Genomic DNA, 72,089 nt, shown 5'->3' with positions numbered 1-72,089 from the left:
CCATGGTCAACAGGGACCACAAACGGTTCCGGATGAGGTGTGCGAAGCAGGAGGAAGGGGAGAGTCTTGATGCGTTCCATGGGAAGCTGCATGGCATTGCACTGTCCTGCGACCTGGGGAATTTTGAGGGGGATGAGATCAGAGCGCCAATCATCTATGGCTGCAGCTCCTTACCAAACTACGCAAGCAAGTCCTGAGGGACCCGACGCTCACCCTCGATCGAATACTGGACCTCGGCTGGGCCCAGGAACTGGCGGAGGTGCGGGCCTCAGTGATGGACTCCTCCAGACACCACCTCAAGTTGGAGGCCCCCATGCAGTGAGTAAAGCTCGAGGAGGTGGCAGCTGTCGGCAAGTGGCAAGGAGAAAAGCCGATAAGGAGGGGAGACTGGCCAAGGAGAGACCCCAATGCCACAATATGTCATCAGTGTGGGTGGAATCTTCCACACCCGCAGGACTGCCCGACAAAATGACACATCTGTGGAAGGTGCGGGAAAGTAGATCACTTTGCACGGGTATGCCTCGCCTCAACTCCAGCCAGCATGGCCGGGACATCAGGGGGGAATGAGCTGAAGGGGAGAAAGAGTGGCGGCGGTCCAGGTGGCAGAGGGTCCCAGAGGAAAACAGTATGATGTCGGAGAGGAGGAAGAGGAAGAAAATGTATTCTTCCTGTCCTGCAGCAGCGCTAGTGGCCAGTTTGATCCCGGGATTTTCCAAAGCTCAGGCAGCCTGCCGTAGGGCCCCGTGGTGTGCGGACTGAAACACACCTGTTGTTTTGCAGTGTTAAAATGTTTGAGTTTTCAGTAGCTCTTAGGTGGTGCACGGACTGGAATGCACCCAATGTTTGCTGTGATGATGTAGGAGCACAGTGGGTGCGTGGACTAGAATGCACCAAGTGTAACCCAGTAGAAGGTTCCGTTGAGTGGGGTGATTTTTGTTTGTTTATAATAAAGGAGGGATGTTGTGTGTTGGTCTAGTTCTTTTTGTTAGAGAGCGTCATGACCTCGTCATGATGCCTCTAATAAAAGGGGCTCTGCTGGCATGCACGAGTCAGTGCAGCAGAGCCCCAGGAAGCGGCAACTTGTGTCTGCGTGTCTTTGTTGGGGGAGGGCCCTGCCACGTGTTCTTGGCCTATGCAGCCGCTTTGGCCTGGGTGCTCCCACGCCACGGCGGCCCTGAGCTGGGTGCCCCCAGCTAGGGTTACTGGAGCCAGTGATCCGGCTCAAGCAGGGTGATCCCTGCCCCTCATACGCTGCATGATCGCAGCACCCTGGTCTGGTGTCGGGGTTCCGACACCATCTGTGGCCCGCCCCGGTGACCTGAGGCGGGCCCACCGCACCCATAAAAACTATCACAACTTAAACTTTGGGAATTTGTGTATACTGGATTAACATCGAACAACGTTTGTTGCCCACATTTTATTATGTAGTATTTAGAAGACCTCCAATGCTATCCGTGTGTATGGCGCAGTGTTCATTATCACTGTGCGGTTAGAGTTGGTCGACGACATGATGCGTATATCAGAGTGCAACATTTATTGGACACAATTTCTTACAGTAATTTCTCAGTCATGAATAGTATCAGCATTGCTGAGATGTGCTAAATCCAATGCTTTAATTCTCAGATCATGATTATTTCTTCCATTGGCCATATCACAGAAAATGTGCCTCGCTGCTGTCCAATTTGCCACTGGCAAAGTTTGAAAGGAAATCCCCATTGAAAATATGTGTTGTCTCTGTGTCTCATTGCAGCACATTTGCCTGGATTGAAATGGCATGGACTCTTAGACTGTACTGAAACAAAGTTTCACTTGTATGTGCCCAGGTGTACTCACCACTTGAGAACATCTATATATTTTCCCGGTTTCACTTGTATGTGCCCAGGTGTTCTCCGCACTTGAGAACATCTATATCTCCCGAATGATTAACTTTCGGCTCTGCTCGACACTTGAAGGAAATGGTCTGCATCTCATCACATGCATTTGAAGCAGTGATTACAATTTGTGAAATAAGCAGAAGCTTGGTCACCTGTTTAAGATTTCCCTTTCTTAGCGCTGCTTTAATGAGAAAGCGCAATCTGTGCTTTTCAATTTTGGAGATCGCTCATTAATCGGAAGCTAATTGAGAATTTCCCTACAGAATCTCAACTAAACACATCTTTAAGCCACTTTCAGTTAAATATCATGAATGTATAAGCAGCTGTTCCACAGTTGCCTTTTGGTGGAAGTGGCTGCACTCTTGAAGCAGTACCCAAAGCACAGCTGTTACCATAGAATTGCGAACTCAAGCTGCACTCGACCGTGTGCTGCTGCATGCCAATGCCCCGCTGACCTGATCCTCGCTCTGGATTATAATTATAAAGGAGGAGAAGAGATGTGAAAGAAGGAACAGTTGATTGTGTACATATGTAGATATTGAAAGAAAACATAAAAAGGTCATGCACCATAGTAGATAAACGGGAAGATGAGAAACTAAGATTGAAACCACCATTAATATAGCTCCTCCACCTTTTTATGAAAGGCGGGCTAGCAGAATTATAATGCACACAACTGAGATTGAGGAGGACCGTGACAACCTCTGCATTGAGGTCAGTAATAAGGACTAGTCAGGATACTCTTTGCAAACCCCCACAAATCGGGTGCTATACTTGCTGGTGGGGGATTTGAATTACACTCTCTGTAAGAGGAAGGGGGGGCATAATCAATGTAAGAATTAAATGTATGGGCCCCCCCCAAAGCACCTTTGAGATTAAAGTATGACCTCATTGGAGAACCTTTGGCTCAAAAGTAGTTTTTTGCATCTTGCATACAAGAACTATATCTAATCCTCCACTTCAGCAAACAGCCTCTTCTAACAGGGCTAATTAAATAACCAAGTATGTCCGGGTCCAAAGGAAGTGGTGGACATTGATTGAAGACATGGTCGATTAGAAAGCAACCATGACCACACCTGTTTTTCTTAATTCACTGTTAAAGAGGTGACTGCTGAGCCTGATTCATATTTCCCATTAGTTGTGGTATGAAAGCACTGATCATAAGGGTGTTAGCAACCAATATTGTAGTTGAACTCCAAAGTATAGTCAATAAAGCCCTTTCCTATACTGAAAGACATCTTCCATTTGGTCTAGCTCCTGAGCTACTATTGGCAAATGATGAACCTGTCATATAATTGTCAATTAGGCATTCCAGGTGTCAGGTGTTTCTTGCTGGCAAGAAAGTGTTTTCCACCAAGTGTTATGGGTGGTTTGGTGATGAATGCCCCAGGAAGAATTAGAACCTTTAGTTGTCTCTTCAGGGTCCACCATATCATAGGAATGAATGGGTGTAGAGCTTTGGCAAATTGTTATAAGAAAATAATCACAAGGAACAAAGAAGCTTTCTAAGAACAAGTCTCGGAAGATATAAAGGTGGCCAGTGACACCGGAGATGTAAAGAGCTCTTGCTCACTGGTGGCCCTGGGTATAAAGTCCTTCTCCCCCAGAGTAGATCCTTTGATTCTCACTTTGATCTGGCAGGCCCATTTAACGTAGGTCTCCTAACCACACAGAGAGTGAGAGAGAGACTGGAGCTCTTGTAAGTGTCTTGCTTGGGACATATCAATGTGTTTGCCCCAATCCCATTGGCGGAGGTTTTAGAGGCTGTAGATTCCCAGAAGTCTGGTTAGTAGACTGGCCCAGAGTGTGTTGTGTTGACCGCCAAAAGTACAATCTTCGTTTGACTCTGATCATTCTAACATTTAAAAGGGGACACACGGTTCTGCCATCCAACTATAGAATTATCACACTGATATCGTCCCTTATATTGATGGTCACACTTAGATTGTAAAAATGAGTGCTCTGTCATCAATCTGATAAGGATTCAGAGACAAAAGGCCTACATTAGAGTAGGTTTTACAGAAGGGGAAAGCCATACTGGCGGAACCTGAGGCTATATGCAAAACTGTATAACAAGGGGGGTGGTTACCGCCGTTTCAAAAGTTAAACCATTCTGAAAATGTGGAATGTAATATTTCGAAGGAACTGTAGTGATATTTGAAAGTAATCACCCTATTCCAAACCTGCAAGGACTAGAACATGAACTCGCATTTCTCTATAGATAATAAAGCAGATTAAATCATTCTTTATGTACCCTTATTACTCAGGGAGCATGTGTTTATTTACATGTGATAAAAAAAGAAAAGAATCATATTCACATCTTTAGGCAGAACAGGCTTTTTATGTTACAATTTGCCATAGTGTATAAAGCAACAAGATGCTAGACAATGTTAAACACTAGGATTGTCCATATGAAAGAAAAAACAGAGGTTCTATGTTTAAGCACTATAACCAACATTTACATTTTAGTTTCAGGTATAGCTCTTGTGCATGAACCTATCTGCAGAGGAGAGTTTGTTCCTAGTACAGCAAGCTAAACTTGTTTCTCCAACAAAAATCTATATATTGATATTACTCCTGTGATTTACTGACAGAGCTCCAATATTATCTAGTGCAATCCGACTATGTACTCATTGACCCATTTTTGAGAGAACTCATAACAAGTAAGATGCATTTGTGTTTTGTGGGCGCTGTAGTGCACAAAACATTAGGGTCAGGAAAAAAGAAATCAAACCAACAAATAAGCAAAATAAACAAAAAAGCAAGACAACCACACTTAACAAAAAGTGTGGCATTTATTTAGAAAGTATTCAAATCTGGCTTTGTGCAATTTAATTTAAGCCAGGCAAGTTTTGATGTTTTGTATTGAAGTCTTTACACATCAATGTAATGGTAGCCAATCATTGGTCAAAGGACTTAAATTAAATTGCACAAAGCCAGATTTGAATACTTTCTAAATAAATGCCACACTTTTTGTTAAGTGTGGTTGTCTTGCTTTTTTGTTTATTTTGCTTATTTGTTGGTTTGATTTCTTTTTTCCTGACCCTAATGTTTTGTGCACTACAGCGCCCACAAAACACAAATGCATCTTACTTGTTATGCGTTCTTTCAAAAATGGGTCAATGAGTACATAGTCGGATTGCACTAGATAATATCGGAGCTCTGTCAGTAAATCACAGGAGTAATATCAATATATAGATTTTTGTTGGAGAAACAAGTTTAGCTTGCTGTACTAGGAACAAACTCTCCTCTGCAGATAGGTTCATGCACAAGAGCTATACCTGAAACTAAAATGTAAATGTTGGTTATAGTGCTTAAACATAGAACCTCTGTTTTTTCTTTCATATGGACAATCCTAGTGTTTAACATTGTCTAGCATCTTGTTGCTTTATACACTATGGCAAATTGTAACATAAAAAGCCTGTTCTGCCTAAAGATGTGAATATGATTCTTTTCTTTTTTTATCACATGTAAATAAACACATGCTCCCTGAGTAATAAGGGTACATAAAGAATGATTTAATCTGCTTTATTATCTATAGAGAAATGCGAGTTCATGTTCTAGTCCTTGCAGGTTTGGAATAGGGTGATTACTTTCAAATATCACTACAGTTCCTTCGAAATATTACATTCCACATTTTCAGAATGGTTTAACTTTTGAAACGGCGGTAACCACCCCCCTTGTTATACAGTTCTACATTAGAGTAGACCATGAGGCTCAATTTGCCGATTGGCAAATACATGTGGCTTAAAGGTTTTCGTTGTTTTTAGTCTTTCTCAACCGAAGAAGGGGACTGCTTCTCATTGGACAGAGGACTGCTTTGGGTTGTTTGGGTGAAGGATCGTATGGTGCCCTAACTAATTCATCTACTGTAAATCTTGCATGTTAGTATATAGGCAATTGCATGCTTTGGCCCAGAGAGAATACACTGGTAACATCCCAATAAGGAAAGGAGTAGGCAGGTATGTGTCACGGCCCGACCCTCTTTCGCTTGTTTATTACCAGTCTGTTCCCCTAGTCTCATGATCCGCTTCTTTGGTTGACTCCTGCGTGTCGCTCAAAATGTGCATACTGTTCAGATTTTCTTCATCAGTGGATGTTCTTCTTCATCCACTTGTTACCAAGGCTACCTCACTCCATCTTCCTCCTTCCAATCTCCTAGTCTCCTATTATGCCTCCGTTGTTCACAATACTCAGCTAGTTGCTTAATGGCTATCTTGTATGGCAGCATTTCCTTTGAAGGTGCAGTTCTTAACCCTTTCTAAATGTTCTGCAGATTCCAATTTGTGATGTCTTTTGAAAATTGTACTTCAACAATGTCTCTTCCTGCATCATTCATCCCACTATATGCAAAATTGTGTTGTCTGCTGGAGCAGCAATATTGGTAAGGCCCCTGCAGCGTGCTTATGATTAGACAGCGATGGAAGGATCATGGACTATCAAAAATAACTGGTTTTCTCAATCCCGTTTATGCACACTGGGTTCCCCCCTATCTCAGAACCTCTGATATCTACTCCTGCCTAAGGCAGTCAATTGATAAACTAGCACTCCCGCTCCATCTCCAGTCCTCTTTCCGCCAAGTGGTCTGGCTCATTTAATGTAATATTCTGCAACCCATCAGAAATATTTCAGAGCTATCAAGTTTCTTGTGGCCATGAGTGATAAAGCCATTCAGTCCTGTGTTGTGCCTTTAAATTCTGGGACATGTAGTTATTTATTTCCATTTGAAAATCAGGAAAACCGAAATCCAGGACTGGCTGCTCTTCTCATTCATGGCCACAGGAAACGTAGGAGCCTGGGTATTGACATACTTCTAATGGTTCCTTGCGACCCTCGGTGTGTCCCTGCCTGAAAGTTACAGGCAACTCTGCATTTTATTTTATAGCTGTAGGTGCAGGTTGTTTGACAAGACAAGTGATAGTGAGAACGTCAAGGGTGTTCTAAGTTATCATCTCATAATTGTTCTTTAGACACATCCCATGCCAGTGAAGAATGTGGCAGTGGGCACGGTTTAAGAACAATTGATTGAATGAAGTTGTATGAGCATGGTGAACCCATTTGTTCTATGAACGTTTGTGCTGTAGAGATTCTGTACTCTTATCAATAACACAAAGTTCTAAGTCTGGTGGTCTGGAAATAAGGTTTCTGGTAGCAATGTACCCTTTCTGTACCGCTAGACTACGAGAATGCCAGCAGAGGCCTGATCTCTGCAGGCGTGTTTCTCATGGAAGCACCAGCACTATTAGCAACAGTGCCGGTACTTCCATGTCCACATTCCGGTGGGACTCCACAGGAATGGGGACTCACAGTTCCTGCCGCCTGACATCCCGTGTCGTTGCAACTTGTAATGTCCCGATGGCACCGGGATATCAGGTGGCGGGAATGGTGTCATGAGGCCAGTGGCATCCCACCTGTAGCACCAGTGGGTTACCGCTGACCTTATAATGAGGCCCAATGTGTTTATTGTGACACAATTGTAAACCCTTTCTAAAACATCATCTGGCAGTTGACCCTTTTAAGGCTCAGCCATGTCTATGTATGAGGTGCATAGACCCTAATTCAGCAGACAAATTAAGGTTGTCTGTAAGCTGAGTGTGATGAATAGAAAACTGATGGTTTGCACATGTAGCTGACTTTCTATTCCGGGTCCCAAATAAACGAGTAATGGCAGCTGCCGAAAGATTGAACTGTGAGAAATCGTAAGTCATTTAGTAATTGGGACTTGCATGTCCGCACGTCTACACCATGGGAAAAATAGAATAAAAAGTGTGTTGTGCATATATTGGCCAGGAACGCTTAAAAATGAGAGGGACCTTTCCTTGCTGCATTACATCTTCAATCTGTTGGTTTCATTGGCACTCTGGTCCTAGTCAGTCTTGTCCCTCCTGCCTTCCAGTTCTCCTTCCTTATTTTTTGGTGTGGTCTCTTGGCAGACTTTCTGCCTTCACTCACCATAAAAGCATCATGAGTCCTGGTTCTGAACTCTTCACAACCAGAGTTGTTTTTGTTTTTACACAGTGTGGGATTGTTCCTGTGCCTTTGAAATATCATCCAGTCTCCCTATTGTAGGATCATCTGAAATCAGGGCTTTCTCCTCAATACCCAGACAAGCTGAAGACAGGAGGTAAGGTCTTGCAAAAACACTCAAATGTATGCTAAAACCTACATTTTATATACCCTTAGAAGCCTCAGACAAACCTTTTCCTTCAGTTACATTAGCAATTTGTCCCCCTGTTGCCTTTCAGTCCTTTTCTAGAAATTCAGTCCCTGAGCAAGAGATGGTCTTGTATGTGCTTGATTCTGAGAAGAGAGGTTGCTCTCAGGTTCTAGCAGCATAGAATTTAGTATGTGTACAAAGGTTTTCTTTTGCTCCATAACTTCAGCATACAAGGTTTATTTTATTTATTGGGTATTTATCATGCTCCTATACAGCAAATGGTGTTTGAAGGTGCTACAAAACAGAAGGGAGGAGACAGATGAAGATTACCAAAAACACAGTCCTACTAGGCTCTGTGTCATTCGGATTGTGCAAGTGCAGTAAAAGAAGTGCAGGGAAGTGGAGAGGTGGGGCACAAGAACCGGCCAAAGCGGAATGCGCTAATGCTTTTGAGGGAGAGGAAGAGCAGGTCAGAGTGGAGAGTGTGCAAGTGCTTGGGGGGAGGCGGAAGGGGGAAGAGGACCCGATGGCTAAGAGAGTGCTACAAGGAGGCCAGGTGGGCAAGTTCCAGGGAAATACAGAGAGTGAAGGGGAATGCAAGTCCACATGCTAAATATGAGGAAGGGGCTGGATGGTCTCAGTAGGGGTGCAGGCTCAGTCAGGCTAGTGCAGGGAGAGGGAGCCCGGGAGGGCATGTGCAGGTTAGAGAGGGTAAGAGGAGACCGAGGTACTGGGGTTGACTGGGCAAGGATGGCCTTGTGCCCTGTATGAATCAGAAGGAACTAGGCAGCCAGTCAAATGCGGCAGAGTGGGGCATTAGCAGGGGAGGGAGAGAGGGAAGGAAGAAGAAAAAAGGATGGTCTTGAGAAGCTTCCGGAATTTAAGGAGATCTGGCGCAAGTCTCATAGGGTCAGGGAGACCAATCCGGATGTAGGGTCCTGTGGAAGAGAGAGATCTACCCACCACTATCTGCTTGGAAAAGCATCTGATCTGCAGAGAGTTGGAGTGAGAATGTGGGTTTTTTAGGGAGAGAGAGTTGAATGTAGTGTGGTGCTAGGCCCCAGAAGGCCTTGTGGATGATGCAGATGATCTTGAACTTGATCCTTGCAGCAGCCAGGAGCCAGTGGAGAGATGATAGGGCTGGAGAAGTGTGGTACCTGGACTTGAGGCCAAGGATAAGTCTTGCGGTCCTATTCGGACTAGTTGAAGGGGGAGAAGGGAGGATTTAGGCAGATTGAGGAAGAGGCTGTTGCATGATTCCAGCCTAGAGAGAACCAGAGCTCTGGGGACATTGAGTTTCTGGGGGGAGGTGAGAAAAGGGAGAATGCCTCTGAGGAAGTGAAGCTGAAAGTGTGTCTTCTTGGCAAGGTCTGTAATGTGAGGAGAGAAGGAGAGAGAGGAAGCAAAGATGACACCAAGGTTTTTTGCCTCACAAGATGGTGAGCGAAGGGGGCCCATGGAGGGCAGCCAGAGAGTAGGAGGGAAGGGGAGATCTGGGGTCCCAATGAGAAGGGTCTCAGTCTTACTGGCATTAAAGCAGAGATTGTTAGCAGCACACCATGCTGGAATAGCAGTCAGACAGTCAGGAATGAGAGAGGAAGAAGAGGGGGCAGTGGAGGGAATCTTGAAAGAGAGCTGTGTGTCGTGCACATAGCACTGGAAGTGAGAAGAGAAGGCTGAGATCAAATGGGCTATAGGGGCAAGGTAGATGTTGAAGTCCTTTGTTGTTATTTTTTTTTAATAATGTTTATGGTTTAAAACAAAAAAACATACACAAACATATACATATGTAAGTATAACATGTAAAAAAGAAGAAAGAATGAGTACACTTTAAAAAATGATTACACTTATAAAGGATAGAAAAAGACAAGATTTGAAACAAAAGTACATAGAGGTAGTGCAAATAGGCAAATACATTGTGAAATAACCATACATATGCAAGTACCTTTGTTCAATTCATTAAATGCTATAACGTTTGTTAAAATCTAAAAAGTTTATTCTACCTAAATATCGCAATACCGCAAAAGTCATTCAATTTGAATTGCCACTTATCAATATTTCCCACAAATTAGCAAAACAGATAAAATCAAAGTCATGAACGAATTGCCTAAATCACATTTGCTGATTTAGTAGACTATTCAGTATTCAGTAGAACAGTACCGACATACATTATTAGCTTTCGGAAAAAGGTTGAAGTGGCATCTAACAAACGCTACCCTAGCGTAGGACCTTGGAACTGGGTTAAATATCTGCGTAACATACCACGTTTCTTGTGTTTTTCTTGTGTTCATTCTTTTGCTGTTGATAGTGCTTATATGTTCTAATTTATTATTTGTTTCACACCAGTCCCATTGCCATCATATGTTTTCACCTTTCAGCATAGACAATGAGGTTGACAGATGTTTTGCAGTTATGTACGTATTGAAGATAGCCTATCACAACCTTCTGCCTGACGTCAACAAATGTTGTTTTTGGCGGGATCTATACTTTTTCTACACAATAAAAATCTTTTCCACATAACTTGTGAATTTAAAGAACCAGTCCAAGTTCAAAGTGAATTAAAGCTATGGCTATACAAATAGGTAAAGATAGTAAACATTCCGAGCCCATATGAAAGAACCAAAAACAACCACTTGTGTTATCAAGTGCTGAGATTAGCCAGCATTTATATCTTCACATTTTGATAAGAACATAAACATTCACAAATGCGAGCTTCTAAATAATTGATAAAGCTGAAAAAACGCCAACACGAGTTTCAACCCTGCGGGGTCGTCCTTACAGCGTAAAAATAAATGGATAACTGTATTCCAACAAGAACATGTTTGTGATCCAGTGATGACACAATATATGTTGTACAGTTACCGAGGGAAAAGAGAGAAGGTGAGTGGGGAAAGGGAAGGGTTTGGAGAAGAAAACAGAAATGTGAATAACGTTAGTAATCATGTATTCAAAGGAAGTCATAAGCAAAACAGAAACATAAATAAAGATACAGCAGATATGTACATTATTCCACAGATTGTATATGCTTTGATTATACATTCATAGTTCTGGCAAATTTCACAAAAGGGCGTACGATAACACCTGGTAGACGTAGCCTCATTCCATAAATATTAAGTAAGACGGAGGGTGGTTTACCTGACAAGTTTAGGTGAATTAATGGGTTGGGATATGTTCCCACATGAAGATTAGAGCATATGCTCTTAGTATTTAGGTCACTAATAGTTCGAAGTGTCTAAAAAAAAGGCAGATTGCTTAAGGGCCGACCTACATATGTGCATGATTTAGTCATGCAGCTGTATACAGTTCTATTGCTATAATCTATCCATAGAACCAAACAGTTGGCTTACCTGCCTGTTGGCAATCTGTTAGTAAGTTTGTGCCCTATGCAGGTACTGCAACGTAGTAGTCATATCCACAGTGTTTGTAAATTGGAAATGGTTGGTATAATGTTTCCATGTGATTTCTGAAAGAGAGAGATCATTGTTTGAGTGAATGCGTGCTAATGTTGGGAGAATGTCCAAAAAACCCAATTTACAATATGTGCTACTGGATAATTAGTTGTGTGAATTTATGTTTGAAAAGTATGAGTGGTTATTGATTGTGGTACAAGTTGCTTCAGTACTGGCATAAAATGGCAATTTGGGCATGCAGGTTAGTTAAACAGCAAAATTGCATGTGCCGTTTGAAAACTCACCAAATAAACCGCATGATTGCGAGCGTGTAAGTATTCCTGCTGAGTGGCAGTTCATAGCATTCCAAGTGCTGTGCATGGGGGCGTTGGTTGAACGAACCTATAACAACTGGGGAAATAGATAATATGGTTGATCACATGATGGGTCATGTGACCATATGTTGCATAGCAATGCTTGGTTTCCAGTCTGAATGGTGGACGATTGTGAAAGACAGCCTAATTCGTAATGTGACTGTCCTAAGTATATTTACTTGCAGCACATGTGCATTCAACGTTTATCTCAATACATGAAGATTCAGTCTTGAAAAGCTCTATGGACGCATTACAAATGTGCCGTTTTATGTAAAGGTGGGCGTTGGTTGTGTAGACAAATTGAGAAAGCAAAGACAACGGGTGCTGCTGGTCACCTGATGTATCTCGTGGTTCTGTGTTGCTTAGCAACACTCAAACTGACAGTTTGTCAGCCGAGCAAGTGTAAAATATTTTAATGAGCCAAATTAATAGTATAACGGCCGCACGGATACATTTTGGCCATATATATAAGGGTCATGGTTCAATCACAAAGTATTAATAACTAAAGTAAAATAATTGCATTCTACATATTTATTTTAAACAAGGCACATTTTTCTAATATTCTGTTATTCAGATGGGTTGCATTTGGCATGTGGAAAGAGTCTGTGTGCTGCATGCCTTGGGAGTTTCAGATGTATAAACTTATATGCACGTATGTAGGCATGAGAGTGTAGTGCTGCCTGATACAGGTTCGCTAACTGAAGTATCTGCATTTTGTCAATAAAAGTAAGGGAAAATATATCAAAAGGTATATATGGGTAAGGGAACGTCACCAAGTGTCATCTGCCATCATATTCTCCCTCCAAATGGTAATAACATACTTTAATTAAGGTATGAATGAGATAGAAAATATATATCAATGTAGCGCCTTGAACATACAGAGAAACCAGACTTAATTCTAAACTCTAATACATAATGGAGGCTGCGCTTACATTGTTAATGTATCTGATAGCTTCATACTTCACATGTTGCTCCCATTGGTATAATTTATAAAAATACATTGAGCTCATGTTCTTGTTTTAGGCCAAGTTGCAAACAACGTAATTTGTAAATCATACGTGCTTCTTCTTGGCGCAAGGTGAGTTGTCTATCTCACCTCGCGCCAAGAAATTAGTGATGAAGTTAACATGTGTTGGAAAAGATTTTGGAGTTTTGAGTCTTTGATCCTTGATCTGAGAAAAATGGGAAGAGTGTGTCACTTCTTTAATATCTTTCAAGGCCTTATTGACAATTTGACTTGGATAACCTCTTTCTTTTAATTTTGGTTCCAATCGACTTACATTCTTCAGAGAATGTTGTATCCTCACTGCAGTTTCTCCTGGATCTTACAAATTCCCCTCGGGATATGTTGTTTATAATGCTTTTTCTATGACTACTGCCTGCATGTAATATTGAGTTTACAGCAGTTTCTTTGTGATAAGTGTGAGTTTGAATAATATTGTCAACTATATAGATTTGTAAATCTAAGAACATGATATCTGTGGCATCTATGTGCCCTGTAAAGTTGATTCCAAATCTATTGTTATCAGAAACTGCATAAAGGAGTTACACTGATCTTGATTTCCAGACCAAATTGCAAAGGCATCATCAATATATCTTTTCCAAGTTATAATATATTGGCTGTATGGATTGTTGTGAAAGATATGGAGTTCTTCAAAGTATGCCATAAAAAGGTTTGCTATGGCGGGGGCGTACTTGGGCCCCATGGCAATGCCTTTGGTTTGTGAGTAATAGTTGCCATCAAAAATAAACTGATTACATTTGAGGGTAAATTCGAGAAATCTCTTCAGCATTTGAACATGTATGGCATGTGATGCTGAAAAGGTCCTGAAGGAATAGTCAATAGTTTCAATAGCCAGTGTATGCTGAATGGATGTATACAGAGCAGTTACATCAAGCATGACAAGAAAGTAATGTGATTGCCATGCAAAATCATTTAAGATTTGAAGAGTGTGAGTCGTGTCCTTAAGATAGCTGGTACCTCTGGTACTAGGTGTTTGATATTTGAGTCTATATATTCTGCTAACCTTTCTGTGGCCCCTCCTTGGCCCCTCATAATTGGTCTCACCATTGGTAAGTGAGTGAAAGGTTTATGTACCTTTGGCAGAAAATATATAGTTGGTATCAACGGTCTAGGGTTGATAAGAAACGCTTTTTCATCATCTGACAGTAACCCTTGGTCATACCAGTGATGTATCAAGGTTACAAGTTCTTTGACAGTCTGGGCAGTCGGGTTGTTGGTTATGATAACATTCTGGTGTAGAGAGACGTTCTTGAGCCATGCTGATATAGTCTGATGTGTTGAGAATTACAATATTGCCTCCTTTATCTGCCTACTTAATAACAATAGAACGGTCTTCAGACAGTTCCTTGAAGGCTACACGTTCTAATTTGGTCAGGTTATTATTCTTGCTATTGTAACCTCTCTGTTGACCATCAATATGTTGATGAATTTTCTTTGTGATTGACCTGTAAAAGATTTCTATAGCATTATCTACTGTTATGGGTGGTAAGAATGTATATCTATTTTTGTGTTCAATGATATCCATATTGCGTTCGTGTACTCCTAATTCTTTTTGAATATCAGATAGGGTTTGACTATTTTCACCTGCTAGATTAGCAAGGAGATGAATATTTTCTATTTCTTGAATGCTCCTCTTACTGATAGGTGGTAACATTTCCAGAGGTTTGAAAAAGTCTGGTTTGTTGTGAAAGAACTTTTTAAGTTTAAGTTTCCTAGTAAATTTGTATAAATCAATTTTTAGTTCCGTCATATCTGAAATCATAATTGAGAACAGTTATTTGTTGTTGGGAAATTTGTTTGTCAGATACATTTATGACTAAGTTTTGAGTATTGGTTTGTTTTTGGGATGTTTGAGACTGGATTTCGTTAATCTATTTCTTGTATCGTCGGTTCCCTCTCTTCCTTGCTCATCTTCCACTTCTTCCTCTGAAGTGGTTGGAGATGTTGGAATATTTTGCCCTAAAGGGGGAGTCCTTTGGAAGCAAACCTGTTTGTAGTTGGGGTTGTAATTGAGTAAGTTGCCCTTGTTGTACCTTTTTATTTCCGCCAAAAAACCTCTTCTAGTGTGACGTACTTGTTCAAAAGTAGAACCTAGGTCTGTATCGACCGTGCTAGCTGTACCTGGTTCGGATTCTGAATCCGCATCTGAAGTTATATGCAATGGGCAATGGGCAAGGGTGCACCCCTGCTTTAATCTCCTCTATGTGTTTGGATGTCTTTTGATAGCTATCCACAACGTTTAAGTCTAACTTTTAAAATTGTATCTATATGGAGGTGCAAAAGTAGTCCTTTATTGACAAAACACTACTGAGCGCTCTCCATTATTCTGTACATAATACATATGTTCTGAAATAAGTCCTGTGCTATAAATGTACCTCTATACCTATTTTCCCCATAGCTGTGGTGGGCCTAGTAGGCTAAGGAGTGATTTGTTTTCATATCAGGAAGCCTCGCAGCACATACTGGTGCACATCTAGTTTCCTGCAGGTCTGGTGCAATGCAAACATTTTTGTAAACATGGGCATAGTTGGGCTTGACCCCACTTCCATCTAACATTATGTATTGCATACATAACGGAGCTCTCAATCTCTGGATATCTTTTAGATGATAACCACACCGTGGTCCTCTCATTGAACCTACGTTGCAGGTATAATCCAATAAAGGCTTCCTTGTATTCCCTGGTCCAGGAATCACAACCACCGTGTTTGCAGGTGCAGTCTATGAGCTCTATTCATTATAGACCACATAATTGCCTCATTACAAGTTCAGCAGTGCAGGCGAGAAGTGGTGGTAATTCGGTTACCGCCATTTTTCCCACACTACACATTATCCATTTTTCGGGCTTACCTATGGGAGCTTTACTTCATGGTAAATCCACTGATTTCTGAAGGAAACTTAGCAGATTCACCCCCTATTGGTTGCTGGAGGAAAATCATGTGGACTCCAAAATTGGGGAATTGCCAACGCTTGTAATCCTGTGGTAACTCCATGGGACCAAGTGGCAATACAAGTAATTGAGTTTGGTGGTAATTCAACAGATTTACAGCCAAATTACTGCCAAACTCGTAACGAGGCCCTAATTCTCTTAGGATGATATAGAGGAGCAGGTGGATGCATTTGCCTTAGCTCCCACCCCCGCACCCCAGTCATACTGCAACAGTAGAAGAAGAGCAGTGAATGGGACCCCCTGTATCTTTCCTATACCTTATCAAGTGTACGAGAGACATTATGCACTCAAATAGTAATACTGAATGTACCCTTACACTGAAAGTGTGGAAGGATGCAACATGGAAGAATGTCAGCACAAACCTATGGACATCGTAGAATGTTAAGGAGAAGTCTGACTATGGAAGTGTGGTGTCATGAAGAGGATATTTGACCCTAGGCTGAAACAATATGAATAACAATGTAACTGAAGCACTAAGAGAAACAAGAACCTAAATTTAAAGTAATCGTGAATATAAAGAAGATGAAGTAACTTACTGGTCAATAACTGTAAATATGCAGTAAATAATGAGAGAAAGGAAACATGGTGGAAACATGGATGCTTGCTATAAAGGAATATATAATGTGGAAAGGACAGCCATGATAGGAACATGGACTCTGGCTCATGTTGAATTCAACCAAGTTACCTCAGAGACAGACTAAGGTTGCAGAATCTGCAGAGGCCTGAAAGCTCGATGTGCAGAACAACAGGAAGGCTTTGATGGCCAAGGAACAATGATACAATTTTAAGGAATAATTGCAAGGCACAAGGGGGGTTAACCAAGATAAGCTATGAACAAAGCGCACATTTTTCTTAGATTAAAGCAAAAGAAAACATCTGCAACAGCCAAAGTATTGGACAATTAAAAATGTATGAAGTCTATGCAAGGTACAGTGAGCAAGTCTCTAGAAACCAAGAGGAGTAACAGCACCCTGCATATTTGAATCAATTAGCAGTAAACATAAGGCTGAAATGAACACACTTGTGGTCTCTTCACATGTGACCGAGAAGTCAAAAACCAGGGCTAGTCAATAAATCCTTAGACGAAGAAAGTGGTGTGCTCACACTCCTTTGAATGTTGCAGGATAGTGAGGAGGCTGCAAGGCCAACTACAAACAGAAGACTTTGGTTTATGGCTGACTGATGAGAGACAATGGACTAATTGGGAAAACGGGGAGTAGTCTGACGGGATTCAAACACCTAAATTTGGTTTCACGTACGTGCTACTAAAGAGCCGAAAGTCCACGGTTGGGATAGCATGCAAACCAATCAGCGGGTCTAAGGAGCAACCTAACATACAATGTTGCATAGACCAATGAACTGCCATTTTGTCCACTATAATCAGTAGTATACATATTTTAAGGCAGTTCAAGGTGTGTCCTACAGATAAAGGGTAGACAATGATGTACTAATTCGTACATGTTCTATACATAGACATTCTCCCTTAACCAACCACCTTCCGTCAATAGGTTTTATAATTTGCCATGTAGAATGGCATCATAGACCACTATGCAATCAAGCTACTACGTGAGTGTGCATGCATCAGCCTGATGCCTGTCAGTTCTCCCTGCTTTATTAAATGAGAATAAAGTAGTTCTTTGCCATATTCGTTGAGTCTGTCTCTTTATTTGGTTTGAGATTGTTATTTGTAATTCCATCTAGCACAAATACGCTTCAAGGCGCTGGAGCAAAATGACTTCTTATCAAGTCACATTTCTCCTATGCAAAAGGAACATTTGGAACTAAGATTGTTGTGGCCCATTGTTTTCTTTGGAGAGAGTGATCACAGGTTTACCAAGATCATATCAGTGAATCTGCATCTGTGTTATATGTGAATTTAAAATCTTGCTTTACTAGATAAAGGTTTCCTCATTCAAAGCAGAAGTGGAGCATAGTAAAGTGCTGGATCAAATTTTATCTGCATTCTTTGCAAATATCAATTCTCCATTCCTCCAATCTAACATCTAGTTATGAACTGCTCACTACTGAAAACAGAAAGAGTTACCACCATGGGAGATAGTATCATCAAATATGGGGCTGATTCAGAAAAGCTCTGGTAGGACTATTTTTGTTGAAGGAAAGAAACCAAAACATAATAATTGCACTGACGAAATTCCTGTTATTGATCTTCACGAAACTAGCAATGGCAGAGAAAAAAAAAGACATGTGGAAGAGCTGTGTTGACAGCGACGATCCAGAATGAACTTTGGAAAAGAAAAAAAAAATCTGCATTTTATTTTAGTTCATTCCATAATAAACGGCCTCATTACACGGAATGCGGTAAGGGTTTACCGGTACCGGTAAGGGCACCGGTACCAGTAAACCCTTACCGCCTTACTACCAGGTCCCTTTGCCGGACCCGACCTCAACGGCTGGTTTTAGCAACCGTTAAGGAACGGGCCCGCAAGGCACCAGGGACCTTGGTGCTAATTACGGTACCGCAATTTGCGGTACCGTAATTAGCTCCTTCCCCATTCCCATTGAGCCCTATGGGGGCAAAAATGGGAAAGGGGAAGTGCCTTGGTGAATGGGGAATTACCGCCCCACTCACCTTGGATTAGGGCGGTAATTCCGCCATTCACCAAATCGGACACGGTAAAATACCGGCGGCAACCATGGCGCAAATAGCACCATGGTTACCGCATACCGTGTAATGAGGCCCAAAGTATTTTCTTTTTTGTGTTTTTTTCTCTTTTCTTTCTCGTTTATTTGCTCTTTTGTATATACAAATCTAATTTAATTCCTTGCACAGTTGTATGGACTTTTTATACTTTGTATGGGCTAAAGGTTTTCAAAGAGGAAACCAAATAAGCCAAACAATAAAAAAATAATGGTAAAGTGTTTTCCAAATGTGCACAGCTATAGGCCCTCATTCCGAGTAGGGCGTTAAGGAGATCGGTGCCGGTAATCCCTTACCGCCCTACTACGAGGTCCCTTAGCGGGTCCCTTCCTTAACGCCTGGTCTGACCAGGTGTTAAGGATGGGACCCGTTAAGGCACCTGGGCACAAATAACGGGCTTGGCATATGCCGGCCCGTTATTTGCGCCCTCCCCATTCCCATTGAGCCCTATGGGGGCTCAAATGGGAATGGGGAAAGGTTTGGCAAATGGGGACTTACCGGTCCCTCCAAGGTCGGAATGGACCGGTAAGTCCCATTTGAACTAAACGGGAGTCGGTACCAGTATGGGAGGCAGTCATGGCGCAAATAGCGCCATGACTACCACCATACTTGGAATGAGGGCCATAGTGTCCAAACTCTAGAACTGTTTTTCAAATATACCCAGAGTGGTCCATGACCTTCATTTTCTTTCCTGGCATTGCCTAAATAATTGTTTGATTTTCTCAAAAGTGTAATTAAATGTGCCAGTAAGTTTAAAGCTTGTGAGAGGGGACACAGAATTATAAGGTGTAGATGCAGAATGCAGTTGTAGCCGCACTCGATGAAAGAGCTGTTTACCCTATAGGTTTGTCCTATAGGGTACTACTTCCCCAGAAGTAGAAAGAGGGACTTGGTGGCAGATGTTTGCCATTATATTAGCTGCAGGATAGCTCAGCAAGTTTGTTGTGTGCCTGAGAGATATGTGTTCAGCCCGCAGGGCAGATGTTTGAATCCCTGGAGGGGATACCGAACTTTTCACGCTCTTAAGGTAGATACAATTAGTACACATTATTGAGAAATAAAAACCCATGCTGTCGTAGAACTTAAATGTGTAATGGGTCTGGTATGGGTCTGGTATGAAGAGGTATATATTCACTGAATGTTCATATACATAAACATGTTATAATTAAGTTTTCAGGTTGGTTCTGTTCTATGATGGCCAAAGTGCCTAATGCAGTTGGGCCTTTCCTTTGCCTCATGGCTGGAGAACTGCGCATGCCATAGTCTCTACATAGGACGGTATTATGTTGAAGCACTCACATCTCTGTATGGCAAGGAATCAACCCAATCTTGATGAAAAAAGAAAATAAATCACAACCAGGTGAATACAATCTGAACTATGAGGTGACAATTAGGATTGACAAAACCAAAATTGCTGCCAATGCTTATTTCACCTGGGTTGTGCATGTCATTTACTTGTTCCCAAAACAAATAGCATGATGTGATAGTTGGAGGGCCCGATACAGATTAATTATCCCACTGCAGAGCGCTGAACAAATGAAAGGATTTCCCTACCAATCAGGCAACAGAATATCACGTGAAGAAATAACTAACTGAAGATAGTCACCATCCGAAGTGGAGAATACATCTGGAGAGGAGGTCATCATCTGACTTGCCTGAGATGAGGGGTTTGCACATTGCCATGCGTAGAGGCTGGTGAAAGAAACCTATCACTCCATGTACTTGACTACAATACTGACCTTTGAAGTGCTGCAGACCTTGAAGGAACTCTGGACCTTTGACGAGCTGTCACCCCTAAAAGTGCTATAAATGATGTGAACTCAAAGGCCTTCTCAACCCTTGTAGCACTACGAAGTTAATCTGGAACCTTAAAACACTGTGATCTCTAAAGGATTCTGAACCCCAAACGTCTTGTGAACCCCAAAGGTATTTTGAACATCAGAAGCACTGTGAATTTCCAAAGAACAGTGATCTCCAAAATCACTGTAAACCCTAAATGCATTTTTGAAACACAAATTGTACAGAACTGTGAAAGCAATTGTAACCTTTAAAGCAATGTGAGACTTAAATACACTGTAAACCCCAAAAGCAGTGTGGAGTCAACTGCCTGGTGAATCTGAAAAGAGAGAGTGTTGGTAATCTCTAGAGCTTGCTACATGGAATGATAGAATCATGGAGGAGGTCACTGACCTAGATCAAAATGAGAGGTTGGAGAATACCTTTTAGAATCCTCCATGTGCTCAGAAGGTTGAGAGAACAATGAGGAAGATTTCTGTATCCAGACGCAATTAAATAATTGAAGCAAGTCTTTGAGAGCACTTTTGATAGTAAGAGTGATGAACAACTAATGAAGAAAGTATGTGTCCCAAGTCAAGTTACTAACATGAGAGGCTGTCTAGTGTGCCTACTATATGATTGTTGCATTCCTGAAAAACATGTGAGATATGTGGACCTTAAAGTGACAGGAATGTGTAATGTATGGGATGATGATCATGCGAGAAGTAGTATTGACGCATGAAGGGCTGTGAAGTGGTGAAATTCTGGCAAACTGAGAACCAAAATGGCAAAATGAGAATTGGAAAACTGCATGTATCCTAAGTAGAGTAATGTAGATGGTTTTGAATAGTGCCCTTCTGCCACTGTTGGTGGCCTTGCTGTGTGTGGCAATTTCTGAAAAAAAGGGAGTGGATTTCATTAGTGGGACAGTGTAAAAGGAATATGCAAAACATGTAGTGTTAATGAGTGAAGGGCCCAGTTCCTGAGTGCCAAATTGTTTTATACGCTTTACAGGGAACCTTGGAAAAATTGCATCAATAGGCAAGAGCACAGTATATGATAGACTACAGCGCTTTGGGTCTGATGTAGGAGAGTTTAATATAGGTAAAGAGGAGCACTTAGGTGTGGCTCAGTTAGTGTTGATATGCTAATGGTTAGACGTTTGGGGCCATCTGTGGGTGATTTGTCTCTGCAGTCTAAGGTGTTAGGAAATCAGTGGGAGAGGTGTTGGTGTGTTGGGGAAAGGGGGAAGTGGGCCTTACAATGTAAAACAACCAGCACAACAACTTTGCACTCCTACCTCTGACCATTTGCAAACAGTTCCCATTTCTCTCTCTCTCTCTCTCTCTCTCTCTCTCTCTCTCTCTCTCTCTCTCTCTCTCTCTCTCTTTCTTTCTCTCTCTCTCTCTCTTTTTCTCCCTCTCTCTTTTTCTCTCTCTAACTCACTCTCTCACTATTTATCTCAGTCTCAAGGTACAGTGTGACCTATACAAAAACAAGCAGCAGTGAGTTGGCAGATGAGGAAAAGGGGTGAAGTGGAAACTAAGACATTGTCACGAGCTACTTGCTAAGGATTATGAGAGACAATGGGGGTCATTACAAGGTGGGCGGTAAGGGATACTGAGCACCGGTAAGGAGACCGGTGCCGGTAATCCCTTACTGCCCTATTCCAAGGTCCCTTGGCAGGGACCGTAAGGAACATGTGGTCCGACCACATGTCCCTTACAGATCCCGCTAAGGGACCAGGGCGCTAATAACGGGCTTGCAAGTCCCTATGGGGGCTCAAATGGGAATGGGGAATGGCTTGTGCAATGGGGACTTACCGGTCCCGCCAGGGTCGGACTACACCGGTAAGTCCCCATTGCACAACACCAGTGCCGGACCAGTTATTGGTGGCAGTCATGGCATACATAGCGCCATGACTACCACCAATCTCGGAATGAGGCCCAATATGTTTGTTCTGAGTAAGGGCTGTTTGGAATTTTAGAATTACAGTCACCCACCCCACCTTAGTAAGCCTCACTCTAAAATGTTTAGGTACTATGCGGAGTGGCCTGCTGGGACCATTTTCCATTGAGGGCAGGGCCGGTCAAGTCAGGGCAATAGTTTGTCAGGCATTTATTAGACAGTGGTCGGCGCAGGGCTAGAATCCCTTTTCATTTCAACCCAAGGCCTATCCTGCAGTCTCCTATAAGACACAAACTCTTCCTGCATAGCCCAGAATGAAAATCTCACACCCCCCCCACACCAGCAGCAGCCCCAATTCACCAGTTTTTTATGCAGCACCAGCCTTTTGATATCAGAGTGATTATGCTACCCTGCAGGGGGTTCTTCTCAATGTAACAAGAAGCAGCAAAAATAGAAGGCAGGGTGTTGATTCATCAGAAAAAAGTGCATCACATTAGCGTAAAAAAGGTGATGGGGTGAAATGGCTATAAACTGGTGAAGAGAAGTTTGTTGACACTGACAGAGAGAGGTTTTGTGGGTGAGTTTGATGGACTTTCCAAGAAGACTGCAATCAAGTGTGCAGTCTATTTGGCCTCTTGCTTGCTAAGGGTCTCTGGGCTTGTGTCCTGTCTGTGCCACAGATATAAATGTAACCAGGGCACCTGTGCTGAGGATAATGTGTGGTCTCACCAGAATTGTGACACCAGAATTGTTGGGGACATTAGAATGAGCTGTGCCTGAGAATCATTATGCTGGGAGATTTAAAATCAAGAAGAATCCGAGAAAATATGTATTAGGGAACCCATTGAATCCCTGATCAAGACAGCAGAGTAATATTCTTGGCCACTCTAGAGACTGGGACTCGTGAAAGGCCTAAGAGATATTGTTGCCAGCCTTCTGGATAAACTGTAAGCATAGACACCATTTAAAGGTTGAAATGGGGCATCTCAGTGGAGATCAACACTGCATGTTGTATACTAATGTTACTCTAAAGACCCATTAGAATATTTGGTAAAAGCCTCTTCAGAAGATATAAATTAGATATATGAACTTGATAATAAAACTCAGAAAACAAAACTTTCCTGCTATACGTAGAATTCCATTGTGGTCACTCACTACACTGCATCGTTGTCAGTTACCACAACAGCTCTTCTTGCCTTGTATATTTTGTGGACATTGTTTCAGTATGCAAATGCAATAATTCCTCACAAGAGAAAATGTCCAGTTGTCATCCTTTTCTACTGAGAATTATATTGTTGAAGTAACAAAACAGATTATCACGATCATGACTGTGACATGCTCAGCCCATAAAAACACATGCAGTGCTTGGGATTTAGGCTAGAGCTGTCTTTCAGACACTAAGAAGTACAAGATAATTATTGGAGAAACCATTGATTTTAAAGTCAAGGTGTTGGAGAAGCCCTGGTGGATTTCCTGCAGTATCTTCTAGGTGACGGCTGCCACACCTCCTCCTACAGAGTGTGCTCTTGAGAGCATGACAAGAAAATCATCTTTGATACCAATGTTTATATCTGACTTTTACCTTAGTTGGATTAATATGTTTATAAGGATTGGTTTAACTAGAATCTACAATCTTTAACCTGTTATTGCTGTTGGTGGCAGCATAACCTCTGAGCACCATTCTCTGCAGGCACTACATTAATAGTGACACCAGTTGAGTCAGATCCATCCTCCATTCTGAAAAAAAAACAATCAAACCAAATAAACTGACGAAGCCTGATTCAGCTTGGCACAGGTCAGTGAAGGGTATTGACAACAAATCAAACTATAATGGTAGGGGTGGGTAAATGTGTTAGAACTTCACAAAAAATGGCACAAGCTATTAATGTCATTTGATCCAATGAGGCACTGTTAGGGACAATTTTCATTTCCGTGCTAATTCCCTTCAACCTAAGAGACCCCCAACTCTTTTACTGGGCTTTTGATGTTATCCTGAGTGAGTACTCCCTTATGTATTTTTCCTAACTAGGATTTTTGTGTTTTACTCTTTTATGGAGTCTGACAAACTCCATAGGCATTTGCTTTTTATATGGTGACACACAGAACCTTAGGTGCAGTGCCACTAAGAGGTCCCTTGGACCGCTCTGAATGCTTAACTACATTTTCTTGGGCGAACTACAGTTCCCAAGAATAGTAAGATGATCCCTGTCTTACCTTTTTCTTTGTGGGGCCAGCACACACCACCCTATGTGAAGTGCTTGGGGTTTACTTATTAATTCCGTCCCACTTCTCATGTGACAATTTTTGTTACACTAACATACTTTAAATGGCTCGTGGCAGTGGTTTAATTCTACCAATGTGCATTTTTACCTCAGGCTGAATACTCAGCTGCAGTACAGCACCCATGGGTGACCATCATAATATGCATGACGTCATCGCGGCACCAACATCACAAGCGTGATCCAATAAATGAGAACAATCAATATGGCGCCAGCGCTCCTGAAGTCGGGACGCGGCTGCCAAACAAGCTGAAATATTGCATGAAGGGGAGTGTGGAAGGAAGGTTAGGATAACTAAGTGAATATAGTGGTTACTCATTTTTGATACATAGGCAGCTCATGGCCATTGGGGCTATGCACGTGATACACTCGGAAGTGCTGTACTTAATCCTATTTAAGAATATAATGATTGGCTAATTAATTATAATTATATGTATTGGAGTGAATATGACCTCTAGTCTAAAATGATGATTTAAGAATTGTACCATTAACACACACTTTTAAAATTATGAATCCCAAACATGTCTTTTTTGGTATAACATATGAATTGGATGATAGAAACCAATGGGAAAACGGGGTTCCTTATGCACTTACACACAAAGAGTCACAGATTAAAGAATATGATGCCGTGCACTTATACGAATTCTATACAAATGAGAAGTATTGCCATAAGTATGCGAAAAAGTTAAAAGACATCACGACTTGGGCGGTAACCCTTAAAATCGGCGGTAGCGCTCATAGCGCCGATTTTAAGGGTCCGTCGGATCACGACTCCTAATACCGCCGGCGGATTAACAGCCGGCGCAAGGACAGCCGGCTGTACAAGCGCCAGCCATAACAGCGCCAGGAACCCCTAGCGCTAAAACATCATCGATCAGGAGTCAGGCGTAAGCGCTATTAGTGCCATGAAAGCGGCGGATAATCCGCTGAAAATAAATCCAACAAAAAGCTGGAGGTAACAGTACACAGGCCACAGCAATGAGGGCCCAGGTGTAAGCAATGCAATCCAGAGGCCTACAAAGGACCCACCCATGCACAACACCCCCTCCCCAACACCATGCTGCCATTTGGAACCGGGAGCCTTGATGTCGACTACTACCTGCTGCGCCTGGAGCTACAGAGGCCAGTCAACCAGGCCAGGGCCCTGGGAGTGCAGGGGGCAGTGGGGATGAGGAGAAGGAGGAGGAGAGCAGCAGCAGCAAGGCGCCCAGCCATCCGCAGGGTCAGGCCAACACCCTGGGCCCTAACTGATGGTCAGTTGGTGACAGAATATCCGCTGGACAGGGCAACCATCACCCAGTTGCTGGACAAAATCCGGGGGACATATGCAGCCGCATATCCAGCAGCATGGCAGTACCTCCCCTAGTGAATCTCGTGTCTGTGCTACTATCACTTGGGACTCGCAGCGACCACCATACCGTTGCTATGATGCATGGAATGGTCCAGTCCACATTCAGTAACATGCTGGTACCGGTGCCTGATGCACTGTTGAATCATGTGAACGAACACATTGCATTGCCAGCCACACAGGCACAGGTGCACCAGCAGAAGGGTCAATCCCATGCCATTGCCCAAGTACCGAATGTAATAGAAGCCCTGGACTGCACACATGTGGCACTTGTACCACCCCAGGCACATGAGGCTGCCTACAGAAACCGGAAACAGTACCATTCCCTCAATGTGCAGGTGACATGTGGCCCTGACCTCACCTTCAGCCACTGCTGTGCCCGCTACCCAGGATCCACCCACGACTCCATGCTCCTATGCAACAGTACCCTGCCAGCGTACATGGAAAGGCACCAAGGGCAAAACACATGTCTACTGGGTGAGTACAAATGTATACCACAAAGCATGTCAATCAACAACTGATGTTGCCTGACACCGAATCCATCATTCCCAAAAGTCAGTAGCATCACAGCAGCATACACATACAAGCAGAAAGCACGATGAACCTTGGACATGTCCAACACAGCAGAACACACCCATGCAGGATGTAAGTCATGTAGCGGCACCGTGACATATGGAATACCCACCACAACAAAGCCTCCAGTGTGAGTAGCACCATGTTTCCCAACACTGAAACACTCCAGACATCCCACCCTGGACACCCGACAGCAAAGAAATACCAAACCATCACCTGGCACATCCACGAATGCTCCACACATAAGTAGGCCGAGTGATGACAATGCACATCCCACAAACACTGTCCCCAAAATGGCCATGGGAATGCATTGAGAACAGTACAGAATAGTGAAGAGCAGCAAATGCAACTGTAGGCCAATGGATTAGCAATGACACATGAGGCAGCCACTTCTGTCAAGCAGAAGTAGATGGAAGGGCCCCCTCATCCTGCGACATGTGAATGAGTACTGTTACATATCGAAACATAGCCGTACCAAGTGGAGACTACCCCATTGATTCAATCGTGCCCATAGGACAGCACACTCCACAATGTCATAGGCCAAATGAGAAATATGTCAAAATCACACTGATGACAGGGCTCTGTACACCCATTGGACTTACCTTGTCCCCATACCGGCTTTCTCTCCCCTACAGATGAATCTGGATATCCCCAGTACGCGTGGCTCATTACCCCTGTGCGTCACCCACACACGGCTGTGTAGCGGGCATACAACCTTGGCCATGCCCGTACACGGATCTGCATGGAGAGGGCATTTGGACTTTTGAAGGCACGCTCCCGGTGCTTCGACCGCACAGGAGGTGCTATGATGTATGCTCCAGAAGAAGTCGTGAAATTTCACTGACATGTGCCATGCTGCACAACATCTGCTATTGCAGATATATGCCACTGCCCCCTGATGCTCATGTGCAGCCACCTGAGGATGGCAGTGAGGACGATGAAGGTCCAGAAGGTGTAGCACATGCACAAAGGGTGGTCCTGAGGGAAGGGAGGTTGGCCAGATAGGGATTGATTGATGGATTCTTTTCAAAATGGGTAATAGGTAAATACAGAATATGTCACTTCTACATTGAATTGCATTTGTAACAATCACCACTGTCCATGCATTGTGATTATTTTAACGTGATTTTTTTCCCCTCAAACAATACCCCCTCCCCCCAGTGAACACACAACAATCCCCCCTACCCCCAGTGAACACCCAACAAACCCCCCTCCCCCCAGTGAACACACAACAATCCCCCTCCCCCCAGTGAACACCCAACAATCCCCCCTCCCCCCAGTGAACACCCAAAACTGTGCTGTTGCCTAATCAGGGCAACACCAATGATGCCCTTCACCCCTATGATGGGCGCGGGCGCTTCCCTCTCCCAGGACCCTCCGGTGTGTGTGCCCTCAGGTGGCGCAAGGACCGGCGCCTTGGAGATGGGTCCAGTGAACCCTCTGTTGGTGTTGTTGAGGTCGAGGGCACAGAAGCACTGCCCATCATGTGTTGGCGCATGAGGGCATTGGCCTCACGTTGTTGCTCTGCTAGGGCAGACACAGCTTCCGTTAATTCACGGACCCTCTGGCCAAAGCCTGTGAGGGCAGCGGTGCATTGTTGCACGACATGGCACGTGCGTGCATTGTCCCGGGCAATGTACTTGCAACCATGCCGGATTGAGTTGCTCACAGCCTTGATATGGCGGCTCTGGACTTTGGCCATTGCTTCAACACGGGCCTGTTTGGCTTCAATTATGTCCAGGCGGCCCATTACTGCTGCCCCAGTCACAAGGCCCTCTCCTGAGTCGTCAGGTGGTGGACCGCGAATTGTGCGCTGTTGAGGGGGGGGGACTGCATGGTGACATGTCACCAGACCGGACTGGGCTGCTTGGCTCGCAACGATGGCCCTCTGGGCTCCCATATGATGGGGTGTGGACATCGGGCTGGGGTGTCCTGCAGCGGGGCACAGCCACATGCCGACTCCCTGCCTGCTGTCTGCCAGTGCTTGGCCTTCCATGGGCTGTGGATGCCCCTTCCCCATCACTGCTGCTGTGGGTGTGAGCTGCCGGTAGCCTCCCTGCGGCCATGTGGCTGCCGCTGCTCTCTGGCGGGACTGAGTTGGGGTGAGGAGGGTGTTCCACGGTGTTCTCTCCCATGGGTGTGGCCTCGGGGGGGGTGCTGGTGGAGGCACGGTGTCGTGGGCGCATTGCTGGTGTGGCCTCATCATCATCATCAACGGCCTCTTGGGATCGACGTGTGCCTGTGGGGTACAAAGGGGGTGGTTTGAGTACAATGCTACATACATTTGTGTGATGCAGGTCATGCCAACAAGTGAGAATGAAGACAGTGTGACAATGACGCATTCAACTTGCGTTCTCTTCAGTCAACATGTGGGGCTTGTTGTGGATGTGCATGGAGGGACACAGCATGGCTAAGCGTGGTTGGGGTGGACTGCGCTCAGGCTTTTGTGGTTGTGTTGATGCACAGTACCACTCTACGTAGCTGTCCTATGGCTATGGGAGTCTATCCCCTCCCCCTGTCATTCATGCACTGCACGTACAGGGTCGTCTAGGCAGCACTGACGTTCTAGGGATGTGGCCCTCACTTACGGGTGTATGCAGTGCCTCAGACACATGTCTTCACTCTCATTCAGATGCATGTATTCGGGGATGGGACTCACCTGCCGTTGGATCAATGCCAGTCCCTGCCTCCGCTCCACCGATGCCCTCAATGGTCCCAACATCAATGAGGCCCGTCAGTTTCTCCTCCCATGGTGTGAGGTTGGGGGGGTGGTGGGCCTCCTCCTGTGGCCCTGCTTGCACTCCTGTGCTGGGACAGGATGCCTCTCACCCAAACCCGCAGGTCATTGAGCCGCTTGCGGCAGTCTTCACCATCCTGGGGCACGCGGCCAACTGCACTGACCCTTTGTGCCACACTTTTCCATATTTGCCCTCTGCGCATTGTGCTTGTTTTGCGCTGCTGCAGCTCGTGGTGGTGAGTCAGTGCCTCATCCACAAGGACCTCAAGTTCTTGGTCGCTAAACTGACCCTATCCATGGCAGACTTGCCCCTGGTGCGCTTCTGACTCATTACTGCCTTCGGATGGAGTGGATGGCTTCCAGTGCCTGAGATATCCGACGGATTGTGATTTCCAAAATGGCCGCCGCTTTATTTCCCGTTCCGGCGGTGACGCGTTTCCCGCGCGCTCATAGCACGCGCTATGAGCGCGACCTGGCGGTAGCGCACGGTGCGCCGGATTTAAGGGTTCGCGCTAATCGCGCTTACGCCTTGGACTGGGGTGCGTGCACGATTAGTCGTGATCTGGCGGATTATCCGCCGGGTGCCTTGGCGTTAGCGCTATTTAGGTCCGGCGGATAATCCGCCACATTTACCGCCCAAGTCGTGATGAGGCCCACTATATATACAAGTCAACAAAGACACTTCTATTATTTTGTAGGCTTTAGGACTCAAAAAATAATTATTTCGATCACAGTGGACTTACCATTTAATATGAGTACAAGTAGTAAGGTAAGAAGGGGCCCTTACAATCAATTGTATCATAAACTTCAATTTACTTACTAGTCTTTGAAATAGATTAAAGGGAGAAGTGCACAACATTGCTATAATTTACTCACAATTAATCTTAGAATAAACTAAAAAATGTTCTTACTAGTTTTGGAAACAGATTAAAGGGAAAAATGCTCATGATTGCTGCAATTTTAAATCTGTATGTGTTTTCTCTGAGAGTGTCCGGTTGAGGTGTGGTCCAGGAGTGGGAGAGGCGGCACACTGGACTAAAATGGGGGCAGCAAATTAGATGTAGATTTTTAGATCGATGGAACATTTTATAGACATATGAAATGTGATAATGTTTATTTAAACCTAGAATACAACATGGTAATAGTTATCTCTCATAACCACTCAATACCTCGAGTGCCTATAAACAAGTGTTTCGCGCCTTGAAACACTTGTGTATTGCGTTACAAATGCCATGTCATATCATATCATGTCCCTCTCTTTTCTTTGTTATTAACTGAATATACTTTGGAAGTGAGAGAACAAATAGTAAATGTATTAGTGTCAGGGACAATATTGGAATACAATATGAAGGAATGTGCAACAATGATTCTCAAATAGTTGAGCCTGGATAAAGCCAGAACAAAGGGACAAAACATTAGCATGTGCTTGCTAATGAGTTTATATATATATATATTTTTTTTTAATGGTTGTAACAATTCAGTACTAATGCGCAATTACTTTGGTGGAAATCATATAATGTTTGGACACTATTGTCTCCAAGGCTGTTTTTCTTAAAGTTGTTATATTTGAGTATACATGCACAATTACTTTGATTGAAATTGCATGTTGTTTGGACACAACTGTCTTTAAGGATTATACAATAATCTTTTGATACTCTCAGTGCTTGGTCTGGTCTGGATTTCTTTTTCTTATATTAAAAGGTGGGTTACCTAATACCAAGCAGATAAGGCTTGTGTAGTCCCACACCAGTTGGACTGCACTAATTCTTACCTAACAGGTTCTCATAGTAAACAGAAGGTTTACTTATCAATACACATGTTGATGTAGTATACAGCAGTATTCAACAATGTGAAAGAAACTTGGGCGACAGCTTTCATGACTACTTGGAGGTCAAAGGAGGAATTTCATTTCAAAGGAATCCAGGTTTCTTGTGAAACCACTGTAGACAGAATAGCCATACAATTATGCAAATCACTGGGTGGCTAGAGGTACAAGATACAAGTATATCAGCAGAATGTCCTTCTGCTACGAGTGTGTAACATGGTCCCTTCAAAAGTCAAATTGAAAATAGACACTCTATTTACAGAACATTTTGGGCAATGGATTGGTCAATACCAGCAACCTTCCTAAATTATTCAATCCAAGTCAATATTCACAAACATGTCAACAAAGAAATAAAGAGTGTAATGTAAAATGCAGACTTTTTCTATTGATCATGGAGTTTCAACTGAGGAAACTGAAATGTAAATTCCCCTGATAAAGCAACTTACGTTTTGATATGATTTCATCTAACATAGAACTATGTTGTTTGCTGAGTTATTGTATTATTATAGGCATTATAGAACAGGAAATGCACTAGCTCCTTGGAGATGATACAGTTTAGGGAGTGTGCTGCTCAATCTGGGCAGTGAGAGGAGGTAAGCAGCCCATAGTCATCAGGAGGCACTAGCAACGGTGATGCTCGACCTGATCTTGCATAGGCAAGCCCTAAGGGCTTGCATCTACTTTGCTTCACTTTTATATATATGGACGCGTCAAGCACTTAAATATCATCTGCTTTGCCCTTAATTGTTGTGTGTTTTCTTGATTGCGTCATACAATTGGTTTGTGCACATATTTGTATGTTTAGCCTAGCTTTGCTGTGATGTGTATCTAGCCTAATGACACCACAACATGGCTGCTGCCATTCCGAGCACCGGAGTGCTCTCAGACCGCCCTGCCCCCACTGTGATTGGCCTTAGCTTCCCTCCTCAGGGCCAATAAGGGAGCCCGCAGGCAAAGGATCTGGCCCCTCCAAGGCGTACTACAAGGCCCCCTGTTTGGCCCTGCCCAGCGCTGGAGGGTGCCTCCTCTCCATGCGGCCGCTCCAGCAACTTTCCCCCAGCCACGTTGCTTAACTAACTGACAGTTACCCCAGCATTCAGTGACCATGTAAGATCTGCTTCTACATTGCGCCGGTAAGCACCCCGATTTTCCTTGTACTGGATTACAACCCTCTGCCTGGTTGCTTGCTGAATCTTGCCTCCCTTCCCCTCTAGCCTGACTGCAATCTGTAACTTCTTGACCAGTTGATATGTGTAACTGCCCTAATCTCACACATTTCTGGCTTTCTGTTGCTTATTAGTGCCCTACTCAAAATTCCTCTTTAGGTGTGTATTTAAATCTTTGCATCCTCCATTTTGTGCTGTATTTAGTGCTTTTTTGGAAATTCAAATTTAGGTGTGTTTTTAAATCTGTGCATCCTTCATGTTGTGTTGTGTTTAGTGCTTTTTTGAAATTCAAATTTTGTTGTGTTTTTTAATCTTTTGCATCTTCCATGCTGTGCTGTACTTATGTTTTTTTGTATTCGAATTTAGGTGTTTACATTCTTTGCATCCTCCATTTTGTGCTATATTTAGTGTTTTATTGGTGCTGTATGTATTGCTTTTTTGGGAAATTTGAATTTAGATGTGCTTTTAAATCTGTGCAATTATTGTCTTCCATTGCACACCTCCTCCTTCTGTGCCTGCCTGGCTGCTAGACCACTTGGTGCATTCACCCATTTGGTCTCCATTCTCTCCAATTTATCGTCCTCACAAGGCACTAGGTGGGAAGTACTTCTGACATACTTCTCATCATTTAGGTGCATCAATAATGTCTATCACAATGGCACTATCATTGCCCAAGGTTCTAAACCTACTCTTCTCCTTATTGACCGTTGCCTGCCCTCTCTCATAAACGACCTCCCTTCTCCGCCACTCCTTTTTCCTCTCCTCTCACCTCTCCACCACCACTGATGGAAGTATCATGCCCCAGTACCCCCTCAGTAAACCTTCAAAGGTGGTAACCAGCTTCACTTAGCTACTCTGAATGCTCACTCTGCTGTCAAAAACTTCTCTGACATCTGCATCCTTCTTGAAGACTTTGACCTAGATGTTCTCTCTCTTACCGAGACATGGTTCAATGCCAGCTCTTTCACTGTTCATGACACTCTCCTTCCTGGGGCTCTCTAAACCAAAGCCCAACAGGTCTAGAGTGGAGTGGCCCTGATCTTCCCTAAGTGGGTCTGTGCCGCCATCATACCTACTGAATCGTACTCCTCTTTTGAATGTCTCATCTGTAGACTTGTGGTCTCACTTGCTCTCTCTCTCTGATCCTCGCTACTATCTACAGGACCCCTGGCCCTATTCCTCTCTTCTTCTCTGAATGGGCCAACCTTGCCTCCTGCCTCTCAATCTCTTATACCAAATGCCTCCTCCTTGGTGACTTCAACATCTACCTTGACTCCCTTGAATCTTCCACCTCTCAATTCTGTGTCCTCTGTGACTCCCTCTCTCTCACTTTTCTCCCTTCTCGCCCGACCCACTCTGCCGGTTACACCCTGGATGCCCTCATTTCTGCCGACATCCCTATCTCTAATTCGGTCACCATCCACCCTCTCTTGGTCTGACCACTCTCTCCTCCCACCTGGGGCCCCTTGGTCCTCTATCCAAGCCAACCCCAGCACTGCCAGCCTCCTTCACCATCATACAACCTATGATGCGAGTGGCAGTCACTGCTTTTGCCTCTACCTTCATCCCCCCAACAACCCCCACTTCTGACTCTCACTCTGACTCTGTCCTTGCTAACATGCACCTCTCCATCTCTAACACCCTTCCCATCCTTGCCCCTGTCATGAAGATCCACCTAAAACCTGCATCCAAGAACAGCAGTTGATACAACTCCAACCTAGCATCTCTGAAATGCAAGTACAGTGTTTCTGAAAGGAAATGGTGGATCCGGGGTTTACCTTCTGACAAGCTGGCCTGCTGCCTGCTCCAAAGGCAATATTGCTTCTCTATCCACTTCAAGAAGTGGGTACAGATCCAATGTGCATATCTGGAGCAACATGGTCAAACTTTTCAAAATTTGCAAGGAACTTGGCAATCCGGTTGCAGTCTCCACCTCTCGCCTCCCTTCCCAGGCTCCCTCCACCACTTTGGCCTCCCATTTCACACCAAAAACTCAGGACATTTTGTCTTCACTCTCCTCCACCCCATCACCACTCCCAAGCCTGCTACCCTGCTTCCCTTGGCTCCTCTCCTTCAACCCCCCTCAATCTCTTCCCTGCTGCCCATAGCACCGGATGATGTCTCTAAAGTGTTCCGCTCTATGAAGGTCTCATCCAAACAGGTGCTCCTCTGCTCCTCCAGAAGCATTAAGAACAATATTTCCTCTTTCAACTGGCTCTAGCTGACTTCTGTAACCACTCCTTTGCTACTGGATCTTTCCCTCTATCGCTCAAGCACTCCCTTTTGCACCCTCTCTTAAAACAGCCATCTGCTGACCCATTCTGTCTGGCTAACTAACACCTTAGTTCCACAACTCCCTTCCTGGGTAAATTCTTGGAAAATCTTGTCCTCCCCCAACTGACTCTCCACACTGATCTTGTTCTTTGCCTTCATGACCATCAATCTGGATACCGGGCATCCAGATGCATGGAAACTACTCTCCTGAACACCTGTGAATCCATGCTTGCAAATCTCGACTCCAACTCTCCCGCTGTTCTCATTCTCCTTGACCTCTCTATAGCCTTTGACATGGTTAACCACTCCATTTTCTTTTAACGACTCTGTGACACCCTCTGCATTACTGACCAGGCACTGGATTGGCTGATCTCTTTCCTCACTAACCGCCCTTCCCAGTTGCACCTTGGCCCTCTCTACCCCACCACCTCACTCTCTACCTGTAGCATCCCTCAAGGCTCTATTCTATCGCCATTGGTTCTTCAATATCTATCTTTCCCATCTTGCTCACCAGATGTTTTCCTCTCCTCATTTTCCACTGTTATGCCGATGACACACAGCTTTCCTTCACACTTCCTCCTGCTGCCTCCTCTTCCTCCTCTCTAATCCCTGACTGTCTGTCCATCATTCATACATGGTATGCAGCTAACAATCCCTGTTTTAATGTCAGTAAGACAGAGATCCTTCTGAATTGGGACACCTGCATGCTCTTTTCCTCCTACCCTCTGGCTACCCTCTTTTGGCCATCTACCCCCAGCATCCTTGGAGGCCAAAAACCTTGGGGTCATCTTCGATTCCACTCTCTCCTTCATCTCTCACATCATGGACCTTACTAACAAGTCCTACTTCCAGCTCCATCTCATCAGAGGCATTTTTCCTTTCTTCACCTTCCCCCATAAACTCAATGTCTCCAGAGCTCTGTTCCTCTCCATGCTGGACTACTGCAACAGCCTCTTTCTCAATCTCCCTCTTTCCTCCTCCAGAATAGGGCTGCAAGACTTATCATTGACTGCAAACCCATGGACTGTATCTCTCCAGCCCTAAATTCTCTCCACTGGCTCCCGATGGCAGCAAGGATCAAAGTCAAGACCATCTGTTTTATACACAAAGTATTCTGTGGCCTGAGACCATGCTCTCTCCAACTCTCCCTCCCTAAAAACTCCCCTGCTACAGCCCTATGCTCCTCTAACTCCAGCTCTTTGACTGTCAAACACTTCTCCAAGCAAAGGGTGGGGGGCAGGTCTCTCTACTCGGCTGGTGCATCCCTTTGGAACAGCCTCCCTGCCCTTCTCAGACTTGAGCTGGTTCTCCTTAAGTTCTGGAAACTGCTCAAAACTCTGCTGTTCTCTACCTCTTTCCCTCTTTCCATTCTGTGCTAATCACCAAACTGCCACTGTGACTGGTGGCCTGATCCTCAAGAATCTCACAGGATTCAAGGCCCTTCTTCGCAGCTGATACCAGCACTTACCTCCCCACACTGCACTGCCCTTGCAGGCTCCTGCTTGGCGGCTCTGCATACCACCCTGGCAGTCGCCTGCACTAGCACTTGCCTGAGGTCCTCCTCCTTGGCTCCCCTTACCACTTCCCTCCCGGCCCCTCCTCCAGCACTTGCCAACTTCTCTGCTCCCCCATACCCTACCTATCTCCTGCACTTCTCCTCACTGTACTTGCATGTCCCAATGCCACAAGGCCTAGTAGGACAATGACTGTACTTAACTGTTTTTGCCATTGGTACTTTTCTCCTGTTCCCTTCCCATTTAGCCTTGTAGCGCTTTGAAACACAATTCACTTGTGTAAGTGCCTAAACAATGCTCAATAAAATAAAATAAGTGCAATCAACACACAGAAGTATCTGTCTTGGAGCCCTTAATCAGAACTAAAATACTGAGCTGCGGAGACTGCTTCTCTGACTGACTAAAACAGCTGATGACCTCCAGGAATATCCTATGTGACAAAAAGGTTTGGAAGAGTCTTCAACATTGTAAAAGAAAATGGGACGTGGCAGGAAAATCACCACAGCTAGGTACCACAAGCATTGAATTTAATAAGCAAATATTTAATTGAATTGAAAAGATGGTTGGGAGGTGCTATGAGATAGTTTGGCAATATATGTATCGACGGAAACAGACTTCTTGCAGGAAGCACAAAATGTCAGTACATGCTTTAACAACAGCAAGTTGTCACTCACGCTTTTGAGAAAGTACAAAAACTCTGTCGTATTGATTTGCTTAAGGCTACAAGTCTCAGAAAACAGAAAATGATGGACATATTAGATTCACTACCAAATATAGTACACAGGCAGCCAATGTAAAAAAGACATTAGAGAAACAATGGGCGATATTACAGTCTGATTGAGATACTGCTAATGTGGTAGGGTCTCCTTTGGTAACTTTCTCAAACGCAATGAATATAAAACATATGGTGCCTACCAACATGATTAAAACTCCCTCTATGAACGTATCAAATTGGCTTACACAACAACAAGTTTTCTATAGTTGTGGCAAGTGTCAATTATGCAAATTGGTAATCTGCACTTCTGAATTTGAATATAGTGAAAGAGTCAAATGGAAAATGAAGCACAAAATGACTTGATTGATCAAATTTGTTGTGTATATTATACTCTGTGCAAACAGGCTTGTATTGGTTCCACCATATTTAGTCTAAAAATCAGGATATTACAACATTATCGTGCTATTAGGAACCAATATGAGGCTATCGTATAGCAAAGCACTTGTTTGAAAAACATATTGAAGATTCCGAAAATATGGCCTTCAGTCCAAACGTATTCTTTTCGATACATTGCAACCTCGCGGTCACATGGGATTTTGATCAATTGCTAAATAAGATTTGGATAGGCTGTCCACAGCCAAGATACCTTTTTCAGTTCCCTTAGAGGTACTATGTAGAAATCCTGTTTACAGTTTTACCTTTGCACTATATATATATAGGATTAATTATTTGGCTGTTTTTCTAAATGTTCTGAACTGTATTTGTTGTGTTCAGTTGGATTTTCATATTAGTTTTACAGATGCTTGAACATTTCATTTACTGCATAGTCATTGAGTTGTAATAGCCCGGACCATGTATATTCAGTAGTTTTTTATCATTCTGGATTACAATTGCTATTACCATTTTTTGCACACTTGTGCAAACCAGGATGGTTTTTGAGAGGCACTAGCACTTTATGAACAGTTGGTCTGTGGATTTTAGTAACCATGGCCCGGTTACATCCCTGCACTTTAAACTATTCTGAATATCAGTTGCCAATTTGCTATTTGCACTTGTGTGCTGAGAAATATATATGTATAGATGTTTTTCTAATCTTTTTCTAATTTTGTTCAAATATATCTGCTAACATCGCTATCTTGTACATTTATGCTGCTTAAAGTTCACATATAAACTGGGTATTAATCAGCTTTGTTTCTTTCTATCCATGCACTTAACAGCATTCATAAAGATCTGCTACTATCATTGCCATTTTGTACATTTATACGTCTGAAAACAGATGTATTTATTTTTGTATTTGTCCTAAAAAATGAGCTGCTATTTGCACACTTGTGCTGTTTGATAAGGACAGATTGTATGCACACTCTGTGCTACTGTTAGAGCTGGTGCACTTTATATATAAACAAATCTCTCATCTTGTTCAGAATAGCAGTATTTTTTGCACTTTAAATCAGAATCAGAATTATGGATATAGGTATATGTGCACACTTGTGCGATTTTTGTGAAATTACTTTTCTGTTTTATCAGGAATTTTGCATTCGCTTCAAATGTTGACTGTGAGATGGATTGTAACTGCTTACCTAGATAAACACGAATGGGCTCAAACTGTCTTTGCAGCTGCCATTTGCTTGTTTCTCTTCCTGAGAACTCTTCTGAGTGCTCAGAGGACTTGTCTCGTGTTTTACGGCACTGAATCTCAATTTTAGATTATTTGCAATAGATTGCACATTAAAGTGTAATATGTTTTAGCGTATTAGTGAAAGTCTTGGTGCTTTAAGTCGACTGGGTATCATTCTCCTATGTATTTCTGTTTGTCTAAACTATCTATGTGGAATGGACATCAGGATAACATGGGGCTCATGTTTTTTGACAAAAACCAGTATGTAGTACCAGTCTGTTATCTATTTTTGACAATATGTAATCATGCACCTTGACATCACATTGTTTAAAAGGAAACACTTGCTAATTACTATCTAATGGCAGCCCGACAAAGCCCTGGCAGGGGTGGAGCTCGTGGAGGATTTGCTCTAGGAGTTTTTGTTAACTTTGCCATGCCGTTGTGATTCAATATAACAATAATCTTTTAAGCCCTTTACATTCTTTTAAGGATCAGTGGAGTGCTGTGAGTTATTTTTCTTTTGGACTTGCAAGTATGCCTTGCATTGTCCGGAAAGAAAGTGGTTACTATATTACAGGGCCTTTGGTAGCAGCCCTGTAGTTATTGTTAAATTGCTCAACACATAGGAAGAGCACTTTTTGAGCACTCCCAGGGACCCCCATCCAGGTGATCCTCCCGCACCGGTCCAACCCCAGGGTCTGGATCCAATAGCGTTGGCCGTGACCCGGCCACCTGGATGACAGATCCCAAGGGACTAGTCGGTGAGACACCCCTTGGTTTCTCACAGCTTGCTTTTATTTTCATTGCTCTATTTTCTCTTTCTTTTCTACACAGTTGCTTTTTAGTAGGCATTGTGTTGTGTCTGTTGGAAAAAAGTTTGGGTTTGGAAGTATGTGTATGGATATATTGTGCATGGGTGTGTGGGTGAGGTTGTAGAGATAAATAGTGTTTAATGTTATTGCGTAGTGGGATTATAGTTGTGGTTGGGAAGGTTGTAAGAGTAAGAGCGTGTAACAAAGGAAATAGGTAGACACCAGGCTACCCCTCCCTTAAACATACAGGGGGAACTCATTCAAAGCTAGTAATTATTAGAGCTAGCTGTAGAAGATCACACTCATACATGTAGAAATAAAACAAAGTTGAATTGAGAAAACAACATGTTAAAAACATGAGAAAAGAGTAGTCACTCTTGATAACCAGAAAAAAAGACAAATAAACATGTGTCTTAATGTAGATGTTGAATACAACAGAGTAAATTAATGTATCGTAACAAATTCCAAACACATTTTAACTGTCGACACAGATTGGTTTCTAGCTCGGATGTGGGTATTGTAAAACCTAAAGTCTTATAGGTGAAAAAATGGCTTTCAGGAGCTCCAAGCTTTCTTCAGGACAACGTGAAGATTATTAGATGTACGAATGTTCATCTAAAAAGTTTAAAAAAACAACGAAGGTGCGAATTAAAAAAGTATGATCATACCATTGTCAATAATGGAATAGAGAAAGAATGGGTCGAGCCCTCATCTTTAAGTAGTTAATGACGTCTTGGGATGGAATGAAGGATTAAGTCTGTCTTGCGTACAGTAGTTGGAAGTCTCTAGTGCACAGAGGCTACCTATATTAAAAGAGACAGGGATCAGAACAAGCTGCCAATTGGTATAATTGTGTATACTGAAAGACACAGGTGTAAATTACCTGGCAGAACTAGTTAGGGTCGCGTAAGTAGTGGTCCATGGATGGGGATCGGCAATTCAATCTAGTTGAGAATCTGTGGATGGATTAGTAACCAGCCAGTCTTGAATATGAACTAAGTTTGCTAGTTATTGTGCTGGGGCATCAATGGACGCTAGTAGATCGTCCTGGAAAAGAGCACAACAATTTGCATTACTGGAATGATTTTCAAGCGTGTCCAGTACAAGTTATATAACTTAACTTAGAAGAAGCATTCTTTGTTAGTTATATATCAAGAATTACGCATTAAATAAATGAATGAGCAGTGCTATGAGGGGTCTTGAAAGCACCAAGAGTAATGGGGAACAAAGTAATTTACTGCCGGGTAGGGCGTATCTGGATAAGAGACACTCATGGAGCTGTCTGGTGACCAAGGACGCTCAACCAGCACCGGACGGGTTTTGTTAGGCGGGGAAGGAGGTGACTAATTCAGAAAAAAGGATGCGCCAGAGTTAGAGTGTGTACAGCTGTGATGGGTTCTTGTTAGTGAGTAAGAGAGTGGTGGTGTGAATGAATAAGTAGGGACATTGCAATCCTTTGAGGAAAACAGTGGGTGTTATACCGGTGGTGTTGAGATGGAAATAGAAAGAGTGTGCATGTTACAATATAATGAGTAAGAGTGAAATAATTGTTGATTTGAAAAGAATACTCTAGGCTAATATATAGTGACACTATATTGTTACAATAATAGATAGATTAATACTTTATTAATATACTTACTTTGTAGGATGTGAAGAGTGTTCTTTTTTCGGTAGCTGACTTCGGGAATTTTCTTTTTTAATTGTAAAAGAAAGTTAGTAGGTGTATGTAATGGTCAAGTACTTTTAGTAAGAGAAGTTGTTGTTTATGAAGTTAGGAGGAGACATGGGGAAAAAGAGTTGGTAAAGTTTTGTTATGGATGGTGTACTAAAGTATGTTAAGTATGTTGTCAGAACAATTGGAGTATGAGTAGTGGTGTTTGGGGGATATGTAAGAACAGGGCAGAAATGGGTGTAAGAAAAGGGTGCATGTGTAGGTTACTTTGGTGCTGCTGATTTTAATTAAAGAAGTGCTGTGTTTGTGGTCCAATGTTTTTGTAATGTGTTACAGTGTTTTTTTAAGAATAGGGAAAGTGTGGCCTAGTGGTAATGCAATGGCAGCTTATTGTTATTGCAGTGTTTGCTGTCTTATAGTAGAGGTTGGAAATGAAGAGTGCATTATATGTAAGATGAAGTGTTGTATATAGATATGTTGGCGGGATACACATGTATGTGAGCGGCGGACAATTGTGGCAGAGTAAGGGTTATAATGATTGAGGTTAGAAAGTGTGACAATTTTATGAAATGGAACATGGAAAATGCTGAGCATTTACACATGTTTCTTTTTAGGAGCATTTTCATCAAAGTTAAACAAAGCATATGTGCATTTATATGAGCACTGTGTGCAGCTTTTTGTAAAAGAACACAAAAACAGATGGAAAAGTTATGTAACACTTGGTGTGTGTTAGTTTAATATGTTGGCATTGCTTGCATAGTTGCCAACCTAATACATTCCAATCTGCAGGTGTTTATGTAGTCCTAGTTGTTTTGTTTGCGTTCTGGGTATTGTAGATCCACTTTTCCCATTATAAAACCTGGACAACAAATTCAATATTGCATAGAAAAAAACAAGACTGGATAAGCACCTACAGATTGGAATGGGTTATGTTAGCAAGTATGCATGTACTGCCAACATATTAGGTTCTAAGTGATCCGACCGCGGCTGATTTTGCAGCGGCCAGAATGTTCACATGAGAAAGGTGTGAACCACCAAAAGTTTGCACCCTTCTCATTCGAACTCACGTACATACTACCAGGCTGCAGGGGATTCCCCCGCAACCCTCGCTCACTATACTCTGAAGTATAGTGAGCGGAGTGTTGCGGGGAACACCCCTTGCAGCCCCCATTTCTTTTCCTTTTTTTTTGCAGGTTTGCTGCAGTGGTGTCCCCGGCAAGACCCCGCTCACTATACCACACAGTATAGTGAGCGAGGATGTTGCAGTGGACACCCAGTAGCCCCTGCAATATTTTTATTTTTTTCTTTACTAACCTTCAATGCTACCACCAAAGGTTCAAACTTTTGGTGTTCGAACCTTTGGTGGGAGCATTTTTAGAACTTTTGGTCCTTGCGACCATTTATAGTCGGTCAAAAAGTACAATTCCACATATTATACTTCCACATACCAAGTGCAATTTAAAAATGTTGTAGAAATGTTTTGCATCCACTTTTTCTTTCTTTTAGGAAAAAGTTACACCTAGTGCTGCTATAAATGCACATATGCATATTTTAACTTTCATGAAAATTCTCCTAAAAACATTTTTAATTAAACGGACAGCATTTTATATTTTTCATTCGATATAATTGTCACACTTTTTAATTTTATATTCCAGTCCTGTTTTTTTTCTTTGCATTGTGGGAAGTGTAGTCTGACTTGTATAATGGAGACGTGGAATTATAAGTCACAGACTGCAAAGAAAAAAATAAAGCAAGACTTGATAAGCACCTACATTTGGAATGGGTCATGTTGGCAGGTATGCATGTACTGCCAACATATTAAACTAGCACACACCTTGTGCCACTTTAAAAAGGTTCTACAAATGTTTTACATCTGCTTTTTCTTCTGTTAGAAAAAAGTTGCACACAGTGCTGCTATAAATGGACATATGAATTTTTTTAACTTTTATCAAATTGCTCCTAAAAGAAGTGTTTATGTATGTGTTGCTTGATGTGAGCAGGTGCTGAATGCTGCAATGCATTGATTCTGCTGGAGTGGTTAAACAAGAGAATATGCTCGTTGAGAAGCTTATTACAGGGTCATTACCAGGAACCTTTTATATATATGCATGTGTAAAAGAGTTTCAGAAAATACTTGTATAAATATATGCATACTAGATGCAGATGTTGTTGAATCCAGTAATAGAAATGTTGGAGCGTCTCACAGTAGTTTCTGATGTAGATGGCTGTAATTAACACAGGATATGTACTCTCAGACTTCAAGTGTACATCTGAAGTGTTGAACTGAGATGACAGGGTTACATGTAGAGTTTTTGGATTTGATTGGTGGATTGATGTGTGACTGCTTGAAAGCAGCCAATTAGGGAGCCTCACAAACATGAAAGTGGAATGGGTAGAAGGGCTGCCCCTGTGCAACAGTGTCCGCTGACACCGAGGTAGTCCACGGATGGCACATGCCACATCCAAGTCTTTTAAGGATGCCTGGCATAGAAAGGGGACTGTGTGGTTTATCCAATTAGTTGTTCTGGTTGTGGTTAACAGGAAGCGAGGGTAGCAGGTGTTTTGAATGTTGCATGTATGGATGATGGATGTGGCTATTGCTAGGAAAAATCTCACTGTGTGGATGTTGGGATACTGTTGGAGGAATAATTTGAAAAGGTAAACTGAGTTGTGTGACATTTCTGGTGCTATTGGATTGGAAGTAGTGGAGGTTTGGTGGTAGACAGTGTCTGGATTTAAGTTGGTGAGTTTACTATCATTTTGTAAGACTATGGCTCGCTTTCAATCTCCAGATATTATTGTTGTGCGTTGTGGAGGAAATAGAGTGGGCTGCGTTTTGCCACTATCTTTGTAGGTTGCATTCAAGGATATGCTGCGAAGCTTATTGGAACTATATTCATGTGGATACATTATTCTTTCACAACTATATAGAAAGGAAGTATGGAGATGTCCAAAAGAAGCAGCTAGGCACCATGTAAGTAAAGGTGTATGTTATTTTTTGAATGGTGTAGGCATGGCAACTTTTGAAAATGAAAACATCAAGTTGGATGGTGCAAACAATTTCAGAGTGATCAAGTGAATTTGACTGATTTTGGGAATCAGATGTTTCTTGCTAATATTTAAAATGAACTGTGAAAGTTTATATGCTAAAATTTACAGTGCATATGAAAGCATTTGTAAGTAGTTCTAGGAAATCAAATTCAGAAAGAAAATCTAAACTGGAAAAAAAATGCTCTTTTAAGAACCACCATTCTACAATAAATTGTTTAAATAAAGTACAAACCTCCCCACCCCCTTCAATTGGATGTTCTTTCTGCAGACACTGTGGTAGACCGTGGATGGCATGTGCCACATCCAGGGATTTGAGGATGCCTGGCATGGAAAGGGGACTTCGGAGACCGCGGACAGTCGCGGATGTTCATGGACATCGGGGAATCAGCCAATCTGGCTTCCTGGGTGTGGTGTAAAGGGAGTGAGGGTGGAAGAAGTTTTCTTTGGTGAACGCACCAAAGATGGCTATGGCTGTGTCTTTGAAGAGGCAGAGTGTGTGGATTTTGGGGGACTCGTGGATCCATTATCTGAAGGTCCATTCTGAGCAATGTGGATTGGCTGAAAATCTTGGATTCCATTAATTTTAATTGTCATGGTGTAAAGACTGGAGGGGGGTATCTGCATTCTTGCCCTCTATGTGGCAGAGTAGAAGCACAGAGCACCCACACCATGATCCTCTATTTGGTAAACATGGGTGAGCAATCAAGGCTTACGCTCTCAGGAGGTGATGCAGGCTGGTTCTTAAGTACAGTGTAATCCCCAAGCACCCACAAAGGAATGTCCTCATACTATGTTAGTGATAACACAATTCTTTATATAAATAAGGCTTTGGTTATGTACACATACAATAACACAATTTGTGATCAGGCCATTCTAAAATGTTAAATATATAAATATATACAGTCTCAATATGGTACCACAATTACTCCTTAGATTCCATAAAAATGCATCAACTGTCGACAGTTTCAAATGGCATACACATCAATTAATAAAGTGAACCAAAAAGAGGAAAACAAGTTGGTTAAACAATTTGCAGAATCCTGGGCGCCTACCATCAGGCCCAGTTCTGTGTGAGGATCCCAGGCCTGGGTAACCTGTAAATAAATATATAAAACAAGCCCAGTCCATATATTGTTCAGCAGAGTCTTACTTCCCTCTAAAACAGTTCTACCACCCCAATTTACCTGGTTAAGCAGAGTTCGACGTCGGGTCATTGACAGATCCCTCTTGAGTGTCTCCCTTTAAGGCAGGATCCACGGATCGTCGAGATCCCTCATAGAAAAGGTGAACAAATGCATTGAGGTGCTTGTCGATTATTGGTCGTGGACGTCCTGCGAGGATGAGGCATGGAGTGCACCTCGACGATGATAGTTTGTTGTGCAAAGAGTCAATGAAGAACTTTGACCCAGCATGGCATCAGGTCATAGGCATCTGGTGTCAGCGAACGTGACTCGACCACGCTGGCTTCCGGATCTTTGTTGGCGTCGTTGAGGTCTTCGGGTGGCGGGAAACCCACCGGTAGATTCTCATCATTCGTCGGCGACCTTGACTTTCGCCAGCAGGAGGAAAGCGGTCGATGGTGATGATCAAGGGAGTCCTTGATTCAAAGTGTTTTAGGCAATGGAGCTTGTGGCTCCGGTCGACGAGGTTATAGCGTTACCTCCAAATCTCGGTTGACGGTGATGCACTTCAATGTCCGGGCGCTTTGCTTCATGATTCTGCGGTGATCCCCATCTGCGGTCAACAGCCTTTCGAGGACTGACTTCCAGGGCGCTTCGGCGAAGGTTAGCTGGTGCATGATGCTCCCTCATAGCTCGTTATTAGGTTTCCTAGCCAGGTCCTCTCTTGGATCCGTTTTTTGAAGACACAGCAGCTTTCAGGTTGCGTCAAAGGGAACAGTGGTTCACCTTCTTCTTCCGGCTCAGCTTCGAGAGTAAGCATCAAGTTTCGACTTCAGCTGCCGAACAATTTCCATCAGTGAGAGGTCCCCAGATACACTGTTTGGTATCTCATTCATTCTGCTGGGTCAAACTCAGGCAATCAATCATTCAGAAGGGCATTCAGGCAGATAGGCAGCCAATCAGGCTCACATTGCATTCAGGCCATTCTTCTCCATCCAAAGACTCACAACAAGGAATGTGGATTCGGAAAAGTACCCAGACATTCAGCACTCCACACTGCATTCATACCAGTTTCGGGCAGGGTTGTCTCAGTCTTTGTGTCACATACCAGAAACCAGGCACCCATAACATGAAATGCATATTGGTCACACACTCCATTCACCAAGCTCCCACCCCAAGGTTTGTGCCCACACATACAGTCACTGGGAAGACGCCAGCCAGTCTGGGCTGGACTTCACCACTATACCATATATGGATCTTCCACACAACAGCCAGTCAGGGGAATGGACAGAGTCAGGGCTTCCCAGGACTTTGAGAAAACAAGGTAACAGGCAATAGAAAGCAAGAAGCCACAGGGGCCATCTTGTCTCCTATCAGGAATCAACTGATTTCAAAGCAGGGCATGGAGGATACTCAGAGCACCTGTTAAATTCAGCATGGAGCTGCCACCAGCCCTTACCCTGCTCTGTGGGAAACACACAGGTGCCCAAAAAAATACACTAGGGGTACAAGGTTGTACCCTTACCCATGGGTGCCATAAGGGTATCCCAAGGGTCTGTACACCAAACCAAAAAGAGGAAGAGCTGCACTGCCAGGAGTCCAACGTGGACTCCTGTGCAAAAAATAACACAGAACACACATGATAAAAGAAGTACAGGACAAGGACATGGAGGCCCTGTCCCTCCAATGCATGTCCAGCTTCACACATGGTATAGAGTGTGAGTTATGAATTAGGCCGATATACTCCCGTTTTGTAAGAATATGGTTCATTTAAAACATCCCGACTACTTGTTGTTCATTGTGGATGGAACAGTTTGTGGTACATAACCGGAAAATAATTGCAGTTTGCAATGAAGGATACGTTTGGAAATGTGATGGAAATGGTTCCAAATTCGAAAATTAGGTTTTCTCGCATTGCCCAGAGACAAATGTGGATGGGTTCAAATGTATTTTGTCTGCAAATGGAAAAATGCAAGGCGCAATATGAATAAAGCTGTGTGTGCTTTTTTGCGAGCTGTTGGCATGACCTCTTTTCATAATGAGAATGTTGCATTTGTCATTGTGAACATTTTTTTAGAGAGATGGAGTCCATCTAACTGATGTGGGCAATCAGATTATTCTGGAAAACATTCAAAATGCATTGAAACAGTTTTTGTGAACACATAATGTATGGATTTAACATAGATGAGATGAGATGCATTAATTCAAAATGAAAAATACACACAAAAAACACAAAGCCACTTTTTGTGAAAGGTACACAAAGTTATTACGTTGTGTAAAATCTTTCTTTGATTTGTATATAAAACAAAATAAGCAAAGAAATATGAAAGTTAAAAAGAGAGAAAAAAAACATTCTTTTAAGAGTCACCATTTTTGTGCGAAAAACAATTAAAATGATTTCCATTCCCCTTTCCTAGAATTTTCCAAATGTCTGCGGACCACTACACTGTCCATGGACTATGCAGGCTGCAAAGGGGCCTGTGACCTTTTTTCCCACTTTATGTTTTAACTGTGAATGGTGGCTCCTAATGGAAGTGTTTTTGTGTGTTTTTTTGGTTTTGGATTTTGTTGTGATTTTTTGTGTTTTTTTCCAGGAGAAGCAAGGTAAGGTGGGGGAGGGAAGGGAAGGAAGGGAAGGAAGAGGCACCAACCACAGAGATGGAGGGGCAGGTGGACAGAGGAAGATGTTGGGCGGGTCTTAAATTTAAGGTAAGGGGCAGTGTTGCTAGTGCTCCATAACCACAGCCTCAAAAGCTCTCTGTAACCTCTCCCCCCTACCAATCGGGTGCATCACAGCACAAACAAAGAACTGTTACCCTTGAAAGGTAAGGGAAAACAGTTTTCTGTATGGCCTGCGAGGTGGCTGCTGAGATCGTCTGCCCCAAAGGAGTATTTTTTGTGGTAACAGGAGCAGTTGAAGAAGATGGGGTAGAGGGTGTAAACCTACTTTTCCCTGAGAAAAAAGTATATTTTTGTGCTACATTTAGTAAATAATGATATATATAATTCAGTGAAAAAACCTTGTTAAAGGGACGTTGCGGTTAAGTTGCACTAATAAAAAACCTATGAAATTCAGTGAAAAATCATTGTTAAAGGAACCATAACTAGCGCCACCGCCATGCACTGATAAGACTAACTCCCAGGAAATAAAAGATGACATCACAAACAGCATCATCAATGACATCACTGAACACATCACATATGACATTATCACTCTGTAATAATGCAAATAGAAGGTCTCTTAAAGGTGTCCTTATTAAAGTGTTACTAGCAACTTATGAAGAGTGATCTGTATGCCTGTAATAAACTACTCTATGTATCATAAAATGTTGTATTGAAATATAAACCTTCTACTAGTTGTGTTGTTAATACAGCAAGCTAATTCTTAAACAGAGACAATGGCAGCAGCATGCACTATATACATAAAGCAGTCTTAATCTGGTATGTTCGGCAAGTACAATTACATGTCCAAGCCTATGAGACTCTTGACTAATCTTAAACTTGGAAGGAACATCTAACAATACAAGAATAACTAAAGACGTGTCAGTATACAGAGAATAGGTACAGCATCAATGTATACAAATCTCAGGCAGATAAAAGAAACGCTTGTACTGAAGAAACAAATAAAACAAATAACTTCAACTAAAATTAAAGTCGCTCATCAAGTATATTTTATTTATTTGCATTTATAAAGCGCACATGCGGCCTTGGGGCATCGTGGCGCTGTTACCGCGAGCCTGAATTTACATAGGTAATATGAAACTGAGTCGGTTACAGTAATATATACAGTATTACATACTTTGAATACAGTAGTAAAGACAGGAATATATACAGTATTACATACTTTGAATACAGTAGTAAAGACAGGAATGAAATGTTGTCACAGAAAGATGCGAGTCAAGTATTATGCTTTTGCTATGGTTACAGTGCAATAGCATGACTATGCAGGCTAGTTTTATACATTAGCGGAACAGTAAGGTTTTTAGGGTTTTGTAGAAGGTGGTGTATGATTTTTCATTCCTTAGTGTGGTTGGCAAGGCATTCCAATTTTGAGGTGCGAGGTGTTGGAAGCTAGATCCTCCCACTTTTTTTTTTTGAAAGTAGGTACATAGATCTGATTGGCGAGGTGAGATCTTGTGGGTCTGTTAGAGGAATTGAGGGTGATTCTTTCAGAAAGGTAGGGTGAGGCATCTGATGAGAGACAGCTGTGTGTGGTGGTCATGGCTTTAAAGAGTATACGTTCCTTTACCGGTAGCCAATGGGCTTCTTTCCGAGCTTGAGAGATATGTTCCCATTTGGGGATGGTCAGCGCTGCCCGGAGCACGTTGTTTTACGTGACTTGGAGTTAGCAGAGGTGCCTAGGAATAGGGCATTGCAGTAATCCAATTTAGTACCTGCTGTGGCTCTGGTGATGGATAGGCAGTTTTTGTTGGAGAGAAAGGGCTTGACTGCGTTGATCACCTTGGTGTGAGTGCTGCAGAGGAGGCTATGGCGTTGACCTGGCGGGACATGGATAATGAGGGGTCTAGGTAGACACCTAAGGTTTTGACAGTCTTGGAAACTATGATGGTGGAGTTGTCGATGTTGAAGGTTTTATATTGCGGAGGGAGTTTATTGAGTGTTTCGCTAGTACCCACTAGGAGGATCTCTGTTTTGTCCCTGTTTAGGCAGAGGCCATTGACAGCCATCCAGGTTTGGATGGCTGTGTAGATTGTGGTTAGGGCTGTCGCATCTTCTTCATAGGTCCCAGTTAGTGGGAGTAGTACCTGCGGGTCATCAGCGTAGTTGTTGTACTCTATGTTGCGACAGTCGAGATCATTGAAGAGCGGAAGGGTGAATATATTGTAGAGTGTGGGGGCGGTTAAAGAGCCCTGAGGAACGCCGCAGTGGATGATGGTAGGGGATGCAGATGCTGTGTCTGAGAAAACTTTCATGAGTCTTCCATTTAGAAAGGAGGCCACCCAGGTGATAGCTTCTGGGGAGAAGTGAGCTTTGTTTTTTAGGTGCATGGCTAAGATATCATGGTTGACAAGGTCAAAGGTGGCGGACAAATCCAGTAGGAGGAGAAGTGCTGGTTTGCCGCTGTCCATGATGTCGCCAAGTTGTATTTTTAAATCGAGTAGGGCCTACTCAGTCCCGTGTCCCGGTCGGAAGCCTGACTGTCTTTTGTCTAATATTTGGTTGGCTTCTAGATATTCCTGAATTTGCGTGTTAGCAACTTTGTCCAGGATCTTGAGCAAGAATGGCACGGTGGTGATGGGCCTATAGTTATTAGCAATTTCTGGGCTGAGAGTAGGTTTTTTTTAGAAGGGGGTGTACCCAGGCTTATTTTAGACTGTCTGGAACTGTGTTGGAGTTGAAGGAGGCGTTAATGAAGGACTTGAGAAATGGGGCAAGTGTTTCAGTGCAGTCTTTAATTAGACTGGCTGGGCAGTGGTCTCCTTTGCAGCTGGATGGTTTAATCCTGTTCATTATCTCAATGACTTCACGTTCAGTTGCTTCCCTGAAGTTGAATGGAGTTATGAGGACTTTGGCGGACGGGGGCATTGGGCTGGAGGTGGGCATGTGGTCTGTGCTAGTGGTTAATTTAATGTGCTATGACAGGTTCTTGTGATGCTCCTTAATTTTTTCTTGTAGGAGTTCGATTTTATTCAATAGGGAAGATTGTATAGTGTTACACCAGGTTTGGTCTTTAACAATATCTTGGGATTTGGCAGCTGGTGTGGTGAGTTCTTTGAAAATGCCAAAAAGTTCTTTGGATTCGGAGCTAGCATTAGTAATTCTTTCATTATAGGACACTGGCCTGGCTGTAATTATAGCTTTTTTGTATTGTGAGGTAATTTCTTTGTAGGAGGATAATGTGGCCGGCGGGAATGGGGGTCGTAGCTTTTGCCAGATGTTCAGTGCTTTTAGTTTCTGAGAGCAGAGCTCTTTTAGTTCAGTGGAGAACCAAGTGTTTGAGTGTTTCACTGTTTTAGCTTTTTTGTTCTGTAGAGGGGCAATAATATCTATTGCAGAGCTTATGGTGCATTTGTAAATATCTGCTAGCACTGATGGGTTGGGGGACTTGAGATCTGTCGTGTGGGTGCTGAGGTGTGGTATGATCTTATCTTTGGTAAGGTTTTTAGCACATCTTGCCAAGGCTGGGGGAGTACACATTGTATTATCTGTTTGGGGCTTACTGATTGTTCCATGTGTGTGCACTGTGAGCGATGGACAAACCTTAAGGAAAGTGATTTAACATTATAGTAAAAGGTTAACCTCTACATATAAATCACCATTAGAGTTCATGTATCATGTTTTTAATGCATTATGAACGGAGGTCATCTGCTTAAAATTCTTATGGTCACTGAAATAATATTATTTCCGAGGATATGTGATGTCATCAGTAATGTCATTGATGAAGCCATTTGTGATGTCATCTTTTATTTCCTGGGTTTAGTGTTAGCAGTGCATAGCAATGGCACCAGTTATGGTTGTATAGCTTAGCAAAACTGTACATTTCTATTATTATAAAATTTTACTTTACAACAATAACGTCCCTTTAATAAAGTTTTTTTCACTGAATTTCATGTTTCTTTAAGTGCAACTTAACCATTTTTTCACTGAATATGTAGTATGAGTGTATCAGCCTAACAACGCATGGTGTATGTGCCATATGGTTTACATGTTGTACATGCACATCATTTATATCTCATATATGTTTTAGATGCATATGAAAATTCACATTAAAGTTACCCTGAACTTTGATGTGAGTTTTGATGCATATATTGGTGTACATTAATGTAATGTAATTTTCATATATGTACATGTCCAGTTTGAGTATAAGATGTCCATTTATTTAGCACACATCTTCAAATCCTTCTATATGTAGGTGACTGAGTGGCATAAGTCTGTGTCATAAATGCATGTGTTGTAGGAATCTCCTACCTTCCTAATGGAAAGCCGTGGCCAAGGGTATTTGTGTGCCTTCTGTGCACCCGGCAGGCAGGTCACACAAACAAAGTAGTAGTAGTAAATAGTTTTAGTAAAAAAAATGTATTAAGCCCAAAATAATTAAACAAAGTAGTAGTAAATAGTGGTAGTGAGAAAATGTATTAGGCCCAAACTAATTACCAGTACAAGCTCTGTTTTGAGGCACTATACAGACACAACAAATAGAACAGATGAATGAATGAACATTACAGTATTTAAAACAACAGGTGTAACAGTACCCTTTGAACAAAAGAAACGCTTGAATCAGGTCATAGAGTCCTTAGCTATTTCACCAATCCACTCTAACTAACTTAACGCTGTTATGGTGGTCATGTGGCTGGATTCGTGTGGAGGTATTTGCCATCAGGCTACTTGTACAACAAACATTATGGACCTACAATGGAAAGCTACCTACTAAAACCTCTTTCCAAACTCTTCCGCTGTACTACTGAGAGAAACCTGGCAGTACTTTCCCATGCAGACCTTGAGAATCCCTTATTCAGGTGGCCAAAGAAGGGCTGAGACACTCAGATCCCAGTCCTGGGGGAGAAGGGATCACTTGGATGGGGAACTCGGGGTTGTGCTCAGGGAAATACCCCACGTGAGATGCAGTATTATATTGAAGAGGAAGGTGAGGTGGATGCAGTCCCTGAGTCTTTTATAGGTTGTACCACATCTGCCTCCCTTCCTGCATCTCTCTTGGCCAGTCTAACAAACTCTCCAAATATAACAAATCCCCTAGGATCCCAAACCCATTTACCTTCAGAAACTATCTGAATACTTCCAAGCATGCTCCTTCCCATCCCTCTGATTATTATTTCCCACACTCCCAACCTGCTCAGACAAACCACTACCATTCCCAAAATTCTCCCTTGTTCATTTTATGAAAATAATCCTGGTCATTCCCATTTGTTTCACAAACCCTACCAATCTCACCCTTCTTAACAAACCCTCTACGACCAAGAATATAATTCCTCATGTCACCACCCCTTTTCTGACACAAACACTTTCTCCCAACAGGAAGGACAACGGACTAACACTAAAGCCGTTTACCTGACATGTCCCAACCCAAGGGTCAGACAAAGTAGGAAATTGACCAGAATAACACACACCTGACAGCGCTTTCATTTCCCACACGAATAAAAAGTGGAGCACGAGAGCACCATGTAAGCAAGGCAGACCGCATGACAAGACAGCTATCAAGGCACGGCAATTTAAGAGGAGGAGAAAGACAGCGTAAACCGAGAGGGTGACAAGGAGAGAAGCGACCTTGCCTTTTCCGACTAGGGCCCGTAAAACCTCTGTGGAAGTAATTGTAAAACTGCAAACAATAGTCCAAGTGTGTTGCAGTAGATGTTAACGGTACACGAAGCGTGCCTAAGCTGATAAGCAGGACAGAGGGAGACGCCTGCTACCGGTCTTGACTCCTATTAAAAAGAAAGCCAAGCGGTTCATCACAGCCGGTAAGTCAAGGGGAGAACCGATAAAGAAATCAAACTGTTTTGAACAAAAGTAGCAAACGACTGATTGCAGAATGTGCAAAGAACTGTTGATGTAAAAGGGGAAAGCCAGGTGCAGATGAGCCAGCCACCATGTGGGTGCTCACTAGCGAAACTCTGCCTGATTACCCGATTGTTAAAACTATTATTACCAGGATGCCTTGGGAAAAACAAGAAGAGGGTTAAAGTGGGCATACAGGGTCTAGTCAAATCTTCTGGACAGTCAAAAGTCTTTGGCAGGTGATCGTGAAGAAGGGAAGTGAATCCCACATTGTAATGAAGTAGAAGGAACTGTGAGACTGTCAAGAGTGAACCTGAAGCAGGAATGCTGATGAAAATGGGTGAAGTATTAAGTCCCAAAGAACAGTGTGTTGAGAAGAGTGAACCCAGCAAAGGTTCACATTGAACTGTTTAAGAAGACATTAAGATTTGAGAATATAAGCAGAGGAGATTGTGCTGAAAGCCATAGTGAACCTGACTGAGGGACTGACAAAATAATTATTGAAATTGCGTATGTTACATCAAATGCTAGTGAGTGCCAAGCTTGTGATTCATAAATGGTTGTCACAAGTGACAATCCCATTTGTATCATTCTAGGAGTACCCATGGAATAAGAGACCATGGAAGGGAATGCATACAGACAGCGTGAGCCCCATTGACGAATACATGCATCTGTCACTAAGGCATTTGCATCTGGTAACCCACTGAAGAACTTTAGTAGCTAGATGTTTAGTCATGGTGCAAAAGGATCATCATCATCATCATCAATAGAGCCTAGAGAGACTAAAGAACAGGTGTGATAGTGCACGCCACTAAAGTCCCTCAGATCCCTGGATCACCAGACCACTATCCAGTTTAGAGTCTCTAGAAAACATTTTGCCCTGACCTGGATGCCACTTATGAGCCAGAGCACCCAGAATGTCCTGACTAGGCCTGCTAGCACCATGAAGTAAGAGCTCTTTAGTCAGTTGGCGTACCTTACTGCTGAGACAATGTCAATGTGGTGCAGAATGGAGAAACATGTTCTTCCCTTCACTCCACATTTGCCTTCTGAAAGGTCTGTATACCCCTCCAGATAACCAGAGAGAACATAGACCATCATGTGGTTTCCTCTGAATTGGGGTTGTTTTACCGCGGCAGAAATAACCGCAAAGGAAATGACTGAATGAGAAATGTACATAATGCAAAATTGCTCATACATTTCCCATTCGGTCATTTAAGGTAAAACAACCCCAAATCTAAAATAAGTCTAACCCCCCATCCCCCAGCCCCCTACTTACCTTTCCTTCAATCTTGCTGGTCCCTGCAATGAAAGTTCCCTTTCAATTCCGTGATCGGGAACCAGTGCCACAGGGTCCTTTTTTTCATATATTTTTTTTTACTCAGGTCAGCTGCATACTGTATAGTATAGTGAGCGGGGTGTTGCAGGGGACACACCCAGCAGCCCCTGCAGCATTTATTTTCCTCTTGTTTTATTTTTTGAGCGGGTCAGCTGCGGGGGTGTTCCCCGCAACCCCCGCTCACTATACTGTATAGATCATTTTAGATCTTTTGAGCGCATGAAAAGGGCTGTAAAGCACAAATGCCACATGCAAATCTCTGCCCCTTTGCAGTAGCATTACAATGATGCATTGGAGTGGCAACATCAGTAACTGGAAAGGAAGAAGAAGGGGAAATGTTGGCTGTAGGTATGGGAAGGAGGTGCCAATTTGGTGGTAATTGACCATTTGGCAGGGGTGCCCGAAGAAGTCAGGTAAGAGGCAGGTTGGACAGGTCTAGTTAGGTGCCCGTCAAGAAGGATGGGGAGCCATCACCGACATGATGGTTCTGGGGCCCCAGAGAATGACAGGCAGAGGTTTCTAGACTAGGATGGTGGCTAGAGAGTTTTGGCAGAGAGTCCCACCAGTGAAGAGACAAAGGCAGGGGCTTAGAGGGAGGTGGGTTCCAAGTTGGCATTTGCGGGCCAGAGTCAGCCTTTACAACCTAGCATTTGGGGGTGGCATTAGGCACAGATGGAATGCCAAGAGAGGCCTGAAGACATGAAATCAGAAAAGTAATACGGGTAAATCAGTATCAGTAAATCAGATGCCCATGTGCTTTAATGCAGCTGTCACTGAATGCAGGAGCAATGTGCAACACTGTGAATCAAAAGAGAGACAACATATGTTAAGCACATTGAAAGGACCTCCTGCCCAATCTGAGTGAGAGATACTTCCTGTTCAGGAAGAGGTTAGAGATTGTTAGGATGTGTTAATGTAACCCTGTCCTGTCCTGCTAGCCACCTGTGTATTCTGACCAATGTTAGTGCCTGGAGGGATTGGCAGCTCAGTGGAATGGTGGTGAGTGTTTTGTGATGAGTGTTCTGAGAGTGTCAGCTGGGGCCTGAGCTGGGATGTATGAGGATGGCTGGTGTGTTTGCTGCTCCCTGTGAACTGATCTAGTCCCTGACCATTTAAATACTTCTGCAAGTAGCTGGAACCAAACCTTGTACCTATGTATAATAAAGCAAAGCTAGTTTTATACACGTGGCTCTACGGCTGATCTGTGCAAATCCCAGAATGCAAAGAAAGAAAACAGGACTGGATAAACACCTACAGTTTGGAATGGATCATGTTGACAAGTATGGAATGGGTAGGGACAGGAGGTAATGGGTGGAAATCGCCAGCATGTCCTAGGGTGAGTAAAATGTCAAACAACGCCTACACGCTGTGTGTGCCTCTTCACATCCCGTCTCTCACTTGTCTCTTCCCATAACACTAACTTAGCCTTATATGCAGCCTAATAGCCAAAACTAATGAAGTCTTCTACCTGCTGGGAGCTCTTTCTGAGCCTTGTTGGATGGGACAGTGAACAAACACCCTGGCCGTGTAGTAAACGGACACAACGCATAGCTGTTAAGCACAGGCACCATGTGAGTGTCCTTTCCATTGCTAAATCCCCTGTGTATCATACATCAAAAATCAAATGCTATTAAAATAGAATACCCATTTCCCACAGCAGCACACACATACGGCTTGCATTGGCCATTAAGCGCACTGTATGGAAGAGTGGAGAGGTAGAGCAGCCTATAATTAATTGGATTATTTTCAAAGGATTATGGGACATGTAGTCCTATCTGCAATCGTTTGAAAAAAGATTCTTGAATCTGATTACAATTTTTATGAAAATAGGCAGCATAATACGTGCATATGTGCCCAGCAAACGATCAGGAAAATGGCACAACAATGAAGGCTGTCTTTAGGGGAAATGTTTGAACACCATGCAATGTTTATTGCATTATTTTCTAAATAATAGAGAGTTGTGAAAGGCAAGCTCAGCTATTGTAGGATGGTCGTTGACAGTGAATGCATATTGCAAACTGCTCACAATGATTTAATGGCAAGGCTGACTTAAAACTGACCCTTGCTCACCCACTCACTGTAAAGTGTCTATCTTGCAAAATACCCCTGAGAGTGTATTGATTTTTTTTTGCCTTTTAAGGACACAGATGGATTTAAACACGTGTCCCTGTACACGTCTTCTGAGTGGGAATTACATTCTTTCTATAAAAAAAAAAATATCACGCGCAAACAGCTCGCTCCCTCGAAGCTACTTCCTTCTTGTTCATGCGATATTTAAAAAAGAAAAAAAAGATTAACGTTTCGTGTGAATCAAATATTCTCTCCAAAGTTGCAAAGCAAACCAAGCTAGCTCTTATTAAAAGGTGTAACTCGGTTGCTAGTTAAATGTAATGTAAAGAATAACAGGACCAAATTCTGTACAAATAACATATTTGAATGTTTCACTCAATAATACATATATAATTATTATACAATCTATTAATGTAAATCATGATACTGACGCTGTAGCGTTAAAGAGCACCTCGATAGCTAATATCATCAAAATGTATCTAAAAATTCCACATAATCGTACACATATTTTAAAATGGTTTTACAAACCAACAAGTTATGAGCACTTTGGATCAAAATGGAAACTTTGCACAAGCATTGTGCAGAATAAGCAAGATAAAATTTGTCTGCAGTCCAAGTGGCTGTGCCTCCTTGGATATTCATCTGCTCGTGCACGAATTACATTAATGTCTGGTTGTTTGCCGCAGTCTCCAGTTCACTACCAAGTACACTCTGAATTCATTTGGGGATGGACCCCTGTTAATCAACCCTTGCAGGCTGCTTTCACCTCCTGAGATAAAATGCAATGTGCGATGGTGAAACAAAGTGAGTTTTTTTCTGGCAGTTATTAAAATATTAATTCATGTTGTTACTATGCAATTTTGAAGAATAAGATTAAATGTATGTCCAACAAATGCAATTTCAGCAAGAAGGGCGAGTATACCGAAACATCAAAACTGTTATCGTTTCTGTAAGAATCAAGCACAAAAAGAAACATTGTTACATTTGGTGGTAGAATGTCCGGCATTGAAAGAAACACGTGAAAGGTATTTTAAAAAGGTGCTTCATATTAATTGTCACCTGACGAAAGATGAAATATGGTGTATTTTATTTACTAGCGCAAGAATAGCAGTACAAATTGCTCTTGTACAGTATGTGAACGTAATTTTACCAAGACAGTTGAAAGATGAATAGAATGCAACTTCAAAAGAATTGGTTACATTGTAAGATAAACTAAGGTATGAGTTGTATATGAGTTGCAAGCCATCATTTTACATTGTTTTCATTTTTGATGGTCAATATACATTGTTTTATGTAGTTAATTTTAATGTATAGTATAGGTGCGAATACTCAATAATGTAAAGAATGACATTTGTTTGTGATAATTAATGTTTGTAAAGTTGATAATTCAGCCAAACAAATAAAAAAAAAACAATAAAATAAATATTAATATAAGGCATGTCTGGTTCCGACATGGTGGTTACATATATTATACAATTGTAGAGCCAAACATATTTGAATGTCCTATTCATGTCAGCTTTAATTGTGAGGAAGACTCATGCATGATAGGCCTGGCTGTGTATGAGCCATCTGGCCTGGGTGTACCCACAACAACCATGTGGGACCCAGCTAAAGATGTTTCCTCTTTGATTCCCCTGGGGATAGTTGACACCTTCCTCTGGAGAACTGGATCCCTGCCCAGGATCATCCCTTGGAAACAGTGCTTCAATGACAGTCCTGCCAAGACTAAAACCAGGGTACTGATTACTGTAGTCATTTAAAAGTAGGCCAACAGTGGAAGGTTCAGAGTTAGAGTAGCCCAGAGGTGAAATTCAGACAATAGAGGGGTCTAAATATCTTGGATTTTCTAGGTCTCCACAAACCTCCTGGCAACCACCCACTTCCTGCAGAGAAAGAACTCGGGATGTGACATCAGCAGGTGAAGGACACATGTTTGCACTTCCTGTATTGGACTGTTGACAACAGCCTTACTTGGACAAATCTACTGTAGCATTACGGCTATGTAAGGGGAAGACCCTCCCCTTAGTTGATTCATCATTGGACTTCAAGACAAGAAGGCTTCAACTGGAACTCTGTTAGAGATACAGTATATTGCAAAGCCCTCTGCAAAAGAGGTGAAGACAGGAGCTCCAAGGAAGAGGAAACCTCTTCTCCCTACCTATCCCAAGGACACATTTGGGCTGAACATTTTTTGTGGTCAAAGCATACTGCAACTGAGGCACTGGTCCCAATGACCCTGCATTTGCCCCCCACAATACTTTTTGGCTGCGTAGAACACACAAATGAACTCCCATTGCCACTGACACTATGGTCTGGGCCTGCAAGCTACCACAGAACCAAGAAAATGACCCCTAGCCGCAGTCCCGGCATATGTGTTACTTTAATTAAAGATCTTAGACCTTCTTTAATTAAAGATCTTAGACCTTCTTTAATTTTGGAAATAACAAAGTTAGGGGGGATAACTTGTTATGGTGCACTCAACTTCCTAAAGTCTCGTCCAAATTCAGCAGAAAGTACACATGAGGTTCCCCTTGAAACCTCAAATGTGATAAACAGAAAAGGGGAGGAGTGTACCTCAACTGCGCAAATAGACTTTAATTGCAGTAATCAATACTCAAGATAATATTAAACATTCCAATACAACATGTATAGATGAAGCCATTGGGTGTGTGTGAAGTGATTTATTCTTCACGACAGCCGACACATGTTTCGAGCATTAGGTCATTCTCAAGGCTGTTATTGATACAAATACACCAATTCAATCATCATCAACAAATAAGATGCATGGAATCATGTATAGGAATTGGTGTCAAATGAAATATCAACATTAAAACACAAGTGATACAACAAATGTTGTGTATATAGAAAGAATTACACAGCCACACTAGTGGCTGTGTAGTTATGGTTAAGTTGCTGTTTCCATAGGAAGAGCACTTTTTGGGCGGCTTATAACTCTGCTGCACTTGGACGAATCCTCACCAAACTTTGCAAAGTTTGGTGATGTTTGGTCCAGGGAGGCCAACGTTATAGGGGGGGGGTCCCAAAACGTCTTTTTTTCCCATAGACTGAATGGGGGAAAACTTTGCGCATGGCTACAGGCCAAACCGCTGGACGGATTTCAACCAAATTTGCGGCAGTGGCAGGGGCTTGGTCGCAAAAGCGTGCTTTTGTACATTTTGTGACAATCCATCCAGTAGCTCCCTTAAAAACGATCAAAAAATATGTCTCTAAAAATTAGTGATATCTATGTCCGCTCCGCGGTCACACTTCCCTGTTCACTCCATGGAGAAGATTGCAATTGGCTATTCCATGGTGTGCTGGCCGCGACCATGTTGCTCTTTCACTGATTGGTTGTGGCACAGCGTGAAATGCGTCTTATTCTTTCGATACGTCCGCCATGTTTACTTCGTTTTCTGTTGAACGCGGACACCGCCGCTAATATACCTAAACGAAGAAGACACCAATGCACTTGTTACACTTATGGAACACTGTTTCGAAAGGTGAGCGTTAATGAGACTTGGTAGTAGAAAGTGAAACATTTAAGTATTCTTGTTAGCACTGTCGTACGGTACAGTGAAACTTGCTACTCATTGTACGAAATAAACTTACTGCGTCCATTTTACAATACATAAACAACATTACTGCAGTCAGACTGGCGGGAATCTGAGGCAGCCACCTGCTCTATTTCGTACACACAGCAGTTCCGCACGTGTAAGGGAGTAGCGGTTCTCATGAATAGCTGCTGTTATGTTGTTGCAAAATGAGAATGTATTTGCATTCGAAGTGAAGCCCACTTCATTTTCTGTTTTAAATACGAGCTCAGTACGGCCGCGTAGTTGTCAACAGCCATAACGGTCAGTTGTTTTTTAACCTTGAGGTACAGGGAAAGAGCAGAAAGAATGCAGGGAGTAACAGTTAGAAAAACATATCGTTTGATAAGGTTATGCTTCAAAAACGTTTGCACCGACCACGAAATATTAGTTCCCAAAGAGGCACTATTGGAAAAACACTACTGTCTGACTGCAGCCAACGCAATGGAGCCGGTCCACATCATGTAAGTGTATTTTTCCCGCCTATATACCGAATTGACATTACATTTTTACTTTGGGGAATGAGTTAAAAGGTTTATGTGCCGTTGAATTTTTTTTCCCCATTATGGACATTGCACATTGTCACCATTTGTAGGGTGCCTTATATTTAGTAATAAAAGTATGTGTTACAACTTTGTTTTGTGCAAAGGTTGCATATTGATACATGTTTTATTTCCGCTTTTCCCCTCAGATACTGCCTTCCCTATTGTGATTGTCACAGATTACAGCTGCCTAGTGACGGCTTTTTTAACCGTCAAATGCAACTGTTCATTACCGGTTGTCTGTGCATCATAATTCAGTGGGATGACCTCGTCGGACCTCTATGTCCTTACGCTGCTGTCACCATAAGGACTAACATTCCATCCTTTCTGGTGGTGTAGATCACAGAGGTTGACATCGTCTTGGACATCAATGTGGGAGGAAAACGACTACTGTGGTGGCAACGCTTACTTTCTGTGTGTGAAAGAAACCAATGTGCCCATTACCATTTTCATTGTCGACCAAAGACAGAAACTTACTACTTGTATGGAAATGTGAATAGGGCAATCATTTTGCACAGTTCATTGTGAAACACAACTACGTTACTAATTGCTTAGGGCAATGATTTCGCTCAGTTTATTGTGAAATAAAACTACTGTACTAATTCTTAAATGTTAGTGTTTTTTTTACAAATGTACTCTCTGTTTTCATAATGTGGCATGCTATGTTGCAGGTTGCAATGTGTTCTTTTGTAGGTGCTACATCACGGCACGTATGTCAATATGGACGCATTTGTTTAAGCTGCCAAGGAATGTTATGGAGAAAAGTACTGCACACCACTTGCTTTGGCTGCTTTGGGAGGGTCAGGCCCATCTCATATGCTTTAGTGTCGTCAGGCCAATTTCTGTCATCGTCAGACCAATTTCTGTCACCCAGATGCCCTATTAACCAACATTACTTCAGAATGATTACTATCTTCTTAAAAGCAGGAAAATGAGGTAAGGTGCACTGAAAGTGTTTGCTGCACAGAAATGTTTGTAAAATAATACATGGTTACACCCTCCCAATACACATATCTTCACACCTTTCGACCTGTGCCACCTACGAAATTATGTGTCGAAAGGTGAGTGGTAATGGTGTTTTTTCCAGTATTTCTAAAGCCATTGCGCTTCCCATCACAGAGTTTGTTTGAGATTTTATGTAAACATAAGTAGACTACTCCTTTGCGTTTTTTAAGCACATTTTTACAGAAAAATATTACTATATGTACCACACATGTATGTAAAGGTCATTGACAACCCCCGAAAAGGTTTATGTTGTGCAGTACATCAAAGATGACATCACAAATATCATTGATGACATCACTGATGACATCACAGGACGATTCATGGAACAAACATGCGCCGAAAATCCCAGTGCAAGCAGACGCAAGGTGGCGCAAGCGTGAGAAAGCAAGCGCACATGCACGCGTGTAATTCAAAGAAGGCGCTGCGCTTTGTTTCCCACTGGTTGTGCGCCAAATCCGTGCATGGCGCACGCGGGCACACACGTCAGCAAAAGTGCACATAGCCCGGCGCACACAACAAAAGTGGGGGGGAATGGGGAATAACGCGTGAAAAAGAAGGCGTAACTGGGGAAGTACTGCAGGGAACTACACGGAACGCCCACATGCACGCGAACAACTCGTATTCATGGATTCGAATACGGGAAACCCGCGCACGGCAAAAGACGCGCACAGGCATCAACGCGTCTGCCACACGAAGGCAGGCGGAAGCGTCCCCGCGCACAGTATAAAAGTGCGTGCACACAACAAACACGTATATACAGCTACGATGAATGCCCCATTTGTCGCAGCACTGATTGTGGGACACCGCAGAAGGAGGAGAATAGCCAGGGCACGCATTCTTTCACCATGGACAAGCCTTTTTGGGATGCCTGACGACCAGGTCTATGGCAGGTATAGGTTTCCACCCCGTATCATCCTAGACCTGGTCAGGGAGTGGGAAGATGACCTTACATCCCCCACCCTCTGCTCCCAAGCATTGAGCCCCTTGGAGAAGGTGCTCAATGTCCTGCATTTTTTGGCCACTGGGTCTTTTCAGCGGACTACTGCCATAGTGGGGGGGTTCTCACAGGCCACGCAGTCACGCTGCCTACACCAAGTCTTGGCAATCATTACAGCACGCCCCTCAGTCTGCAGGCACATATACATGCCCAGAACACCCGCAGAAAGGCAGGCCCTTGTCCAGGACTTTTACAGGGTGGCACACTTCCCCAAAGTGCTCAGTGCCATAGATTGCACCCATGTGGCCCTACGTCCACCTAGGGCCTCTGAGCACATCTACCGAAACCGCAAGCACTGGCATTCCATCAACGTACAGGTGGTATGCGATGCAAAGGGAATCATCACCTCTGTCTATGCAAACTACTGTAAGCGATATTCAATCAACACTACAGCTAAGCCTAGTCTGGGATGCTGAGGATGCTGAGGAAAACCCTTATTGATGTATTTTTATATCCAGTTCAGTACTCTGGATGACAACCCTTGTATAACATCCCCTTCTTAGAATCCCCCTGACCCCACTGAGCCAAGAAGTAGGTTTGTTTTGCAAATTAAAAGGTTTATTTGAAAAATTAAACAATATATATATATCACACTTTTATAATAAATTAATATCTGTACTATCACACTGAGACATATGATGTGGATCCACAATGGGTAATGTTACAGTGGTACACTTGATTACTTAGGAGTAGTATAGAGGATGAGGTAGCTGAGAGTGCTTTTATGGCTTCAAGGACAACGCAATGATGAATGAAATGCAGTACAGAAAATAACTTGATATGGCTTCAACAAAAGGCAATGTAATCACTTTTCCTTGACAATTCACTCCCCCCCTATGCAATACAAGAAATGGAAGGAGAGCACACAGTCTTCAAGAATCCCAACAAATCACACTTTATAATGCAATACACAGTTCCAGTTCCCCCACCAAGCTTAGAGAAAACAGGGATGAGTTTTAAACACAGGCAAATTACTTTAATGTGGTTTGCAAGGAAGTGAAAAGGTGGTAAACTTGCTTTTAATTCCATCTAGAGGTTCAGGGTAGGTGATGGCTACTTTATATTAGTTCAGGCTCACTTTAACAATGATCTAGGAGTTATTACCAAGTTGCAAACGGATTTTAACAAAAGAAAGAATGGAGCTGCTATTTTGACAAGTGGAGAAATTGAGCCAAAATCGTAAATCGCGGTAAATTTCGCGAGTGTGTGAATCGCGATTGCGGAAAAAGTAGAAGGAGTAGGAAGTAGGCTTGTTGGAAAGCTTGGATTCTAAGCTTTCAGAAGAAAGTTAAAATCTCGTTCCTAGCCCAAACGGTTCCAGAGATACGGACAATTTAATAAAGGTAGTTTTTCGGATTTAAACTAAACTCAAAATGACAGATGACAGCTTGCAGCTGCAGAATTGACAGGTGACAGTTGTGCAGCTTTAAATATGACAGATGACACGATTTCTAGGAGGCTGTTCTACTTAGGTTAAAATAGTTTGGATTAGATTATTTTAACTAAGAGATTGGTTCTGCACAGTTCTGCTAGGTACTGACAATATCAACTTGAAATAGGCCTCGTCACGGATCTGGTCAACACGTCCGGCTGCGGTTCTGTCTGCTCGGTGGGTCAATCAGGCACCGGTTCTGCTGACAGCGATCTGGGTCAGCTCTGCTCTGCTGGTCTAGCCTCTCTGGATTCTGGATGTAACACTGCTTTCTGGGTACTGCTACAAGTTCTTGCAAAAATTCTCGGCAAAACTTCAAACAGCTCCCCCGGTTGTTGAATAGTTTGGTTAGTTTTGAGGCCTGCTGAAGAGGATTCAGCTGGTGGATTCAGGCCTCTCTGCTACAAATTCTGGAGTTAATTTCTGCTACAGGTTCTGGAGATTGATGGATTTGAAGTCTGGATCTCTGGATGTGAAGTCGTCGGTCAGCATGCTCCGCAGCAAATGGAATTGAATGTCTCTACCTGTCCCAGCAGTCTCTTTTTATGTGTTTTGAAAATGGGTGTGTGCCTGGGCCTAGCTAAGCCTGCCCCTCTCTACTTGTCATTGGCCCATTTCTCCCTTCTCCCATGATTGGGGGAACTGAGTTGTGAGTCAGAGTGATGATGTAGGTTTTATGGTCAGAGGAACCTCCCCTTGTCAGATTGCACACAAATCTATTTCTGACCGAAATACATATTTATCTATATACCATTTTTCTAATATTATAGGTCCAGTTAACATATTTTCTGTAGCACCAAACCATCTGATCCCTGCTTTGTACGATGTCGTGTCCACTGATGACAGAATTCTCCCCTTTTCATACAGATAACGACCTCTAAACCTTTCCAGATTTTACACAAATGTGCACCAGGGATATGGGTTACAGATGATAAAGTGTCAGATTTTTAACATGCATACATTTGGAGTGAGACCCTATTTTCCGCTAGCAACCCCCCAGAATACACCACAGGGTCCTAACGCCTCTTAAAATGTACACAGAAAAATCACAAAAATAATGATATTACTTATATAATTCTGACAAGTCCGCACTATGAGTTATCTATCTTTTTAAAATTATGCCCTGGTCAAAAAGGGATGTGGCTTCCCACATCACATGGTGGAATAACTGGTTTATCCACTTCCCCCAAGCCAGCTTGTTCACAGAGGCACAGCTGCCCCCCAGTTTCTCTCAAGAGGAAGCTATTTTACGACGCCCCCAATATAACATTTGCCTGAGTCAAGGAAGTTGCATTGTTCGGTCCCTTCCAGTTCCCAGGTGCTCCACCCCTAATCTAATCAGAGAGGTGTCAACTCCTTTTGGCAAGGGGCGGCAGGATGCAGCTAGGCCTGGGAAGAGTGGCTGTTGATCCAGTTTCAACTCCTGTCGGGGGTAGTTGTCAGGCAGAATTCAGTTTCATTAAGCCAGTTTTCAGCTAAATGTCACTTTTTGTTCCTAGTTTTCTACATTCAAATCAAACTGACAATTTTTACCTATACATTAAATAATTACTTCCTTCAAGTCATTTCAGAATATAGTTTTACATTGTATCCACCTCTTAGCAAGTCTTTCCTTGGTCTGGTTTTGTTTCATTTGTTCAGTTTTACACAAAAGTCGGGTGGTTTTAAAACGCCGGCTTTCTGATAGTGGTGAGTACTGGTAATGCAACCATTTTTGGGATTAGGAAAATGAATTCCCCACAGTTCTGTGTTGCTTTTTGGCAATCAGCATTGTCATTCCCAATGGTTTCAGGCTACTGTGTGTGTAGCCCAATGGTGGTTTTAGGCAGTGCCCTCCTGGGCTCACAACATAGGCAAAAATGGGTGGCAGCCTATTCTTCATGTTTTCCCTGTGCACTCTCTGGGGAGTTCTGGCCATCATGATGTTTTCCATGTCAGTACTGCACAGTTTTATGGTAGGGCTTGGATGCATGGGTAAAAACATCCCACACTACCCTGGCTCCGCCCATGACAGTTTCATATACAGAATGTCCGCCCTGAGCCGGGCCCTGGAAGCTGGGCAGCATGGCGACACATGGCTCCTAGGTGAGTACAAATGCCCGTGCACATGCATGCATGTCACACACACACACAAATACACAAACCCCAATAATCACAACCATTGTCACCTCTCCAGGGGACACTGCCTACCCTCTGAGCAACCACATGATGACGCCAATCCGGAACCACACCACCCCAGGTAAGATACAACGAGCCCATATTGCAACCAGGGCCATAGTGGAGCGCACATTCGGAGTGCTCAAGTCACGCTTCCGCTCCCTTGACCGCTCTGGCGGGCAGCTACTCTATGCACCCCCAGTAGTGTGCAGGATCATTGTGGCAGCATGTGTCCTGCACAATGTTGCAACATGGCAGGGCTTACCGGTGGACATGGTGGTGCCCCCACATCCCCAACCACAGGCGCTGCCCATAGGAGGGGATAGGGCACGTGGCGAGGCAGCCCGGACCCAGCTTATGGCCACATTTTTCACCTAAACTCCCAACCCTGCAGAGTGCACAGAGGCCTGGCACATACCAGGTGACAATCGATGATGACAAAGAGACAGTCAACTGTCACAACCTTACCACCCTGAGATTGTTGCCATGGAATTGCCACATTGTGTGCATCATTAGCTACTTAAACACAAGCAATCCTGTGTGACCAAAAGGCACTCATGCAAGGTGTGAATCACACAGACCTGCAAAACAGGCCATGACTATCACTGGTATGTCACTCAAACCCTCCCAAACCACAACATGACATGGCAAGCAATAGCCATACACCAACACAGTACCAATAAGGCACACATTGCCATGTGATAATTGTAAATTGGCATCAGACAATTATGCCTTACATGGAATCAGATGAAATGACTGACCAACAACCTCCCACCCAAAATAAGTCACACCCAAATGCATTCTAAAAGTTGTAGTTGTAATATAACAATGAATGCCTGTCTACATGCACAATGTGCATTGCAAAATCAACACTGCAATTTCTGTGTGCTGTGTCCACCTCCTGCAACACACTTCTCAGCGCACAGCACAGTAAACAGCCATTGTGTGTGATGCACACCCTGAGCATCACATCTAAGCGACAGACTACATCAAAAAGCAAATTAGGCATGTACAGGATCCACAATTGGTCATAGAACATGTGCTGCAGGGACACAGTGGGCACCAGAAGGTAAACAGTGTGTACACGTGGACATGGAAGAGTGGTTGTACATGTAGTGGATTATAGTGCGAGTGTGTGGGTCAGTAGGGACATGCACTCAACATATGCATGTGCAATCAAGTGACCATCAGTGTCCTCTACACATCACATGTGAACATTCACCATGTGTATACCCCAGCATGTCAAACCACAACTATCCCCTCACACCTGAAAGGTAAACACAACACATGAACAGGCATTGATCAGCAGACTACATCATGTACATAGGATACCACAATTACAATGTCAGGGTGCCCATCACACTGCAGGGCAAGACCACTATCAACAACAAAGCACCCCCCCCCCCTCACAAATCACCACGACCCACTGAACAACTGCACCTGGGTTATTCAGCCTTCACCCTTTAATTTCACCTGGCCACAGGATCACCCTTCCCCTTTGTCACCATCTCCCACCTTGTGTGTAAAAAGTTGCCAGCACCCTCAGAGTCCACCTTGATTTGCAAAAGCACCAAATCCAAGAGAACTCAAAGCAGGCCAACACAGAAGCCAAGCAAATAGCCTGAAGGCAGTAAAACAAACCAGAACAGCCTCCAGTAGATGACTTGAAGTAGCAGTATGCCACAAAGTCCAAGTACTACCACAATGATGTTAACAACCAAGGTAGCACAGTAAAACAATGTCACAACAGGATGTGTACCATGTGTGGTAAATAACATAGAATGATGCACCACGAACGGATGTGTACTGTCACAGCTCCCGTGTACAGGCGCAGGAGTGGCACGAACCAACCACCCCCACCGTGGTCTGGGTGCCTGCAAGGTCAAACACACACAGGCCTCTGAGACCCTGGTGGGGAAGGAGGGTCAGGGATATGCAGTCGGGACAGGCATTGCCATACTGGATAACCGGAATGAGGGGCAGGAGAGGGGAATAGGGTTGACACGGGAAAGTAGGGAATGCACAAACATGTGGTCCTCACATTAACACATACACAATTCGACCAAACTTGTTCATCATGCACATAGCAGCAAATTACTCAAATGGAAGTCAAAGAGAAACTTATCTCTGGGGTGAGTGCTGGCCTCCTGCCTGCGCACTCTCGGGTCCGGTAACAGAAGCAGTTCAATGCTGCAAAGAGAGCCACAGTTAATAATCTGTGCGTGCCCAAAACACACAAACACACCACCAAATATGCCCCAAAGTAACAAACTACTCTACAAACAGACAATCTTGTGTGGATGCTTCGTACCCATACGTAACATTACCCCTGTTATGGTTCATACAAAGTCAATGCAGTAAGTCAGGCGCCGCTGGGTGCGTGGTAAATTGAACACCAATGTGTCACGATTCACACAACATGCAATGTTCCCTGCGTAAGCAGACAGATGCATATAGCAAGGTATGACTTCAGAACAAGTCGTGTACCACCATGACCAAAATAAAGTAGGCAGTGCATGTTTCTAATTCTACTTGGAAATGAAATGCACTGCACCCGAGTCTGTCCCTTGCTGTCTGTCCCTGTGAGCTGCTTCTTTCCATGTCTCGGAACACTACATGGCTAATACAAGTGCCTCAATGGCCTATGGTGGACCGGAGGGTATGTGCCACTGCCCCTGCAGGTGCCCCAGACAACTTACCCATCAACTAACCATCAGTCCACTAACACATCTGAGCTGTATTGTGCACTTCAACACCAATATTTGTCCAAGCTCACCGTCAGTGCTGCTACTAAGCATGCATGTGCAACTGGCCTGGTGGAAGGTTTGCTGTGTTGTGACCCCCCTGTGCTTCTCACCTTGCCTGGAGTCCCTTGAAACACGTCAGCAGTTTTCAGATGTATGATCGCAATCCCTGTGCCTCTGCTTGCGCACACATGCGCATGTCGGCACCACCAAATGTGTCCAGATTCCAGACGTCCAATGGCCCATGTCTGCTGGAAAAGGTGGTCTGGAGGCTCATCCCCCTGCAGAAAGGCAATGAAACACATGATTAATGTTTTAGATTCATCTGTGTGTGTCTCTTCAGGCATTTCATGACTGCACCATGTCAGAGACGCACATCAGAAATCACACCATCAGTCCGTCTTTCACAGCCAAAGTGTGGAACACACTATCTACGGCATGAATTGCAACAAGCACATGTACAGTAAAGATAAGAAACATACTACACAATGCATAGCAATGAATGTACACATGAATCATGAAACACCCCACCTAGCAAAAGAAGAACAGTGGTCAATTACACACCAGTCATCCACACTAATGGGTGTTAACACAAGTTCCACAGCAGCAGACATGCCACATATATGACAGTCCAAAGCCCTTGTGTAATAGGCTGTTACACCGAACCATCCTTGCGAGCCCATGGATAAGGGAAGCAGGAGTGGCATATGTGAGTCAAGGACCCCAAGCAGCAAACACATACACAAGACAAGCTTGAAGGGCCCAGCTGAAACAGATATTGGATGCTTTCAAAAGTCACAAAGCACCACACCGTCACATGAAAGCACAATAGACAAGCAATTTTAAACTATATTAACTAATTACACTAACTATGAAAAACCTACATTACCTATTTAAACTAACTATCAAACAGAAACTTAACTAACTGAACTAAAAGAAAAATCAAAAATGGCCACATACAACCCGGGGGGAGGGCCCCCAGGAGGGAGGAGGTACAGGGTGCTGCTCAACACCCACATGCGATGATGCTGAGGAAAAAAATAACCTCCATGGGCACAACGCCTGCACAGCCCAACCTATGAGGGAGATAGAGTGTCGTCCGAGTCTGGCTCTTCCAGGGAAGGAGGACGTGGCACAGGAGCATGACCACGCCTAGCCGCAGCTTGCCCCTTGTCGGCAGCAAGTCTGCCGGGCGGGTGAGCCTGGTTCTGTGTGGCGATGACACGTAGGTCTGCATGCAGAACCTCCAGTGATACACGTGCTTCCTCTTGAAAGGTAGCACGTGTAACACGGAGTTCCTCCTGCAAGGCCTGGCTGGACAACCGCTGCACCTCCCGGCAAGGCTGTAGCTCAGCCAAGATGGTATGCTCAAGCTGTGCAAACCTCTCCTCTGCCCGCTCCCTCTGGGACATCAGAAGGACACCCAGAGTGGATCTGAGGGAAGCATACTCCTCCCTCAGGGCCTCCGTGTGTGTCTCTGCGTGAGCAGGAATTGCTTGACGCAGAGATGACATTTCAGCTTGGCGTGCCCTGTCTGAGGCCGCCATGCCCAGCCTGAGCGAGCGGGTCATGGACCGCGCCGCCTGCTGCTGGAGAAGCACCTGCCTAGCAGGGGGAGCACGGATCGGGCCACACGCTCCATGCTCTCAGCGATGTTCTCCATTGCTGCCCCCTGGCATTCAGAATTGGCAGTCATGTCTTGCTCCCACTCAGTATACAGCGGTTGCACGAGGCGACTGCGTTGCTGGGCTTGACCCCTGCGGGACCCAAGGACCGGGTATCCTTGTTGTGTTGACACCACCTGCGGCTGCACGACTACATGCCCTCGTCGACGTGATGTCCCAGGTACATCAGTGACTGGTGTGGAGGGTGACCCTGCATCCCGATCCACCACGGGCAGAGGTTCCAAGACTGTCTGACCCATCAGTGCAGGTGTCGAAGACAGAGGAGTGTCCACATCAGAATCACTCACCCCTGACATATGGACCTGATGCTCATCCAACTCGACATGGTCGTCAGAGTGTTCATCAGGGCTGGACTCATAGGCAGCCAGAGACAAGATGGACTGTAGCACTTGGGGGTGTTTGTGGCCTACCACGCCACGACCCCCACTTGTGCTGGGTTGATGTAGTGATAACAACCGTGTGCCTGGCATGACAACACCATCCTCCGGCTCCATTGCGTCATCATCTGAAAAATAGAGAGAAAAAAGGTCACTACACATGTTAGAAGCACACATTAAACACACACCGACACCAAACACATCAGGCAGACATGTGACACACAAAATAGAACCTGGCATGCATGCTGAGTCAACTTGAAATTGCTTCTGTGATTAGACCTGTGGGAAGGTGGCAGTTTGCACTGAAGTGGGTCTATGCAGTGCAGCAAATATGTATGTTACTCACTATCTACATGTACAAGGACTTCATGGTGTGTGTCAGAAAATGTGAAGGCAGTGCAAGGCATCACGTGCAATGTGCATTCAATGGGTAGCCTGTCTACAAGCAAACCATCCCTCTCCCCAAGTGCAAAAGCAGGGATGCCTAGCATGGTATCAAAATGCTGACCATAGACCTGTGTATTGACAGACAGTGTTGACTAGCATCAACAGCATCATGTGAGTCAAGTGACAACACAGCAAATGATGATGATGATACAGTAAGCAGAACACATGATGAAACCTCTGAAGTACACCCACGTGAGAAGAAGACACTACACCAGATGGATAGATTCATTGGCCATTAAACAGGCTGAGGCCTGTGACCCACACAGATTGTCAGACCCTAAACATGTGTGCAACGCAGTACTGAGCCACAGTTGACATGGCAAGGCAGATGAAATGCCATGCAATGTAGGTCATCCAGGACTTGTATTACAGTGATCATCCAGTCATGGACACATAGGGGCATGCGTGGAATGCACATGGAG

The sequence above is a fragment of the Ambystoma mexicanum genome, chromosome 6q (genome assembly GCF_040938575.1).
Source record: "Ambystoma mexicanum isolate Mex_15411 chromosome 6q, UKY_AmexF1_1, whole genome shotgun sequence".
NCBI classification, from domain to species: Eukaryota; Metazoa; Chordata; class Amphibia; order Caudata; family Ambystomatidae; genus Ambystoma; species Ambystoma mexicanum.
This window is presented reverse-complemented; position numbering follows the sequence as displayed.